This window comes from Tinamus guttatus, unplaced genomic scaffold (assembly GCF_059628265.1).
Source record: "Tinamus guttatus ecotype Peru unplaced genomic scaffold, ASM5962826v1 Tinamus_guttatus_pri_ptg000545l, whole genome shotgun sequence".
Classification (NCBI taxonomy): domain Eukaryota; kingdom Metazoa; phylum Chordata; class Aves; order Tinamiformes; family Tinamidae; genus Tinamus; species Tinamus guttatus.
In genome coordinates this window covers 86,636-156,746 of record NW_028289079.1, presented here as the reverse complement: position 1 = coordinate 156,746, position 70,111 = coordinate 86,636, and the positions used below count along the sequence as shown (strand labels likewise).

The 70,111-nt window shown below is 53.5% G+C and overlaps 2 protein-coding genes across 2 annotated transcripts in view; one reads left to right on the top strand and one right to left on the bottom strand.

Annotated features, from left to right (window-relative positions):
- LOC148592677 (structure-specific endonuclease subunit SLX4-like) overlaps positions 1-7,305 on the top strand; it is a 17,900-nt gene extending 10,595 nt beyond the window's left edge. Inside the window, exons 10-14 of the mRNA XM_088534127.1 lie at positions 458-633; positions 1,488-3,922; positions 5,282-5,420; positions 5,904-6,416; positions 6,990-7,305. Of these exons, the coding sequence (XP_088390253.1) occupies positions 458-633; positions 1,488-3,922; positions 5,282-5,420; positions 5,904-6,416; positions 6,990-7,305 (3,579 nt within the window). The remainder of the gene's footprint in view (positions 1-457; positions 634-1,487; positions 3,923-5,281; positions 5,421-5,903; positions 6,417-6,989) is intronic.
- An 8,773-nt stretch (positions 7,306-16,078) lies between these two features.
- Positions 16,079-41,048, bottom strand: LOC148592676 (uncharacterized). Its single transcript, XM_088534129.1, has 3 exons — positions 41,033-41,048; positions 40,255-40,985; positions 16,079-16,195 (listed from the first exon to the last, which is right to left on the bottom strand). The coding sequence occupies exons 1-3, from the start codon at positions 41,046-41,048 to the stop codon at positions 16,079-16,081; spliced, it is 864 nt and encodes a 287-aa protein (XP_088390255.1).
- Between the last annotated feature and the right edge of the window lie 29,063 nt (positions 41,049-70,111).

Sequence of the window (70,111 nt, the reverse complement as noted above, 5' to 3'; positions counted from 1 at the left end):
CATATAGTTTCCAGCCTGCTCCTGTGCAATTTTCTGCAAAGGCAATGAAAGGCAGTGGGCTGAAGACAGGAACTTGCCCTCTGACAGAGCTGCCACCAGACCATACCAACTTCTTGACAAAGTTTTGTCATTCTTTCTGGAATCAGTAGAATTCGTTTTGTCCTCATGCATGATTACAGCAGTTTCAGCTCAAGGTGCTTAGGACCATTTATGAGGGGTCCTTGAAAGCTTCAGGGTACAAGTTAACAGCTGCATGGAGCTCCCTATTCCCCAGGGAGCTCTGTATCTCTGGTCATTTTAGCTTCCCTCTGAGGCATCAAATCCTGGCCATAGGAACAGACTTTGACACAAAAAAAAAAAAAAAAAAAAAAATTAGTGGCCTGGTAGAGAGCAGATACTGCTGGTGTTGTTCCTTTATGAGGAAGTGGACCTTGTTTGCTTTCCTTTTACTGCACAGGTTTACGACGAAGGGATATATGTGAAGGTGAAGGACGATGACGACGAGCAGACGCGCCGGGTGCTGCTGAGCGATGTGACAAAAGAGGCAGTCCTCGCATTCCTGCGATATCTTTACACTGCTTATACTGACATCCCTGCTAGAATCGTGCCCCAGCTGAGGGCTTTGGCTACCAGGTTTGTATCATATGAGTGTGCTTTTGGTCACCTCATGCTTTCAGCCACATGGACTTTAACCTGATACCTTCTGTTGTGGTTTCAGTGGCTTTCACAAAACTCATTTCACTTGAGATGCAAGTACCTCTGCTTCCATCTTAAGTGAAATATGAACACACGAGCATCTTATCCTCATTTTTTCATGAATCTTTCTTCAGGTTACATCTGCTTGAGATTTTCTATTTTTGGTTTATGACTAGAACACTTTTGCCAAGTTTTGTCTCATGATCTTTAATGACAGCTGATGGTGGCAATGGTGATGAGTGTAATTCTCAAAGCATTGCCCTAGTGACACACTTAATCTGAATGAGACTTGCAGAATGTGGATGCAGGCAATGCTAATTTGTTATGTCAGTCATGATCCTAGACATGTGCTAGATAATGAACTTGAAACAGCAGCAGATGAAACACATTCTATCGGATCAAAATCACTTAGTTCTGGAAATGTAGGTGTCCTCCTTTTAAAGTAATTCTGAAAAAGACCAGGAAAAAAATCTGCTCTTTTATGTTGATAGTCCGTTAAACTCATACCTAATCAAGGAGAACTGATTATCCTCTGTAGTGGCAGCGATGCATTGTTTGGAATGGGGGAAATAAGTGTGAAACCTGAGAAGATTATGGTGACACGGAGTGAAAACCTGAAATTGTTATTGACTTTATTAATGTTGAAACTGCATGTCTAATTTGGCACAACAGTTTCACAAATTAAATTTAACTTTCTTTACAAGACTCACTAGATTGATCAGTCAACTATAACATTTTGGAATTTTGAATGAATTTTGAGGGAGATTAACATTTCTGTTACATTCTTGCAGGTTTGATTTAAGGGAACTTGTGCTCAAGTGTAAGGACTGCGCTGAAGAGAGCCAGGCATCTTCTGGAGTGGATCCAGAAGATGATCTCCTCTCTGCGAGAGACGATGAAGATAATGATAACAGAGCTGAGAACTTCAAAGAGCTCCTGAACTCAGTGTGGGTGGGTGAAGATGAGGAAGAAGAAGCTGTGCTAAACCCTGCATGCCAGAAGGAAGACGACAACGGGGTGGGTAAACAGGAGCCGGAGGAAATATATGAGTTTGCTGCAACTCAAAGAAAAATGGTTCAAGACAAACTGGAGATGAGTGAAGGCACAGATTACAACATCTGTAGTGATACTGAGGTAGCCCAAGGTGCAAACCAGCAGACTAAGAAAAAAGAGGCAAAAAGGTCCGTATCTGCCTTGATAAGCAATGACTTCAAACATCTGAGGGAAGACAATGATGTGGAAACATCCAAATGTGACTTGTCTGAAGAAGACAAAATGCAGAATACAAGTGGATGCAAAAATGGGAATGCCACAAGCATCAATTTTGAGTCTTGTCAGTTTGAACCTCAGAAGGGGGTTAGGAGATGGGAAAGTGGGAAAGATTTCAAGTTGTCTCAGGCTTCACATAATACGGGAGAGGGAGACCGCTTGGAAGAACAACAATTCACCAACTGTTCACCGCACAATGATACTGATAGGCGTGAAAATTATAAATGCTTATTTTCCAAAAATCAGATAGAATACAGTGAGCCTTCTCCAATGAAAGAAGTTATCAAAGAGTCAGGAAAGGCTGTTAGCGAAAAACATGCTGATGTTAATGATTTGCTTCCTTACTCCAAGTCACAAAAAGACCTCTCTCCACACAGGGATGGTTTTTGTGGCAGTCCTCCTCTCAAATCTTATATGTCTTTTTATTCTGCTGTTGGTTCTTCACTTATGTCTTCAGAATCGGATAGGAAATTTCCCAGAGAAGCAAAAACACCAGAGAGAAATCAAAAACCATTCCCGTCTCCCAAAATAGCTTTCCAGAAAGCCAATGAGCAGGACATTACATCAGGAAATCGGAACATAGAGAGCACAATTTCTCCAGAAGAGCTTTCCTGCACTGATTTCAACAAGCATAAATATGCTTCAGTTTTGTTCAGTTTTGTCATAAAAACTCCGGATGTTGCAGTCCAGAACAGAAAAGAGGCTGATATTACTGTTTTATCTTCTGATGATGAAATGGAGCTAGAACAAGAGAGGAAGTTACCAGAGTCTGGCTCTCCTGTGAAGGAAATGGAAATCTCCAAGCAACTGAAAAGTGCTAGCATAGCACATGGGCCTGAGATCCCCAAACCTAAACCTAACTCATCATCTGTCACTGAGATACAGCTGAGATCATCCCAGGTCTCATGTCGCATTACAGATGCATCACTTACAAATAATGATGTAAAAATGTCCAGAGAGTTGCCTCCCAGCACCCAGGTAGGTGCCTGTACAGAGAGCAAACAGAGCCTGAACCTGAGCCATGAAAAAGGGCAGAGTCGCGAGGAGTCTTCAGGTATGGACAGCTCCTGGCTAGTGCCAGACACACCACCTCAGACCAAAAGCAGGGATTTTGCAATGCAGACACGTGTCACAAGTATAAACCGTATAAAGCAATCGATGTCTAAACTCGAGACCAAGAGCTTAGTGGCAGGTAACAGTGACCGTGAAATGGCTCTCAGCCTCATAAAAGTTCCTGAAACATCGCTGTCAGACAAACAGTTGCCTAGGGAGAACTCGGCTGATGAAAGGAGTCCTTCCAGCAGCCGAGCAACAGAATTATATTCCACTGACACCTCATTAGCTTCTCCAGGGGATTCAGATCTTTCCCTTGGCTACACTGGCATGGAAAGGGAATGTGCCAAAAGCTCATCAGTGTCCAAACCTGTGTCTCCATGTCATGAGCAGGCACTGGAAGATGAAACTGATACCAATGTGGTTGAGATAAAGGACAGTGAAGGGAAAGAAGAAACAAGTCGTCTTTCTTTGAGCAGTAGTGTCTCGCTTCATGATGAGCCCCCAGTCTCCGTTGATGACTGCTGGCACGCTGAGGATCCGTCACCATTGAGAGGAAACAGCCAGAACTCCAGCCTGGCTGGCTGGGCAAATGCCAGCCCTGGCAGCAGACCCAGATCTATCTCTTGGGCTTTCGACTGGGAGAGCCCGGTCCGAGACCAGGAAATGAAGGGCAGTACCCCTCTTCAGGGCAGTCCTAGTGACGGAGCAACAACTTCGCTTCACCTCAAAAAGAGTCCTGTCGAGGCATGGTCATCAGAGTGCAGTATACAAAGTTTCCTGAAGCCCAGATTCTGGGAAGTTTCGGATAGTGAAGAGGAGGAATTCCCACAGATGCTTTTTTTAACTGAGAAGGTGTCAGCTTCAGCAGATGCCTGTCCGACAGACCTTGCAAAGACTCCCGGTGAGAGCTTGTATCTGTACAGAGTTCACTGAAGTAGGTTAAACTGTTGTCATTTTAGGTGATCATCCTGTTTGTTGTTCACCTGCTATATTGAGAGGGTGTTTTGGCCTTCTAATCCAAAGCAGTCAGGGCCAGGCACAAGAAGGTACAGTCAGCTTCTGATGTGGGGGAGTGCAACTAAATACGTGGGATAGTTGGAGCGTAGCCATTTGTGATCCATTCATGCTGCTGCTTTGACAGTGATCGTATGCATTGTAGAAATGATGAGACATTACCTGGGAGGGGAAAAAAAAATCAAACAGCCTTCACTTTGCATGCTAGGGAATGATTATTCCTTGCAGTAATGGGTCTTGTTTTTCATGCATTCATCACTGATGTATGTGCTAACATTTACATGAAGACATCAGGTAAGCTTTGCTTCCAGTGGTAGGAGTATAGAGGTTGGCTGGAAGTAGGTGCCTCTCCTGCCCACGGGTAGGCTCTCTGCATATTTTCCTGCAAAGCTCTTCTGATTTGCCTTTGCTTTGACTTGCCCTGCCCTTCTGTTTGCTGATTGTAGGCTCTTCCAACAGATTTTTGTGTGTCCAGCACTGGTCCCAACTGGAGGACACAGTGAGCGGTTTCAGGACGCACACAAGACTAAGGGCCAAGCTGCTCTTTGCCACCAGATTGCACTTAGTGGTGTCAGGAGCTGGGCCTTGTCTGCTTGAATGTCTGATGACACAGAGAACACTAGCCTCTGGGGTCATACCCTTCTGGGGTCAGCTGCTTACTAGGACAGTTCCTTCCATCTAAGCTCTAAGAACAGTAATTTATCCCTTAATATTTATTAGATATATTACTAATTATACTATCTTAAGTAATTAGTTTAACAAGCAGGATTTAGAACATGACCTGAGACTGACTGTGCTTCACAGTATCAGGAAATCAGTATCACTAAATCAGTATCTAATTCAGGCCCCCAGAACCTTGACTTGTTCGGTTTCTTCTGCATCAAGTCTCCTATGCAATTTTCTTCCTTGGGAAAGAACCACTTCACAGAATTCAGTAAACATATATTTTTAATTACCTCGCAGCAGTTCTATCAAAGCCTCCAGTGGGCTTTTTTATTCAGACCTAACATATGGCTCAATTTGTTTTCTGATTTAAAGACAATAAAAAACAAATATCCTAGGCCCAAGGAAGACGAAAGTGTTGATCTGTTCGGTATAAAGGTATTTAGTAGAGCAGCTTGCAGACAAGTAGTTCTTCTTAAACAGTTACTAGATAACATTAAAATATCTGCCACCAGGAGGGGAAGATATTATCCCTCCTATATCCTTCTGTACTAATTCTGATGACAATTTCATTCTGTTGCAGAACCTGCCTGTCAAGAGAAGGACAAGTCTCCTGAGAAGGACAAGTCTCCTGAGAAGGACAAGTCTCCTGAGACTCCTATGACACCAATGCCAGCTTACTCCCTTATGAAGACCCCAGAACTGAAGAGGGAGTTGAGCAGGTTAGCACTGCTTCTACAAGTATATCTAGAAAAAAAAAAGTACAAGTACATCTCTTTATGAGCAGAAAAAATACATGGAAGTTCCATCTCCATATGAGGAAGAACTTCTTTACTGTTTGGGTGTCACAGCCCTGGAACAGGCTGCCCAGAGAGGTTGTGGAGTCTCCTCCCCTGGAGATCTTCCAAACCCGCCTGGATGTCACCCTGTGTCACATGTTCTAGGTGTCCCTGCTGGAGCAGGGGGGTTGGACTAGATGATTTCGAGAGGTCCCTTCCAACCCCAACCATTCTGTGATTCTGTGAGAAACCTGCTGGTAGGTGGTGTGAAAGGCAGCTACTGTGCTAAAGGGGAAAACTTGATGGTTTTCCAATGTCATGCTCTTCCAGCTGGCCACTGAGCTTCCTGGCCTGGTCACATTGCTGAGCTATAGCAGTGGAAGGCGCAGCATTATCTTAGGCTTAAGTCCTACCTTTCTCTTTCAGATTTGGAGTTCGTCCTTTCCCAAAACGCCAGATGGTGTTAAAGTTGAAGGCCATATTCCAGTATACTCACCAGGACGTGGATACGGATGTGGATACTGACACAGAGGATGATATCCCATCCTCCCAGCTTCCCCCACAGAGGCCTCCAGCCAAGCGCCGTAGGCAGCTGAAGGCTAACGGGCATGCTGGTGGGAAACGTGCCAAAATCTCAGAAACCGTGAGAAAAAAGCAGCAGGTTGTTAAGGCTTCTTCAGCACTCGCTGGGCAGGGTGCTGGGGGCGAGGGTTTGGTCACACCCCCTGCAACAGGCTGTGCAGCAGCTGAGAAAGGAAATGAAAGGATGTATCAGCCCAGAGGAACCAGGGAGCAGAACACACCAACTGTATCTCCAGAGAGGGGCTCTCTGGTAGCTGATAAGGAGGAGCTGATGCTCTCATCATCTCAGGAATCTTCATATTCTCAGGAATCTTCATCCTCGCTGGATGGCAGTGACGTCTCTACTGGTATACAGAGGTAGGGGAACAAAATACTAACGAAGGAGTCTACTGTGCGGCACAGAGATGAGCTGGGAAAATGGGAAATATAAGTGTCAATGCAGAATACAGGGGATCTGTACTGTAGCCAGCTTCCCTGAGCTTTTGTCACTTGAAGTAAGTTCTTCTGTTGTACGTTTCAGTCTAATTGCTAGTGAGCTATTCTGAGAGCACAGAAATGCTCACGGGTGAAAATGCACATGGGCAGAGCTCAAAGCTGGCACTGCAAGGAGCCTCGCAGGGTTGAGTGAGAGCCTGCAAGAGGAGCAGGGAGCGCTGCTCGGTGAGCACTGCGTGTGGTGCTGCACAGAGCAAGTGTGTCAGCAGTAGTGCAGCAGGAGCAAGGAATGCCGCGCAGCACCGGCACAGCTTGATGTGCAGGTTTGCAGAACACGTGGCGTGTTCTGCCTCCCTCCCTTTGGCAATTGCTGGTGTCGGAGATCCTACACAGGGCATTGCAAGGGTTGGCAGCCAGGGACTTGGGCATCTCTGAGTGTGCCCTTGATGACCGGTTGTTTCCTTGATTGTTTTTTGCACTTTTTCTCACTTTTAGTTCTTGTAGCAATATATCCGAAGATGAGGAAGAGGAGCTCCCAGCTTCTCAGACAGCAGCCCAGGAAGCAGATACACTGGATGCAGTGGGAAACTGCATCATTTCAAATTCAGTCCTGTACCACAAGGTCCTCTTTTACGAGCCAATTGAGCTGGCTGCACTGCACCGAGAGCTGAAAGCAAACGGCATGAAGATTTCCAAGGCAAAGCTGATGGATTTTCTAGATGCTTACTGTATCACCTTCACCACGGCTGCAGAGCAGAAGGAGAAGGAAGCCAAAGGCAAGGGGAACGGAAGACAGAGGAAACGCTACTGAATGGAGCCTCTCTCCCATTTCCAGCGGCAGCTGCAAAGATCCCTCCTGTTGGTGCACTCCCCTGCTTCTTCTCCTCTTTATCTTTGCTTTCCATTTTTTCCTAATAAGTTTTAGTTCCCTAATAAGATCTTTTTTCCTGAATCTTCAGACTCTCCAAGTAGTTATTTATTCGGTATTTGAGCGGCCCTACTGATTGCTACGCAGGGGACATTGTGGAAATAAGAGGCCTTTGCTGTCCTTGGTTAATTTGGTGGTCTCTGGTAAAACTCCTCAATCTGTGTGCAGCTGTTCTTCTAAACTATTTCTCATGGCTTTGCAGTGTCCTCTAACACCAGCAATTGTGTGAAAGCCTGGATTCCAACATTCCGCTGTGTGTGTCCAGCATGTAGCAGGTATTGGCGTGCTGGGATCTCCAAGATATAATCTGCTCCATTTTCTGAGGGCTGTGTTACCTTGTCTTTGTAGTCCGATCAGAGCACATCCTTGACAGAGGTGGGGTTTTTTGGTTTTGTTTTTTTAAGGAGATGGTATTATAGTGATTAAATCTCTTCCTTGAACAGTCTCTTCTTAAACCTATTGTAAAAGAAGTTGTGAACATCATCTGGAACTCTTGGACAAACTCCTGGACCCTAAAAGGTCATCTTTTATATGTATTTTGTGAGCTCTTCTGACTTTGATGTGTTTTGAGAGCTTTGGATCTGAAAAGGTCTTGGCAAAAAGGACACATTGTTATTTTTTTAAAAAAAGGAGCCACTTTTGTAACGTATTTATGTATTCTGGAAATTATTTATATTTTTGATATATTATAGCCTTTTTATTTAATTTATATAAATAAACAGAATAAGATCTTGATGATAAACTGTAACAGGTAATGCCTTAGGAAGGCCCGGGGCAGCCTAAGCAGCAGTCCTGGGTCTAGCTGGGAGCAGTAGTGGCTCCACAGTGAGCGCTCTGGCTGGAAGGGTCCTCAGCAGAGGACGGAAGGACAAGGTGAGTCGTGGCACAGGGGCCCAGCAGCAAGGAGAGCTGGAACAAGGGATTGCTGCGCAGTGGCTGGAGAGAGGAAGATCACCAGGTTTGTTTGAGATGGAGAGCACCAAGGTAGGAGAGACTCCAGGTAAGGCTGGGGAAGGTGTTTTGGTCAGCCAGAATGAGAGATGGGGAAGACTTCCTTGCAGAAAAAGGACGACTTTCTTGCAGAAAAAGGCCAAGTTTTGCCTTAAGTGGCATTCTAGGAAATACTGTTTCCCATAATGTATCACGTATTTCTCTCTTGTCAGTCTTAATATCTGAAAATAAGTAAGATCCCTTTCCATCTTCTCTGCTGTATTCCTAGTCAAGACATTTATCATCAAAACTTTTGCAATCAATTCTCTCTTATATCTTGACCTTCAGCAAATACAGTGTTACACTTTGGGCATATAAATTACAATCGTTCAACTAATAGGACTGCACCAAAAGAAACTTGGTAGCATGTTAAGAAAAAAAAAATTTAAAAAGAACAGTTACTGAAAATGCCTATATCCTCTTTTCTGTCATCCTTAAGCCTTTCAACAGAACACTTTGCCTAATGAAACAAAACAAAAATTTAACAATTGTGCCATTCGGGTTGGAGATAACATTTTGCAGAGGCTTGTCTCAGTATTCTTGTGGCTACAGTTGACAAAATTAAATGGTTTTCCTAATTCTAACAATTCTCCCAAAAGAGGAAAAATGACTTGCAGCATGTCAGATAGGTCACAATGCAGCCTGCATGCTGCAAATTATCAGAAAGCCGTTATTCATTCACCTGCTCCGTTAATCTGTACGCAAGGGTGTCTCTTCCAGCTAATATTGATGTTTCCATCTGCCAGTGATGACGTTATCAATCAGTTTCATCTGTATACTTTTCTCTGTTTTCGTATGTTCCCAACACAGGGTCATATCTGTCTTGGAAAATCCATTGTCTCTCTAAGAAAAAAACCTTTTCAACTAAGATTTGAATTGTTTCCTACGTTACAAAGTAGCCAATATGTTATTGGCAATGCATAAAGCCTTTGGCCTACCCCGACACACCTGATGAGCTCCAAATGAGCTTTGGAAAAAACCATTTCCAAATGTGTGTGACAACGAAGTGATCTGTGTGAGTGCCTATGGATACTAGTAGAGCAACTGTTGCAGCTACTGCCTGTTGTTTTGTGCATTATCACATTTCCTACCTACAAAATCAGTAGGGTGATGACTGTTGTGCCCTCCCTTTCTACCCGACCAATAACTCCCAACTATTGTGTTTACGGTGCTAAAGTTTAGGTACCGAAGTGCTAAATACAAGAACAGCCTTGTGCTCATCCAAGGGCCTCCTGGAGCCTTTGGTAGCTCCATGCTGGTGGATTCCGTGGGCTTTGGTCAGTGACCTGTGCGCTTCAGCTCCATGGTGGCCATACGAAGGACGGGGGGAGGCCTGGCCACGCAGGTCCCACGGAGGTTCCTGGGGACACAGGTAACGCGTTCACGGTGCGTTCCGACCTCCCTGCGTGCGGTTGCTCTTCCCTTTCATCTCGCCCCAGCCGCGGTGGTGGCTGACGTGTGTCCCTGACGCCTGGGCCCTGGTGCCGGCAGCCCTCCTGGCGGCCTCCCAGGGCAGGTCTCCGCTCTCCTGCTTTGCCCCTCTGCTTTCGCTGGGGACCTCGAGGGCCAAGAACCTTCCTCCTGCTCCTGCACGAGGCCTCTGCTTTCGCTGAGGACCTCGAGGGCCAAGAACCTTCCTCCTGCTCCTGCACGATGCTCAGGAGCGGCTCCCCCGCGTGACAGCGGCGCTTCCCCCACGGGGGAGCCGCGTGCTGCAGGTAACGAGCTTGCCCGCCGTTCATACTCGGCAGCAACGGGCCCTGAACGGCGAGAAGCGCCTCGTAACGCGCCCGGACAGCGCCGAGCACCGGCAGCAGCGCCGCCGCCGCCGCCGCCATTTCACGTCGTCCTCGCAGGCCGCGGCCGCGACCGCCGCCTGCCGTTGGCCGCCGCCGTCACTTGGCTCCGCTGCCGGGCTGTGGGCGAAAGGATCAATGTGCAATTTGCAAAAAGAAAGGACACTGGAAAAATGAGTGTCCAGAAAAAGGAGAAAGGAGGCCACCTAGAGTACTGGTGGCAAAAGAAGATAGTGACTGAAGGGGCCGGGACTCGGAACCCTTCCCCGAGTCTTGGGTAGAATTAGAAATGAAAGGGAAACGTGTAAAATTTCTGGTAGACACAGGGGCTGAATACTCAGTAATAAATAAAGCAGCGGGGAAACTATCGACAAGGAAAGCTCGAGTACGAGGGGTAAATGGGAGTAAGGTATATCGGTGGACATCAGAAAGGAAGGTAGATGTAGCTAATAGACAAATCACGCATTCATTCTTGTATATACCGGAGAGTCCGGTACCCTTAATGGGCCGGGATCTCCTAACTAAATTGGGGGTAAGGATATATTTCGAGGACGATGGGGTAAAGATCAATGACCGGGAAGGACAACCGATACAGGTCCTGACTGTTAGATTAGAGGACGAATATAGACTGTATGAAGAGAGGAAGGAAGAAATTGGACCAGAAACTCAAAAATGGATGAGGGAACTCCCGGAAGTATGGGCAGAGAATTCAGGGGTAGGAGAGGTTAAAGGGAAAACTCCTCTGGTCGTGGAATTAAAACCAGGAGCTCACCCGATTAGCGTTAAACAGTACCCAATGACCCCTGAAGCTCGACAAGGGATAGCGAAGCACATTAAAAGGTTACTGGAAGCTGGCATTCTGCGTAAATGCAAATCTCCTTGGAATACTCCTCTACTGCCAGTAAAGAAGCCCGGAGGAGATTTCAGGCCAGTTCAAGATCTGAGAGAAGAGTGGAGGATGTGCGTCCTACAGTCCCGAATCCATACACTCTGTTAAGTACGATGCCACCAGATATGGGATGGTATACAGTTTTAGACTTAAAGGATGCCTTCTTTACCATCCCCCTGACAAAACAGAGCCAGGAAATGTTTGCTTTTGAATGGGAAGATCCCGAGAGCGGATACAAGGGTCAGTTAACTTGGACCCGATTACCACAAGGGTTCAAAAATTCGCCGACTTTGTTTAATGAAATACTGCAGGAAGATTTGAGTGAATTCAGGAGACAGAATCCTAGTGTGAAATTGCTTCAGTATGTGGATGATCTGCTGCTAGCAGCAAGAACGAAAGAGGAGTGCGAGGAAGGTACGAGGAAGTTGTTGCAAGAATTGAATAAACTAGGCTACCGAGCAAGTGCTAAGAAAGCTCAGCTATGTAGTCCTGAAGTAACATATCTGGGATATAAGATACGAGATGGTAGGAGATGGCTAACTGATGCCATGAAAGAGACTGTTCTTCGGATTCAGGAGCCCAGATCTCCAAGGGAGGTTCGAGAATTCTTGGGGACAGTAGGATACTGCCGTTTGTGGATACCTGGGTTTGCAGAGAAAGCGAAACCTCTGTATGAGGTGAGTCGAGCTTGGTCGAGCAAGGAAAAAGGAGGGCGGGAGCTGCAGTGGTAAATCAGAAGGGAGAAATAGTTTGGAGCCAGCGTTTACCAGACGGCACTTCGGCTCAGAGAGCGGAACTGATAGCCTTGGCTAAGGCACTAGAAATGGCAGAAGGAGAGCGAGTGACAATTTATACAGATAGTCGCTACGCATATGGGACAGTGCATATACACGGAGCAATATACAGAGAAAGGGGATTTCTTACCTCCGCAGGAAAAGAAATCCGAAACAAAGAAGAGGTTTTGCACTTGCTGTCAGCTTTGCAGAAACCAAAAGCAGTGGCAATTGTGCATACCTTAGGACATCAGAAGAAAACCGATATGATAAGTAGAGGGAATGCAGCTGCAGATAGTGCAGCCCCGGCGAGCTGCGTTAGAAGGACAAATACAAAGGGTACTAGCCCTGACTCACAACACTTTAAGAGAAGAAGAGGAAATTGGAGACGATGAATACACCCCGGAGGAGAGGGAGTGGATTCAAAAGGTCGCAGAAAAGCAAAGTGCAGGAGAAGGACATTACGATACAGAAGGAAGAATGTTAATTCCTAAGCGGTTGGGACAGAAGATGGTGCAACAGTTACACAGTACCACACACTTGGGGGAAAGAAAAATGGGACTGTTAATAGAAAAGTTCAGGTTGAGATTCCAAGATCAGAGGAAAATATTAAGAGGGATAATAGAGGGGTGTCAAGCATGTCAGGAAATGAAACCATCGAGGGTCAGGAAGGTACATGAAGGTATAAGGGAAAGGGGTGGTGAGCCTGGAAGGCATTGGGAAGTAGACTTTACAGAAATAAAACCAGGTAAATACGGATATAGATATCTGTTGGTATTAGTAGACACCTTTTCAGGGTGGGTGGAGGCCTTTCCCACTAAGCAAGAAACAGCCCAGGTGGTACCGAAAAAACTTTTGGAAGAAATAATCCCCAGATATGGGATACCGGTGAGCATCGGGTCTGATAATGGACCAGCTTTTGTGGCAAGGGTTACACAGGAATTAGCCCGAGCACTGGGAACCAACTGGAAATTGCATTGTGCCTATAATCCTCAAAGTTCGGGTCAGGTGGAAAGGATGAACAGAACCTTAAAGGAAACCCTTGCTAAGCTAGTAAAAGAGACTGAAGAGAACTGGGTAACAATGCTACCTTTTGCCCTATACCGGGTCCGGATAACTCCATATGTACTAGACTTTACACCATTTGAAATAATGTTTGGGACCCTACCCCCAGTATATCCGTTAGAGATAAGGAAGGGAATAACTAAAAACTCAGGAATGAGGAAAGAGATGCAGATCTTAAAAGAAATACAAGATGAGTTATTCCCATTACTACAAAACTGGTATAAAAGAAATCAGAAGGGGTCAGAAATGGATATCGAACCTGGAGATTGGGTGTGGGTAAAAAGGCATAACCCAAAAACATTAGAAAGCAGATGGAAGGGACCTTATGTAGTAATTTTAGTAACACCCACTGCCGTTAAGGTCGATGGAATAGGACATTGGATTCACCATTCCCACGTCCGGAAGCTAAACAAAGAAGAGCGGAAGAAAGCAGAGGAGTGGGAGGTCCGAAGGAATAGTAACAATCCTCTGAAATTGAAATTAATTAGGAAAAATGTACAGTAACACAATTTGGGTAATTATGGTCCTGCTAATTATGATTCTGAGGTGTTCTAATGGGATATACAACATAGAAGAGAGAAGTAATATGTGGGTGACTTGGGCAAATAACACGGGGAATCAGGAATTCTGCCTGTCCCTCACCACCGCTAGTAATCCATTCAGAACCTGCTTGTTTGGGAAGCCGGGATTTGATGACAACAGTTTTAAAAAGGTATCTACGGGAAACTGTTCAGGGGTAGTAAGTGCCTCGGAATGTGCCGTAAGGCTAATTAAGGGATTAAATACCTCATTGCCTTGGGACCCCCAAGAGCTCAATTTGATGGGGGCACAAGCAATTGGAAATAGTTCCAATAATTGGACCCAAACGTGTTTTATGTTTGGGGACAAATTTTTTGGAGAAAAGGGAGGAGTGAGACTCCTGGCACAATGGAACATTATAATTAAAGGAGGCCCTAGGCCCCAATGGTGGAATGCTTCGGGTTGGACTGATGTATCTCCCGACCCAATATTCGACTGGCGTAAGACCATAGGAGGAGATGGAACCTTCGGTCCCATATATGCAAACGGGACATTCTGTGGGATAAATGGGACAGTCGACGGGTTACAACAACGATTCCCTGTGTACGGGATTACCCTTAGGAGCATATGGGGGGGATCCATCAGGACAGGTACATAATAGGACAGATTTACTATGGAATAATGATACCGCTAAGGCCTTGCCAGATGGAGTGTTTCTAATTTGTGGGGATAGAGCATGGCAGGGAATACCTAAGAATGCCTATGGGGGACCGTGTTATTTAGGGCAACTGGCAATGATAGCCCCGTCTAGAGCTAAGTTGTTAACTATGAAGCAGGAACAAAGAAGGCAAAAGCGTTCCCTTGGTTTAACACCGGAATGTGATGATAACGTACAATTAATATCTGTAACCGCGCGGGTCGCCTTAGCTATCTTTGTGCCAGGAGCTGCAGCAGGAAATGCATTAAGGGAGCTTTCGAAGTTAGCCTGTTGGAGTGAGAAGCAAGCAAATGCGACAACCGAGGTATTGGAACAACTCCTGCTCGATCAGAACAGCCTGCGACACGCACTACTACAGGACAGAGCGGCTATAGACTTCTTGCTCCTCGCCCATGGACAGGGATGTGAGGAGTTTGAAGGACTATGTTGTTTTAACCTGTCGGACCATAGCCAATCGATTCAACAACAATTGCGCTGGCTCAAGGAACACACTCAGAAGATAACACGGGAAGAAGGACTGATGGACGGATGGCTAGAGTCATTGTTTGGAGGGTTACCTGGGTGGATATCAGGACTGATAAAAGAAGGATTACGCGTATTTGTAATTCTGTTATTACTGTTACTGTATATCTGTATAATGTGGAAATGTGTAATGGGGGTAATGGAAAAAGCTACAAATCGAGTTAATTCTATGCACATAATGTTCATGCGACAAACTCAGAAAGATCGAGAAAGGATTCTCTGATATTAGCAAAAGAAAAAGGGGGGAATGTAGGGTGCATTAGCAGGGAAGGTAGGGGTTAAATAGCTAATGTAGAATAAGCTGAGTCTTAGAGCACAAGGACCCATGATAACTGGCAGAGTCCGGATGTCTTGCTCATGGCAGGGGCGGAACCCTTGATAGATGGCAGGGTCAGGATGCCCTGCTCATGGCAGGGGCAGAACCCTTGATAGATGGCAGGGTCAGGATGCCCTGCTCATGGCAAGGTCTGGACCCTTGATAGGTGGCGGGGTTAGGGTGCCCTGCCCTCAATCAGGATGATAGGGGGGCTGCTTATCCAGATGTTTTAATTCAGCAAAATAGATAACATTAACAAGAATGCAAAACAGGAAAACGGGAGGGGGAACACTCTTGGGTAAGAACGGTATAAAAGAGGGACGCTCGAAGTGGTCGGGGTCCGTGGTGTGACCCCTGCGTGGGAAAGCCCGGACCCCAGCTAGCTGGTAATACTTATTATCTTTCTTCTATTAATAAAAGACAATATATCTATGGTGGTTGTCTCTCTCCCTGTCAGTTCGGATACCGGACCTAACAACACCTCACACCAAGGAGAACAAGCCAGGTCAAAGCGCCCATGAGGGATGGTGACTCAAGTCTCACCGTGTAAAGAAGAGGCATTTCTTTCTCACATCTTTTCCCTCCAGCGTGTGTCCTTAAAGGTGCCAGAAATATCAAGGGGTGGCAAAGATGCTGCTGGTGCGCTGGGCTTGGAGGTGGCAAAGGCCCCCACTTTCCAGGGGTAAAAAAAAAAACAACAACAAACAAGGAGCTGTATGTGTATAATTCCCCTATCTGTACAGTTTTGCTTTACATTCACTGGCCCATCCCACAGGGCCTGCACATCAGGACACATTCACACGAGAGCCAAGCCAGGGCGACGTTGGCGACGCGGCACAAACGGGGCCTTTGCGGAGATGTCAGAATCGCCGTGGCTGGAGTGAAGCCTGGCGCTAAGGCCAGCGCAGGCCCCCGGGCCCCGCGCCTGCTGCTCGGGGCTCAGCGCTGCCCCGTCCTGACGCGGCTGCTCCGCAGCGGCTCCGCTCTGGGCCGCAGCCCCCGGCACCTCGTGCCCGTCCTGGCCGGCAGTGGAGCAGGCGCCGGGACCGGCCCAGCCGCGTCGCCCCCTCAGTTCACGCGGCAGGCGCGGAGCAGCAGCAGCTGCAGCAGGATGAAGACGGGCGCCATGACCAGCCCGTACCAGAGCTCGCGCGTGCCCTCCGCCAGCTTCTGGCACAGCAGCAGCTCGAAGACGAACTGGAGCCCCAGCACGGTGAGCACCCAGAGCAGCCGCAGCACGGCCAGCCGCTTCTCAGCAAAAGGAAGATCAGGGAAAACGTGGGTCCGCTGGTGAACGGGATGGGCACCCTGGTTACAAATAACACAGAAAAAGAAGATTTGCTGAATGCCCTCTTTGCTTCGGTGTTTACCAAGGGCAGCCCTTTAGAGCCCCAGGCCCTAGGGACAAGAGAAGAAGCCTGGAGAGAGGAAGACTCCCCCTGAGTAGAGGAAGATTGGGTCAGAGAGCACCTAAGGAAACTCGATACCCACAAATCCATGGGCCCTGATGGGATGCACCCCAGAGTGCTGCGGGAGCTGGCAGATGTCATAGCTAAGCCACTCTCCAGCACCTTTGAAAGATGCTGGAGAACGGGGGAGGTGCCAGAAGACTGGAAGAAGGCCAATGTCACGCCAGTCTTCAAAAAAGGCAAGAAGGAGGATCCAGGCAACTCCAGGCCAGTGAGCCTCACCTCTGTCCCCGGAAAAGTGATGGAACGGCTCATACTGGCTGTTGTCTCAACTGTCTGTTGTCCTGTGAAGGGACAATCCCCATCACATAGGGAAAATGTCCGCCTCATGCCCGAGGGCTGTCAAGAAAAGGAAGCCAATCACTTATTTCATGATCATCAGAGGATCCTACAACGCTGGGGCCATCAGCCCCATGGACATGGTCCTGCCCTGCCCCAGAGTGCTGCCAAGGGACTCGCACATGGTCGTGTTCACAGCTTCGCTGCTGCTGTCTCTGCCTGTGCCCTCAGACACCATCCCCCTGCCTAGAACCTCTCGGCTTGGCCCATTTCTGGAGGACACAAGCTCTAAGCCACCAGGGTGGCTTCTCCACCCATCCACTGCTGCTCGGCTGGAGCGCTGCATGTGCCGCATAGCCCCAGCTGAACTCGGTGGCACTCCGCAGGGTCTGTTCTATGGGGTCACTGCTCTGGCTGCAGCGGCTCCCTGTGGCTTCCAAGCCCGTCCTCCTAGGGTCACATTCACCCTGCTCTGCCTGGCCAGGCAGCTCTACCCGGCACCACGTCTGTCCACACGTTCCAGAGAGGACACGTCCCAGCAGAGGCACAGAGTAACTTTGTGAAGGGGCAGAGCCAGCACAGGTAGCAAAGGGTCACCGAGGGCTGCGGAGCTCAGCGGGGAAGCCCACGACTGCAGGAGGTTTCTTGCAACCATCATTGTCCCCAAATCCAGCACAAAGTTGCCTCTGTGCACCAGAGTAACGTTCGTTGTCTCACAGGTAGGTGAGGGATCCATAGTCCCGAACAGCCTCACAGCTGCAGCTAAATGACACTGAAGCATCTTTACTTTGTGAAACTCACGGTAACTTGCTGATCTCCAAGTCCCCTCGAAAGACTAAAGCCCCCTCATTCAGCCTGGCTCATTTCTAGACGGTCGAGGAGTGTTTCCCACCAAAGCTGTGACCCAGAGAAACTGTCTTCAGGAGCAGCAGCAGCTGCTCCTACTCTGCCCCTTCTCTTGGCCCTCCCAACACCCTTAGCACTACCTTGGGGAATAGGCCTACAACACTAAAAACTGCATTTCTGTTCAACACCATGCACCAGCTCCCTCTGCCTCCCAGCACAATCCGTGAGACAACCTTGCTGGCACCCTGAGGGCAGGAAGTGCCACTCGGGGAGGGGACAGGAGAAACGGGAACACATTGGAGTAGAACTGCAGAAATCGGTGTTAAGATCATGGCCTCGGACTGCTCAGGACAAGCAGCAGCTTCTCTGTTTCAGGCTGGCAGCAGCTTGAGGTTTACACAGGTGCCGACAGCACATAAACAACCCCCAAAGAATTCTTACTCCAGGCGGCAGGTTTCAGTACAGAAACTTTCCGGGGGAAAATAAACAACAACAAGAAACAAGGAGCTGTATGTGTATAATTCCCCCATCTGTACAGTTTTGCTTTACATTCACTGGCCCGTCCAACAGGGCCTGCACATCAGGACACATTCACACGAGAGCCGAGCCAGGCCGACGTTGGCGACGCGGCACAAACGGGGCCTTTGCGGAGATATCAGAATCGCCGTGGCTGGAGTGAAGCCTGGCGCTAAGGCCAGCGCAGGCCCCCGGGCCCCGTGCCTGCTGCTCGGGGCTCAGCGCTGCCCCGTCCTGACGCGGCTGCTCCGCAGCGGCTCCGCTCTGGGCCGCAGCCCCCGGCACCTCGTGCCCATCCTGGCCGGGGCTGGAGCTGGGGCTGGGGCCGGCCCATAGAATCATAGAATGCATAGGGTTGGAAGGGACCTCTAGAGATCATCTAGTCCAACCCCCTTGCACACGCAGGGTCACCTAAAGCACGTGGCACAGGAATGCGTCCAAGCGGGTTTTGAAGATCTCCAGGGAAGGAGACTCCACAACCTCTCTGGGCAGCCTGTTCCAGTGCTCTGTCACCTTACTGTTAAGAATTTTTTCCTTAAGTTCCTGTGGAACTTTTGGTGCTTCAGTTTGTGGCCATTACCTCTAGTTCTGTCGGTGGCCACCAGGGAAAAGAGACCAGCACCATCCTCTGCACTCCCTCCCTTGAGGTACTTATATACACTGATTAGATCCCCTCTCAGCCTTCTCTTCTCCAGGCTGAACAGACCCAGCTCCCTCAGCCTCTCCTCGTAGGGCAGATGTTCCAGGCCCCTGATCATCCTTGTGGCCCTGCGCTGGACTCTCTCCAGCAGCTCCACATCCCTCTTATACTGTGGAGCCCAGAACTGGACACAATACTCCAGATGAGGCCTCACCAGGGCTGAGTAGAGGGGCAGGATCACCTCCCTCGACCTGCTGGAGACACTCTTAATGCACCCCAGGATCCCATTGGCCTTCTTGGCCACGAGGGCACACTGCTGCCTCATGGTCAACTTGTCGTCCACCATGACACCCAGGTCTTTCTCCGCAGAGCTGCTCTCCAGAAGGTCAGTCCCCAGCCATCCGCGTCGCCCCTCAGTTCACGCGGCAGGCGCGGAGCAGCAGCAGCTGCAGCTGGATGAAGACGGGCGCCATGACCAGCCCGTACCAGAGCTCGCGCGTGCCCTCTGCCAGCTTGTGGCACAGCAGCAGCTCGAAGACGAACTGGAGCCCCAGCACGGTGAGCACCCAGAGCCGCCGCAGCACGGCCAGCCGCTTCTCAGCAAAAGGAAGATCAGGGAAAACGTGGGTCCGCTGGTGAACGGGATGGGCACCCTGGTTACAAATAACACAGAAAAAGCAGATTTGCTGAATGCCCTCTTTGCTTTGGTCTTTACCAAGGGCAGCCCTTTAGAGCCCCAGGCCCTAGGGACAAGAGAAGAAGCCTGGAGAGAGGAAGACTCCCCCTGAGTAGAGGAAGATTGGGTCAGAGAGCACCTAAGGAAACTCGATACCCACAAATCCATGGGCCCTGATGGGATGCACCCCAGAGTGCTGCGGGAGATGGCAGATGTCATAGCTAAGCCACTCTTCAGCATCTTTCAAAGATGCTGGAGAATGGGGGAGGTGCCAGAAGACTGGAAGAAGGCCAATGTCACGCCAGTCTTCAAAAAAGGCAAGAAGGAGGATCCAGGCAACTCCAGGCCAGTGAGCCTCACCTCTGTCCCCGGAAAAGTGATGGAACGGCTCATACTGGCTGTTGTCTCCGGGCACGTGGAGGACAAGAAGGTGCTCAGGAGTAGTCAGCATGGATTCACCAAGGGGAAATCTTGCTTGACTAATCTGATAGCCTTCTATGATGGAATGACCAGCTGGATAGATGAGGGGAGAGCAGTGGATGTCGTCTGTCTCGACTTCACCAAGGCTTCTGACACCGTCCCTCACAACATCCTCCTAGGCAAGCTCTGGAAGTGTGGGATAGATGAGTGCACAGTGAGGTGGATTAGGAACTGGCTGGATGGCAGAGCTCAGAGGGTGGTGATCAGCGGTGCTGAGTCTGGTTGGAGGCCTGTAGCTAGCAGGGTCCCCCAGGGGTCAGTCCTTGGTCCAGTCCTGTTCAGTTTATTCATCAATGACCTGGATGAAGGCACAGAGTGCTCCCTCAGCAAGTTTGCTGATGATTACGAACTGGGAGAAGTAGCCAATACCCCAGAGGGCTGCGCTGCCATCCAGAGGGACCTGGACAGACTGGACAACTGGGCGGTGAAAAACCTCATGCAATTCAACAAGGCCAAGTGCAAGGTTCTGCAGCTGGGGAGGAAAAACCCCAGACACCAGCACAGGCTGGGGACCGACCTTCTGGAGAGCAGCTCTGCAGAGAGGGACCTGGGCGTCATGGTGGAGGATAAGTTGACCATGAGGCAGCAGTGTGCCCTTGTGGCCAAGAAGGCCAATGGGATCCTAGGATGCATTAAGAAGAGCATCTCCAGCAGGTCGAGGGCGGTGATCCTGCCCCTCTACTCAGCCCTGGTGAGGCTGCATCTGGAGTATTGTGTCCAGTTCTGGGCTCCACAGTACAAGAGAGATGTGGAGCTGCTGGAGAGAGTCCAGCGCAGGGCCACAAGGATGATCAGGGGCCTGGAACATCTGCCCCATGAGGAGAGGCTGAGGGAGCTGGGTCTGTTCAGCCTGGAGAAGAGAAGGCTGAGAGGGGACCTGAGCAGTGTCTATAAGTACCTCAAGGGAGGCAGTGAGGAGGATGGTGCTGGCCTCTTTTCCCTGGTGGCCACCGACAGAACTAGAGGTAATGGCCACAAACTGAAGCACCATAAGTTGCACATGAACTTAAGGAAAAATTTCTTAACAGTGAAGGTGACAGAGCGCTGGAACAGGCTGCCCAGAGAGGTTGTGGAGTCTCCTTCCCTGGAGATCTTCAAAACCCGCTTGGATGCAGTCCTGTGCCACATGCTCTAGGCAACCCTGCGTGTGCAGGGGGTTGGACTAGATGACCTCCAGAGGTCCCTTCCAACCTTCAGCGTTCTGTGATTCTGTGGTTCTCGCCATCCCAGCAGAGCCGCACAGACACGATGGTGCTGAAGTAGGTGCTGAGGCCGTCGGCGGGGGCTGCTGAGCGCCTCACTGCGGCGGGGACGTCGCTCGGTGCCGGGTGATGACGTCAGCGGCAGCTCCGTGGCTCCCGGCGCGGGGCGCTCTCCTCACTCCCGGTTCCAGCGCCGGTGTCGCTGGGACCGCGATTGCCCGGTCCCCGTGTCCCCGATTCCCCCTTTCCCCGGTCCCCGATTCCTCCTTCCCCCGGTCCCTCCCGTCCCCGGTCCGTCCTTGCCGTGCTGCTCCCGTCACTCTCTTCCTGCTTCCCACGGTGCCTCCGTCCCCGCTTCCCCCCAGTCCCCGTGAGCCCCTGTCCGTGGTGCCCCCGAGCTCTGGTTCCCGCATGGCCGGGACCGCAATCCCCAGCTCCCCCTTCCCGCAGTGGTTCCCGCTTCCCCGGTTCCCGGTTCCGCAGGCGCCTGGAGCGCATCCCTGGCAGCGCGAAGCCCCTTCCCCTGCGGGCAGCGGGTGCGGGCGGCGGGGGCAGCGCCCGGGGGCTCTGCGCCGGGGGCGGCCATAGCTGCGAGTGCGGCCGTGTGCCGGGCCCTGGGGCTGCAGCAGCTCTGCCGTCCCGGGCAAGGGGACAGTGCCCGGAGCGGCAGCCGCCGGCGGGAGCGCGGCCGTGGAAAGGCTGGGAGCGCGGTGGGGGCGGGAAAAGGAGCTGGAATGTGGGTCGCTGTCCCTGCGTTTGTGTCCCCTCCTGAGTCAGAGGCTTTGCTGCCTCCTGCTCCCTGCTGTTCGGCTCAGCCTTCTCATCTCCTGTCCTCCCTCTTCCACTGCTCTGCTGCTCTGTGCCCTTCAGCAGACAGTGGCACCCACAGCAGGAATGAAATCCCAGTGGCCTGTGCCGGGCTCCCAGTCACAGCTGAGGGTGCACAAGGACCGGGAAATGGGGTGCTCCCAGGCTGGGTTTTCAGCTCCACACTCTGAGGTCAGGACAGGCCATTGAGCGTCCCCGGGCCAGGGCTGCAGCCACAGGCGACCTGAGCAGAGGCCGGTGCGGAGCCAGGTCACACCACACACCAGGGACTGAGCTGCATTTTGCAGAGCACCTCCCCATGGCCAAGGCCCTTGTTCTGGGCCCTTGGCTCAGCTCCCACCATCGGCACCCCCCCTTACCTGGAACGAACAACATTAAAATCCTTTTGATTCAAGAGCAAAAGAACGAGAATTTCTTTAATGCATTCTGGGAGGCATTCTTTAGAATGCCATTTATTTCTATATTATGTATTTATTTATTTATTATAATATAATTTCTATAATATTTATCTATTTATTATAATATATTTTATATATTTATGAATTTATATATTTATAAGTTTTATAAGTTAATTTATATATTTATAAGTCACCCTGCCCAAGTCAGCCGTCCAGCCTCGATGCCCTCCTACTCTTTTAGAGATGCAGCCCAGCTCCTACATGGCCATTGCGTGTGCACGACAATGAGACCCACGAAGGCCACGGCTGCAGCGCGCACGGAGGGTTTTTTCCACACCAAGTGCAGCACCTCCTGTGGGACGGTGTTGGCGACCTCCAGCGCGTAGCCCAGACTCCAGCCGACGTCCGTGCTCCCGGCCTGCCAAAGGAGAGAGGGGGGCATCGTGAGGACAGCTCTAGCACAGAGATGCCCCTAGCAGCACTGGGGCCCTGCGTGCCAGGCCTGGCACAGGCACAGCGCGTGTCCCCAGGCAGGAGGTCTCCACGAGCCTTGGCCACGGGGCTGAGCTGCACATCTGCGTGTTAGCAGGAGTTCTGCCAGGATGAGACAGGACAGAAAGAGGATCCCAAGACAGCCCTATGTCCTGGGTGCAAGTCACATTCTCCTCCCATTTAAGGCAGCTGTTTTTTTTTTTTTTTTTTTGGGGGGGGGGGGTGTGGCCGTTGGCGGGCAGGGAGGGGGAAATGTGTGAGCTGGTTCCCAGAGCACAACTGGATTGGATCAGAGCCAAACAGAATAAAGCAGAAGGGATGTCCTTGAGGGCACGGGTTGGCCTTGGCTTTTCCAGATGTGCTCGGTGTTAGTTAGCATGGGGTTTTCTTCCCTGTGTCCACACGGCATGGGGATGTGCCCTGATCTTTTAGCTGCAAAACCCTCATCCCTGCTCTCTCCCTCCCCTTGCACTTTAGCCTAATAAAAGAATTCGTTCTCCTACATCATTCCTGAGGTGCAAAGACCCAGACTTTTCCTTCTGTGCTAAGTGAGTTTAAAAAGGTAAGAAAGATCCAAAAGAAAGAAAGGAACAACCACACAAACCAACAAGCACCCAGTGCAAAGAAGGGGTGGCTGTTTCAGCCTTCTCTCACCTCAGGGAAGGAATAGATTAGGTAGGTGACGCTGATCCAGCCATAAGCTCTTTCCTCTTGCCGTGTGATGATTCCAACCCCGTGGAAATCCATGGCAAAATCCTTCATGCTCTTAGCAATTCCCTCCATGCTTTCATCTGCTGATGAGTTGTTCTTTTGCCTAAGAAGCATCCAAAATTCAAGAAACAAATGCAGTGAAATAATCCCAATGCAGAGAACCCAAGGAAGCAGTTGGCTTCCTCCTACTTTCACAGATTGCAGCGTTTGGTCCTGAGCAGTTGCTGTGAAATGATGTTTGCTGCTCTCTAGCTTGTACAAGGTGCTCCTTGCTTTTCCTAGGGAAAAGCAAGATGAGGTGGCAGAACAGCCCTTTGGCATTCTACCTTGAACACACTCCCCTACCAGCACCCAACCACGTCTGCAGAAAGTGCGTGCCCTGGTGGGAACCACTGCCTTATGTTGCAGGAAGAAGGAAGAGCAAAGCAAGAGCACGGAGCATTTCCCGCTTGGCAAGAAGCAGAGCAGCATCCTTGGCGCTCGTGGGCTCCCAAAAAGGCCAGCGTCTGTCTCTGGGCCCCCAGGGCCCAGCACAGGGGCCAGTACAGCTCAGGTCCTGCCATGGCTCCCCACTGTGCTGTCTTCCTGCCAGGGCTCCCTTGCTCAGGGCAGCTGGGGAGCTCGGCGCAGCCGGCCCCGTGCAGGATGCCGCATTAGCCAGGCTGCTGGCAGCTGCCTGCAGCTTGGCCACCTCCCCTTCTCCTCAGGGCCTGCCAAGTACCTCAGGAGCCTGCTGCCTGCTGGTGCTCCAAGAAAAGCTGCTACCTCTCTCCCTTTCTCAGTGGCAATGGCCTTCAGAGCTCTGTCCAGCCACTCTCTTAGGGACTCCAGAGCTTTCGCAGTATCGTTGGCATAGCTTGATGTGCCTGGCCCTGGAAGAGAGTCAGGTCACTCGGATGAGAAACGCCCCGCTTTGGCACACTAAGGAAAGGGAAATGAGGCCACCCCAGCTGCCATACAGACACACACACACCCCCAGGGCAGCATCAAGGCCACCGCAGAGGGGATACTGACCCTGCACATTACAGAAAAAGCTCTGCCTGATCTCAGCCATGTTGTTCTCATCACCTGTCTCCCTTTTGATGATGAACAGAGTGGGGTGGGACGAGCCGGCGTCCATCCCTCGGTCCACCTGGAAGCACAAATGAAGAGCTCGTGGCTGGCTGGAAGAGCAGCAGGGATGGTGGGGCTGGAGCCCAGCCCTGCCAGGAGACTGGTCACTTTGTCAAAGCTAAGATGTCCCCAAGAGGGTGTCCCAAAGAGCAGCTCTTATTGCTCTTAAAGCGGAGACCCTCCCAAAGCTATGGCAGTCTCAAGCATGGTCGAGCAGAGCAGTGACAGGACAGGGCCCTTCAAGGTCTGGTCTTGAGTCTGAGATGAAGGGCTCAGAGTCAGCCAGAGGGCTCGATCAGCCTGGCCCATGCTGGCCCCAGCTCCAGCAAGGCTCTTTCAGGGCCCCTGCCTTCTCTCTTCTGCCTGCATTTTGGCATGGCTGGAGAAGACTCACACCTGCAAGACTCATCCTAGCGAGCCCCACACACTCCAAAGCCCTAACATGAGCTCTTGTCTCATGGAGCATCTGTGCCACATGTCTGCTCTGCAGTGCTGCTCACCTTGGCCTCGGGTGACAAGCTGACCTTGAACAAGACCAGCTGACGGGCAATGAATGACTCCAGGAGCAGTAACGCCAGAACAACAGAGATCAGACGGCTCTTTTTAATGGCCATCCTGGCAAAGGACCCTGCAAAGGTCAACACAGAAAGAGAGAAATTGCTTGGATGTGACGCACTGGGAAGAGCGTTGATGAGTTAAAGCTGCAAGGAGGCCGTTCCCGAAAGCGGCCTCCACGTTGGCCCTCTCCTCAAGGAAGCTGTGGGTATCTCGAGGTCAGTGGGCTCCTCTCACCTGCCTGCACTGTCACGCCTGCGCACTGCCCGGCACGCACACACGGGCAGCGAGGGATGGAGCCAGGATTGCTCACAGGCAACAGTGAAGATGGGGAAAACCAACTTACTTGTCCTCTTTGTGCTGTCAGTCGCTCGTAGATACCTGTCAACAGAACTCAGGCAGAGTTCTGGAATTTTGAGCTTCTCTAGGTTACCTCACGTGGGCATTGAGCAGTTGCACGTTGTCATGATGACACCACACGTGCCACTTTTCACATTGCCCTTACGAATCTGTCACCTCTTAAAGAGCAACCTTGGTCATATCCCCTGCCCTGGAATTGCCCGCAGAGCAGCCGGGGTTTTGAGAGCAGGTTTGATTCCAACCAGAAGCAGGATGCGGTTGGAAAAGGAAGGATGGCCGTGCAAGGAGGGGGCCGGGGCCCTGAGCAGAGGCAGCCCCCACTGCCTCCATCTCCTGGCAGCAGCCAGAGCTGTCTCTGAGCTGCTCCTGGCCCTTTTCAGCTCCACACCCTGAGGCCAGGACAGACCATTGAGTGTCCCCGGGCCAGGGCTGCAGCCACAGTTGAGCTGAGCAGAGGCCGGTGGGGAGCCAGGTCACACCACACACTGGGGACTAAGTCCCTCGCTGTCAGCCCTGGCCTCCTCCTGGATCAGACCCCTTTCTGTCACAACCTGGCTGTAGCAGATTCCCTGTGAAGGGACAATCCCCATCACATAGGGAAAATGTCCGCCTCATGCCCGAGGGCTGTCAAGAAAAGGAAGCCAATCACTTATTTCATGATCATCAGAGGATCCTACAACGCTGGGGCCATCAGCCCCATGGACATGGTCCTGCCCTGCCCCAGAGTGCTGCCAAGGGACTCGCACATGGTCGTGTTCACAGCTTCGCTGCTGCTGTCTCTGCCTGTGCCCTCAGACACCATCCCCCTGCCTAGAACCTCTCGGCTTGGCCCATTTCTGGAGGACACAAGCTCTAAGCCACCAGGGTGGCTTCTCCACCCATCCACTGCTGCTCGGCTGGAGCGCTGCATGTGCCGCATAGCCCCAGCTGAACTCGGTGGCACTCCGCAGGGTCTGTTCTATGGGGTCACTGCTCTGGCTGCAGCGGCTCCCTGTGGCTTCCAAGCCCGTCCTCCTAGGGTCACATTCACCCTGCTCTGCCTGGCCAGGCAGCTCTACCCGGCACCACGTCTGTCCACACGTTCCAGAGAGGACACGTCCCAGCAGAGGCACAGAGTAACTTTGTGAAGGGGCAGAGCCAGCACAGGTAGCAAAGGGTCACCGAGGGCTGCGGAGCTCAGCGGGGAAGCCCACGACTGCAGGAGGTTTCTTGCAACCATCATTGTCCCCAAATCCAGCACAAAGTTGCCTCTGTGCACCAGAGTAACGTTCGTTGTCTCACAGGTAGGTGAGGGATCCATAGTCCCGAACAGCCTCACAGCTGCAGCTAAATGACACTGAAGCATCTTTACTTTGTGAAACTCACGGTAACTTGCTGATCTCCAAGTCCCCTCGAAAGACTAAAGCCCCCTCATTCAGCCTGGCTCATTTCTAGACGGTCGAGGAGTGTTTCCCACCAAAGCTGTGACCCAGAGAAACTGTCTTCAGGAGCAGCAGCAGCTGCTCCTACTCTGCCCCTTCTCTTGGCCCTCCCAACACCCTTAGCACTACCTTGGGGAATAGGCCTACAACACTAAAAACTGCATTTCTGTTCAACACCATGCACCAGCTCCCTCTGCCTCCCAGCACAATCCGTGAGACAACCTTGCTGGCACCCTGAGGGCAGGAAGTGCCACTCGGGGAGGGGACAGGAGAAACGGGAACACATTGGAGTAGAACTGCAGAAATCGGTGTTAAGATCATGGCCTCGGACTGCTCAGGACAAGCAGCAGCTTCTCTGTTTCAGGCTGGCAGCAGCTTGAGGTTTACACAGGTGCCGACAGCACATAAACAACCCCCAAAGAATTCTTACTCCAGGCGGCAGGTTTCAGTACAGAAACTTTCCGGGGGAAAATAAACAACAACAAGAAACAAGGAGCTGTATGTGTATAATTCCCCCATCTGTACAGTTTTGCTTTACATTCACTGGCCCGTCCAACAGGGCCTGCACATCAGGACACATTCACACGAGAGCCGAGCCAGGCCGACGTTGGCGACGCGGCACAAACGGGGCCTTTGCGGAGATATCAGAATCGCCGTGGCTGGAGTGAAGCCTGGCGCTAAGGCCAGCGCAGGCCCCCGGGCCCCGCGCCTGCTGCTCGGGGCTCAGCGCTGCCCCGTCCTGACGCGGCTGCTCCGCAGCGGCTCCGCTCTGGGCCGCAGCCCCCGGCACCTCGTGCCCATCCTGGCCGGGGCTGGAGCTGGGGCTGGGGCCGGCCCATAGAATCATAGAATGCATAGGGTTGGAAGGGACCTCTAGAGATCATCTAGTCCAACCCCCTTGCACACGCAGGGTCACCTAAAGCACGTGGCACAGGAATGCGTCCAAGCGGGTTTTGAAGATCTCCAGGGAAGGAGACTCCACAACCTCTCTGGGCAGCCTGTTCCAGTGCTCTGTCACCTTACTGTTAAGAATTTTTTCCTTAAGTTCCTGTGGAACTTTTGGTGCTTCAGTTTGTGGCCATTACCTCTAGTTCTGTCGGTGGCCACCAGGGAAAAGAGACCAGCACCATCCTCTGCACTCCCTCCCTTGAGGTACTTATATACACTGATTAGATCCCCTCTCAGCCTTCTCTTCTCCAGGCTGAACAGACCCAGCTCCCTCAGCCTCTCCTCGTAGGGCAGATGTTCCAGGCCCCTGATCATCCTTGTGGCCCTGCGCTGGACTCTCTCCAGCAGCTCCACATCCCTCTTATACTGTGGAGCCCAGAACTGGACACAATACTCCAGATGAGGCCTCACCAGGGCTGAGTAGAGGGGCAGGATCACCTCCCTCGACCTGCTGGAGACACTCTTAATGCACCCCAGGATCCCATTGGCCTTCTTGGCCACGAGGGCACACTGCTGCCTCATGGTCAACTTGTCGTCCACCATGACACCCAGGTCTTTCTCCGCAGAGCTGCTCTCCAGAAGGTCAGTCCCCAGCCATCCGCGTCGCCCCTCAGTTCACGCGGCAGGCGCGGAGCAGCAGCAGCTGCAGCTGGATGAAGACGGGCGCCATGACCAGCCCGTACCAGAGCTCGCGCGTGCCCTCTGCCAGCTTGTGGCACAGCAGCAGCTCGAAGACGAACTGGAGCCCCAGCACGGTGAGCACCCAGAGCCGCCGCAGCACGGCCAGCCGCTTCTCAGCAAAAGGAAGATCAGGGAAAACGTGAGTCCGCTGGTGAACGGGATGGGCACCCTGGTTACAAATAACACAGAAAAAGCAGATTTGCTGAATGCCCTCTTTGCTTTGGTGTTTACCAAGGGCAGCCCTTTAGAGCCCCAGGCCCTAGGGACAAGAGAAGAAGCCTGGAGAGAGGAAGACTCCCCCTGAGTAGAGGAAGATTGGGTCAGAGAGCACCTAAGGAAACTCGATACCCACAAATCCATGGGCCCTGATGGGATGCACCCCAGAGTGCTGCGGGAGATGGCAGATGTCATAGCTAAGCCACTCTTCAGCATCTTTCAAAGATGCTGGAGAATGGGGGAGGTGCCAGAAGACTGGAAGAAGGCCAATGTCACGCCAGTCTTCAAAAAAGGCAAGAAGGAGGATCCAGGCAACTCCAGGCCAGTGAGCCTCACCTCTGTCCCCGGAAAAGTGATGGAACGGCTCATACTGGCTGTTGTCTCCGGGCACGTGGAGGACAAGAAGGTGCTCAGGAGTAGTCAGCATGGATTCACCAAGGGGAAATCTTGCTTGACTAATCTGATAGCCTTCTATGATGGAATGACCAGCTGGATAGATGAGGGGAGAGCAGTGGATGTCGTCTGTCTCGACTTCACCAAGGCTTCTGACACCGTCCCTCACAACATCCTCCTAGGCAAGCTCTGGAAGTGTGGGATAGATGAGTGCACAGTGAGGTGGATTAGGAACTGGCTGGATGGCAGAGCTCAGAGGGTGGTGATCAGCGGTGCTGAGTCTGGTTGGAGGCCTGTAGCTAGCAGGGTCCCCCAGGGGTCAGTCCTTGGTCCAGTCCTGTTCAGTTTATTCATCAATGACCTGGATGAAGGCACAGAGTGCTCCCTCAGCAAGTTTGCTGATGATTACGAACTGGGAGAAGTAGCCAATACCCCAGAGGGCTGCGCTGCCATCCAGAGGGACCTGGACAGACTGGACAACTGGGCGGTGAAAAACCTCATGCAATTCAACAAGGCCAAGTGCAAGGTTCTGCAGCTGGGGAGGAAAAACCCCAGACACCAGCACAGGCTGGGGACCGACCTTCTGGAGAGCAGCTCTGCAGAGAGGGACCTGGGCGTCATGGTGGAGGATAAGTTGACCATGAGGCAGCAGTGTGCCCTTGTGGCCAAGAAGGCCAATGGGATCCTAGGATGCATTAAGAAGAGCATCTCCAGCAGGTCGAGGGCGGTGATCCTGCCCCTCTACTCAGCCCTGGTGAGGCTGCATCTGGAGTATTGTGTCCAGTTCTGGGCTCCACAGTACAAGAGAGATGTGGAGCTGCTGGAGAGAGTCCAGCGCAGGGCCACAAGGATGATCAGGGGCCTGGAACATCTGCCCCATGAGGAGAGGCTGAGGGAGCTGGGTCTGTTCAGCCTGGAGAAGAGAAGGCTGAGAGGGGACCTGAGCAGTGTCTATAAGTACCTCAAGGGAGGCAGTGAGGAGGATGGTGCTGGCCTCTTTTCCCTGGTGGCCACCGACAGAACTAGAGGTAATGGCCACAAACTGAAGCACCATAAGTTGCACATGAACTTAAGGAAAAATTTCTTAACAGTGAAGGTGACAGAGCGCTGGAACAGGCTGCCCAGAGAGGTTGTGGAGTCTCCTTCCCTGGAGATCTTCAAAACCCGCTTGGATGCAGTCCTGTGCCACGTGCTCTAGGCAACCCTGCGTGTGCAGGGGGTTGGACTAGATGACCTCCAGAGGTCCCTTCCAACCTTCAGCGTTCTGTGATTCTGTGGTTCTCGCCATCCCAGCAGAGCCGCACAGACACGATGGTGCTGAAGTAGGTGCTGAGGCCGTCGGCGGGGGCTGCTGAGCGCCTCACTGCGGCGGGGACGTCGCTCGGTGCCGGGTGATGACGTCAGCGGCAGCTCCGTGGCTCCCGGCGCGGGGCGCTCTCCTCACTCCCGGTTCCAGCGCCGGTGTCGCTGGGACCGCGATTGCCCGGTCCCCGTGTCCCCGATTCCCCCTTTCCCCGGTCCCCGATTCCTCCTTCCCCCGGTCCCTCCCGTCCCCGGTCCGTCCTTGCCGTGCTGCTCCCGTCACTCTCTTCCTGCTTCCCACGGTGCCTCCGTCCCCGCTTCCCCCCAGTCCCCGTGAGCCCCTGTCCGTGGTGCCCCCGAGCTCTGGTTCCCGCATGGCCGGGACCGCAATCCCCAGCTCCCCCTTCCCGCAGTGGTTCCCGCTTCCCCGGTTCCCGGTTCCGCAGGCGCCTGGAGCGCATCCCTGGCAGCGCGAAGCCCCTTCCCCTGCGGGCAGCGGGTGCGGGCGGCGGGGGCAGCGCCCGGGGGCTCTGCGCCGGGGGCGGCCATAGCTGCGAGTGCGGCCGTGTGCCGGGCCCTGGGGCTGCAGCAGCTCTGCCGTCCCGGGCAAGGGGACAGTGCCCGGAGCGGCAGCCGCCGGCGGGAGCGCGGCCGTGGAAAGGCTGGGAGCGCGGTGGGGGCGGGAAAAGGAGCTGGAATGTGGGTCGCTGTCCCTGCGTTTGTGTCCCCTCCTGAGTCAGAGGCTTTGCTGCCTCCTGCTCCCTGCTGTTCGGCTCAGCCTTCTCATCTCCTGTCCTCCCTCTTCCACTGCTCTGCTGCTCTGTGCCCTTCAGCAGACAGTGGCACCCACAGCAGGAATGAAATCCCAGTGGCCTGTGCCGGGCTCCCAGTCACAGCTGAGGGTGCACAAGGACCGGGAAATGGGGTGCTCCCAGGCTGGGTTTTCAGCTCCACACTCTGAGGCCAGGACAGGCCATTGAGCGTCCCCGGGCCAGGGCTGCAGCCACAGGCGACCTGAGCAGAGGCCGGTGCGGAGCCAGGTCACACCACACACCAGGGACTGAGCTGCATTTTGCAGAGCACCTCCCCATGGCCAAGGCCCTTGTTCTGGGCCCTTGGCTCAGCTCCCACCATCGGCACCCCCCCTTACCTGGAACGAACAACATTAAAATCCTTTTGATTCAAGAGCAAAAGAACGAGAATTTCTTTAATGCATTCTGGGAGGCATTCTTTAGAATGCCATTTATTTCTATATTATGTATTTATTTATTTATTATAATATAATTTCTATAATATTTATCTATTTATTATAATATATTTTATATATTTATGAATTTATATATTTATAAGTTTTATAAGTTAATTTATATATTTATAAGTCACCCTGCCCAAGTCAGCCGTCCAGCCTCGATGCCCTCCTACTCTTTTAGAGATGCAGCCCAGCTCCTACATGGCCATTGCGTGTGCACGACAATGAGACCCACGAAGGCCACGGCTGCAGCGCGCACGGAGGGTTTTTTCCACACCAAGTGCAGCACCTCCTGTGGGACGGTGTTGGCGACCTCCAGCGCGTAGCCCAGACTCCAGCCGACGTCCGTGCTCCCGGCCTGCCAAAGGAGAGAGGGGGGCATCGTGAGGACAGCTCTAGCACAGAGATGCCCCTAGCAGCACTGGGGCCCTGCGTGCCAGGCCTGGCACAGGCACAGCGCGTGTCCCCAGGCAGGAGGTCTCCACGAGCCTTGGCCACGGGGCTGAGCTGCACATCTGCGTGTTAGCAGGAGTTCTGCCAGGATGAGACAGGACAGAAAGAGGATCCCAAGACAGCCCTATGTCCTGGGTGCAAGTCACATTCTCCTCCCATTTAAGGCAGCTGTTTTTTTTTTTTTTTTTTTTGGGGGGGGGGGTGTGGCCGTTGGCGGGCAGGGAGGGGGAAATGTGTGAGCTGGTTCCCAGAGCACAACTGGATTGGATCAGAGCCAAACAGAATAAAGCAGAAGGGATGTCCTTGAGGGCACGGGTTGGCCTTGGCTTTTCCAGATGTGCTCGGTGTTAGTTAGCATGGGGTTTTCTTCCCTGTGTCCACACGGCATGGGGATGTGCCCTGATCTTTTAGCTGCAAAACCCTCATCCCTGCTCTCTCCCTCCCCTTGCACTTTAGCCTAATAAAAGAATTCCTTCTCCTACATCATTCCTGAGGTGCAAAGACCCAGACTTTTCCTTCTGTGCTAAGTGAGTTTAAAAAGGTAAGAAAGATCCAAAAGAAAGAAAGGAACAACCACACAAACCAACAAGCACCCAGTGCAAAGAAGGGGTGGCTGTTTCAGCCTTCTCTCACCTCAGGGAAGGAATAGATTAGGTAGGTGACGCTGATCCAGCCATAAGCTCTTTCCTCTTGCCGTGTGATGATTCCAACCCCGTGGAAATCCATGGCAAAATCCTTCATGCTCTTAGCAATTCCCTCCATGCTTTCATCTGCTGATGAGTTGTTCTTTTGCCTAAGAAGCATCCAAAATTCAAGAAACAAATGCAGTGAAATAATCCCAATGCAGAGAACCCAAGGAAGCAGTTGGCTTCCTCCTACTTTCACAGATTGCAGCGTTTGGTCCTGAGCAGTTGCTGTGAAATGATGTTTGCTGCTCTCTAGCTTGTACAAGGTGCTCCTTGCTTTTCCTAGGGAAAAGCAAGATGAGGTGGCAGAACAGCCCTTTGGCATTCTACCTTGAACACACTCCCCTACCAGCACCCAACCACGTCTGCAGAAAGTGCGTGCCCTGGTGGGAACCACTGCCTTATGTTGCAGGAAGAAGGAAGAGCAAAGCAAGAGCACGGAGCATTTCCCGCTTGGCAAGAAGCAGAGCAGCATCCTTGGCGCTCGTGGGCTCCCAAAAAGGCCAGCGTCTGTCTCTGGGCCCCCAGGGCCCAGCACAGGGGCCAGTACAGCTCAGGTCCTGCCATGGCTCCCCACTGTGCTGTCTTCCTGCCAGGGCTCCCTTGCTCAGGGCAGCTGGGGAGCTCGGCGCAGCCGGCCCCGTGCAGGATGCCGCATTAGCCAGGCTGCTGGCAGCTGCCTGCAGCTTGGCCACCTCCCCTTCTCCTCAGGGCCTGCCAAGTACCTCAGGAGCCTGCTGCCTGCTGGTGCTCCAAGAAAAGCTGCTACCTCTCTCCCTTTCTCAGTGGCAATGGCCTTCAGAGCTCTGTCCAGCCACTCTCTTAGGGACTCCAGAGCTTTCGCAGTATCGTTGGCATAGCTTGATGTGCCTGGCCCTGGAAGAGAGTCAGGTCACTCGGATGAGAAACGCCCCGCTTTGGCACACTAAGGAAAGGGAAATGAGGCCACCCCAGCTGCCATACAGACACACACACACCCCCAGGGCAGCATCAAGGCCACCGCAGAGGGGATACTGACCCTGCACATTACAGAAAAAGCTCTGCCTGATCTCAGCCATGTTGTTCTCATCACCTGTCTCCCTTTTGATGATGAACAGAGTGGGGTGGGACGAGCCGGCGTCCATCCCTCGGTCCACCTGGAAGCACAAATGAAGAGCTCGTGGCTGGCTGGAAGAGCAGCAGGGATGGTGGGGCTGGAGCCCAGCCCTGCCAGGAGACTGGTCACTTTGTCAAAGCTAAGATGTCCCCAAGAGGGTGTCCCAAAGAGCAGCTCTTATTGCTCTTAAAGCGGAGACCCTCCCAAAGCTATGGCAGTCTCAAGCATGGTCGAGCAGAGCAGTGACAGGACAGGGCCCTTCAAGGTCTGGTCTTGAGTCTGAGATGAAGGGCTCAGAGTCAGCCAGAGGGCTCGATCAGCCTGGCCCATGCTGGCCCCAGCTCCAGCAAGGCTCTTTCAGGGCCCCTGCCTTCTCTCTTCTGCCTGCATTTTGGCATGGCTGGAGAAGACTCACACCTGCAAGACTCATCCTAGCGAGCCCCACACACTCCAAAGCCCTAACATGAGCTCTTGTCTCATGGAGCATCTGTGCCACATGTCTGCTCTGCAGTGCTGCTCACCTTGGCCTCGGGTGACAAGCTGACCTTGAACAAGACCAGCTGACGGGCAATGAATGACTCCAGGAGCAGTAACGCCAGAACAACAGAGATCAGACGGCTCTTTTTAATGGCCATCCTGGCAAAGGACCCTGCAAAGGTCAACACAGAAAGAGAGAAATTGCTTGGATGTGACGCACTGGGAAGAGCGTTGATGAGTTAAAGCTGCAAGGAGGCCGTTCCCGAAAGCGGCCTCCACGTTGGCCCTCTCCTCAAGGAAGCTGTGGGTATCTCGAGGTCAGTGGGCTCCTCTCACCTGCCTGCACTGTCACGCCTGCGCACTGCCCGGCACGCACACACGGGCAGCGAGGGATGGAGCCAGGATTGCTCACAGGCAACAGTGAAGATGGGGAAAACCAACTTACTTGTCCTCTTTGTGCTGTCAGTCGCTCGTAGATACCTGTCAACAGAACTCAGGCAGAGTTCTGGAATTTTGAGCTTCTCTAGGTTACCTCACGTGGGCATTGAGCAGTTGCACGTTGTCATGATGACACCACACGTGCCACTTTTCACATTGCCCTTACGAATCTGTCACCTCTTAAAGAGCAACCTTGGTCATATCCCCTGCCCTGGAATTGCCCGCAGAGCAGCCGGGGTTTTGAGAGCAGGTTTGATTCCAACCAGAAGCAGGATGCGGTTGGAAAAGGAAGGATGGCCGTGCAAGGAGGGGGCCGGGGCCCTGAGCAGAGGCAGCCCCCACTGCCTCCATCTCCTGGCAGCAGCCAGAGCTGTCTCTGAGCTGCTCCTGGCCCTTTTCAGCTCCACACCCTGAGGCCAGGACAGACCATTGAGTGTCCCCGGGCCAGGGCTGCAGCCACAGTTGAGCTGAGCAGAGGCCGGTGGGGAGCCAGGTCACACCACACACTGGGGACTAAGTCCCTCGCTGTCAGCCCTGGCCTCCTCCTGGATCAGACCCCTTTCTGTCACAACCTGGCTGTAGCAGATTCCCTGTGAAGGGACAATCCCCATCACATAGGGAAAATGTCCGCCTCATGCCCGAGGGCTGTCAAGAAAAGGAAGCCAATCACTTATTTCATGATCATCAGAGGATCCTACAACGCTGGGGCCATCAGCCCCATGGACATGGTCCTGCCCTGCCCCAGAGTGCTGCCAAGGGACTCGCACATGGTCGTGTTCACAGCTTCGCTGCTGCTGTCTCTGCCTGTGCCCTCAGACACCATCCCCCTGCCTAGAACCTCTCGGCTCGGCCCATTTCTGGAGGACACAAGCTCTAAGCCACCAGGGTGGCTTCTCCACCCATCCACTGCTGCTCGGCTGGAGCGCTGCATGTGCCGCATAGCCCCAGCTGAACTCGGTGGCACTCCGCAGGGTCTGTTCTATGGGGTCACTGCTCTGGCTGCAGCGGCTCCCTGTGGCTTCCAAGCCTGTCCTCCTAGGGTCACATTCGCCCTGCTCTGCCTGGCCAGGCAGCTCTACCCGGCACCACGTCTGTCCACACGTTCCAGAGAGGACACGTCCCAGCAGAGGCACAGAGTAACTTTGTGAAGGGGCAGAGCCAGCACAGGTAGCAAAGGGTCACCGAGGGCTGCGGAGCTCAGCGGGGAAGCCCACGACTGCAGGAGGTTTCTTGCAACCATCATTGTCCCCAAATCCAGCACAAAGTTGCCTCTGTGCACCAGAGTAACGTTCGTTGTCTCACAGGTAGGTGAGGGATCCATAGTCCCGAACAGCCTCACAGCTGCAGCTAAATGACACTGAAGCATCTTTACTTTGTGAAACTCACGGTAACTTGCTGATCTCCAAGTCCCCTCGAAAGACTAAAGCCCCCTCATTCAGCCTGGCTCATTTCTAGACGGTCGAGGAGTGTTTCCCACCAAAGCTGTGACCCAGAGAAACTGTCTTCAGGAGCAGCAGCAGCTGCTCCTACTCTGCCCCTTCTCTTGGCCCTCCCAACACCCTTAGCACTACCTTGGGGAATAGGCCTACAACACTAAAAACTGCATTTCTGTTCAACACCATGCACCAGCTCCCTCTGCCTCCCAGCACAATCCGTGAGACAACCTTGCTGGCACCCTGAGGGCAGGAAGTGCCACTCGGGGAGGGGACAGGAGAAACGGGAACACATTGGAGTAGAACTGCAGAAATCGGTGTTAAGATCATGGCCTCGGACTGCTCAGGACAAGCAGCAGCTTCTCTGTTTCAGGCTGGCAGCAGCTTGAGGTTTACACAGGTGCCGACAGCACATAAACAACCCCCAAAGAATTCTTACTCCAGGCGGCAGGTTTCAGTACAGAAACTTTCCGGGGGAAAATAAACAACAACAAGAAACAAGGAGCTGTATGTGTATAATTCCCCCATCTGTACAGTTTTGCTTTACATTCACTGGCCCGTCCAACAGGGCCTGCACATCAGGACACATTCACACGAGAGCCGAGCCAGGCCGACGTTGGCGACGCGGCACAAACGGGGCCTTTGCGGAGATATCAGAATCGCCGTGGCTGGAGTGAAGCCTGGCGCTAAGGCCAGCGCAGGCCCCCGGGCCCCGCGCCTGCTGCTCGGGGCTCAGCGCTGCCCCGTCCTGACGCGGCTGCTCCGCAGCGGCTCCGCTCTGGGCCGCAGCCCCCGGCACCTCGTGCCCATCCTGGCCGGGGCTGGAGCTGGGGCTGGGGCCGGCCCATAGAATCATAGAATGCATAGGGTTGGAAGGGACCTCTAGAGATCATCTAGTCCAACCCCCTTGCACACGCAGGGTCACCTAAAGCACGTGGCACAGGAATGCGTCCAAGCGGGTTTTGAAGATCTCCAGGGAAGGAGACTCCACAACCTCTCTGGGCAGCCTGTTCCAGTGCTCTGTCACCTTACTGTTAAGAAATTTTTCCTTAAGTTCCTGTGGAACTTTTGGTGCTTCAGTTTGTGGCCATTACCTCTAGTTCTGTCGGTGGCCACCAGGGAAAAGAGACCAGCACCATCCTCTGCACTCCCTCCCTTGAGGTACTTATATACACTGATTAGATCCCCTCTCAGCCTTCTCTTCTCCAGGCTGAACAGACCCAGCTCCCTCAGCCTCTCCTCGTAGGGCAGATGTTCCAGGCCCCTGATCATCCTTGTGGCCCTGCGCTGGACTCTCTCCAGCAGCTCCACATCCCTCTTATACTGTGGAGCCCAGAACTGGACACAATACTCCAGATGAGGCCTCACCAGGGCTGAGTAGAGGGGCAGGATCACCTCCCTCGACCTGCTGGAGACACTCTTAATGCACCCCAGGATCCCATTGGCCTTCTTGGCCACGAGGGCACACTGCTGCCTCATGGTCAACTTGTCGTCCACCATGACACCCAGGTCTTTCTCCGCAGAGCTGCTCTCCAGAAGGTCAGTCCCCAGCCATCCGCGTCGCCCCTCAGTTCACGCGGCAGGCGCGGAGCAGCAGCAGCTGCAGCTGGATGAAGACGGGCGCCATGACCAGCCCGTACCAGAGCTCGCGCGTGCCCTCTGCCAGCTTGTGGCACAGCAGCAGCTCGAAGACGAACTGGAGCCCCAGCACGGTGAGCACCCAGAGCCGCCGCAGCACGGCCAGCCGCTTCTCAGCAAAAGGAAGAGCAGGGAAAACGTGGGTCCGCTGGTGAACGGGATGGGCACCCTGGTTACAAATAACACAGAAAAAGCAGATTTGCTGAATGCCCTCTTTGCTTTGGTGTTTACCAAGGGCAGCCCTTTAGAGCCCCAGGCCCTAGGGACAAGAGAAGAAGCCTGGAGAGAGGAAGACTCCCCCTGAGTAGAGGAAGATTGGGTCAGAGAGCACCTAAGGAAACTCGATACCCACAAATCCATGGGCCCTGATGGGATGCACCCCAGAGTGCTGCGGGAGATGGCAGATGTCATAGCTAAGCCACTCTTCAGCATCTTTCAAAGATGCTGGAGAATGGGGGAGGTGCCAGAAGACTGGAAGAAGGCCAATGTCACGCCAGTCTTCAAAAAAGGCAAGAAGGAGGATCCAGGCAACTCCAGGCCAGTGAGCCTCACCTCTGTCCCCGGAAAAGTGATGGAACGGCTCATACTGGCTGTTGTCTCCGGGCACGTGGAGGACAAGAAGGTGCTCAGGAGTAGTCAGCATGGATTCACCAAGGGGAAATCTTGCTTGACTAATCTGATAGCCTTCTATGATGGAATGACCAGCTGGATAGATGAGGGGAGAGCGGTGGATGTTGCCTTTCTCGACTTCACCAAGGCTTCTGACACCATCCGTCACAACATCCTCCTAGGCAAGCTCTGGAAGTGTGGGATAGATGAGTGCACAGTGAGGTGGATTAGGAACTGGCTGGATGGCAGAGCTCAGAGGGTGGTGATCTGCGGTGCCGAGTCTGGTTGGAGGCCTGTAGCTAGCGGGGTCCCCCAGGGGTCAGTCCTTGGTCCAGTCCTGTTCAGTTTATTCATCAATGACCTGGATGAAGGCACAGAGTGCTCCCTCAGCAAGTTTGCTGATGATTACGAACTGGGAGAAGTAGCCAATACCCCAGAGGGCTGCGCTGCCATCCAGAGGGACCTGGACAGACTGGACAACTGGGCGGTGAAAAACCTCATGCAATTCAACAAGGCCAAGTGCAAGGTTCTGCAGCTGGGGAGGAAAAACCCCAGACACCAGCACAGGCTGGGGACCGACCTTCTGGAGAGCAGCTCTGCAGAGAGGGACCTGGGCGTCATGGTGGAGGATAAGTTGACCATGAGGCAGCAGTGTGCCCTTGTGGCCAAGACGGCCAATGGGATCCTAGGGTGCATTAAGAAGAGCATCTCCAGCAGGTCGAGGGCGGTGATCCTGCCCCTCTACTGAGCCCTGGTGAGGCCGCATCTGGAGTATTGTGTCCAGTTCTGGGCTCCACAGTACAAGAGAGATGTGGAGCTGCTGGAGAGAGTCCAGCGCAGGGCCACAAGGATGATCAGGGGCCTGGAACATCTGCCCCATGAGGAGACGCTGAGGGAGCTGGGCCTGTTCAGCCTGGAGAAGAGAAGGCTGAGAGGGGATCTAATCAGTGTATATAAGTACCTCAAGGGAGGCAGTGAGGAGGATGGTGCTGGCCTCTTTTCCCTGGTGGCCACCGACAGAACTAGAGGTTGTTAGGTCCGGTATCCGAATTGACAGGGAGAGAGAGACAACCACCATAGATATATTGTCTTTTATTAATAGAAGAAAGATAATAAGTATTACCAGCTAGCTGGGGTCCGGGCTTTCCCACGCAGGGGTCACACCACGGACCCCGACCACTTCGAGCGTCCCTCTTTTATACCGTTCTTACCCAAGAGTGTTCCCCCTCCCGTTTTCCTGTTTTGCATTCTTGTTAATGTTATCTATTTTGCTGAATTAAAACATCTGGATAAGCAGCCCCCCTATCATCCTGATTGAGGGCAGGGCACCCTAACCCCGCCACCTATCAAGGGTCCAGACCTTGCCATGAGCAGGGCATCCTGACCCTGCCATCTATCAAGGGTTCTGCCCCTGCCATGAGCAAGACATCCGGACTCTGCCAGTTATCATGGGTCCTTGTGCTCTAAGACTCAGCTTATTCTACATTAGCTATTTAACCCCTACCTTCCCTGCTAATGCACCCTACATTCCCCCCTTTTTCTTTTGCTAATATCAGAGAATCCTTTCTCGATCTTTCTGAGTTTGTCGCATGAACATTATGTGCATAGAATTAACTCGATTTGTAGCTTTTTCCATTACCCCCATTACACATTTCCACATTATACAGATACACAGTAACAGTAATAACAGAATTACAAATACGCGTAATCCTTCTTTTATCAGTCCTGATATCCACCCAGGTAACCCTCCAAACAATGACTCTAGCCATCCGTCCATCAGTCCTTCTTCCCGTGTTATCTTCTGAGTGTGTTCCTTGAGCCAGCACAATTGTTGGTGAATCGATTGGCTATGGTCCGACAGGTTAAAACAACAAAGTCCTTCAAACTCCTCACATCCCTGTCCATGGGCGAGGAGCAAGAAGTCTATAGCCGCCCTATCCTGTAGTAGTGCGTGTCGCAGGCTGTTCTGATCGAGCAGGAGTTGTTCCAATACCTCGGTTGTCGCATTTGCTTGCTTCTCACTCCAACAGGCTAACTTCGAAAGCTCCCTTAATGCATTTCCTGCTGCAGCTCCTGGCACAAAGATAGCTAAGGCGACCCGCGCGGTTACAGATATTAATTGTACATTATCATCACATTCCGGTGTTAAACCAAGGGAACGCTTTTGCCTTCTTTGTTCCTGCTTCATAGCTAACAACTTAGCTTTAGACGGGGCTATCATTGCCAGTTGCCCTAAATAACACGGTCCCCCATAGGCATTCTTAGGTATTCCCTGCCATGCTCTATCCCCACAAATTAGAAACACTCCATCTGGCAAGGCCTTAGCGGTATCATTATTCCATAGTAAATCTGTCCTATTATGTACCTGTCCTGATGGATCCCCCCCATATGCTCCTAAGGGTAATCCCTCAGGGTACCGTTCTTGTAACCCATCGACTGTCCCATTTATCCCACAGAATGTCCCGTTTGCATATATGGGACCGAAGGTTCCATCTCCTCCTATGGTCTTACGCCAGTCGAATATTGGGTCGGGAGATACATCAGTCCAACCCGAAGCATTCCACCATTGGGGCCTAGGGCCTCCTTTAATTATAATGTTCCATTGTGCCAGGAGTCTCACTCCTCCCTTTTCTCCAAAAAACTTGTCCCCAAACATAAAACACATTTGGGTCCAATTATTGGAACTATTTCCAATTGCTTGTGCCCCCATCAAATTGAGCTCTTGGGGGTCCCAAGGCAATGAGGTATTTAATCCCTTAATTAGCCTTGCGGCACATTCCGAGGCACTTACTACCCCTGAACAGTTTCCCGTAGATACCTTTTTAAAACTGTTGTCATCAAATCCCGGCTTTCCAAACAAGCAGGTTCTGAATGGATTACTAGCGGTGATGAGGGACAGGCAGAATTCCTGATTCCCTGTGTTATTTGCCCAAGTCACCCACATATTACTTCTCTCTTCTATGTTGTATATCCCATTAGAACACCTCAGAATCATAATTAGCAGGACCATAATTACCCAAATTGTGTTACTGTACATTTTTCCTAATTAATTTCAATTTCAGAGGATTGTTACTATTCCTTCGGACCTCCCACTCCTCTGCTTTCTTCCGCTCTTCTTTGTTTAGCTTCCGGACGTGGGAATGGTGAATCCAATGTCCTATTCCATCGACCTTAACGGCAGTGGGTGTTACTAAAATTACTACGTAAGGTCCCTTCCATCTGCTTTCTAATGTTTTTGGGTTATGCCTTTTTACGCACACCCAATCTCCAGGTTCGATATCCATTTCTGACCCCTTCTGATTTCTTTTATACCAGTTTTGTAGTAATGGGAATAACTCATCTTGTATTTCTTTTAAGATCTGCATCTCTTTCCTCATTCCTGAGTTTTTAGTTATTCCCTTCCTTATCTCTAACGGATATACTGGGGGTAGGGTCCCAAACATTATTTCAAATGGTGTAAAGTCTAGTACATATGGAGTTATCCGAACCCGGTATAGGGCAAAAGGTAGCATTGTTACCCAGTTCTCTTCAGTCTCTTTTACTAGCTTAGCAAGGGTTTCCTTTAAGGTTCTGTTCATCCTTTCCACCTGACCCGAACTTTGAGGATTATAGGCACAATGCAATTTCCAGTTGGTTCCCAGTGCTCGGGCTAATTCCTGTGTAACCCTTGCCACAAAAGCTGGTCCATTATCAGACCCGATGCTCACCGGTATCCCATATCTGGGGATTATTTCTTCCAAAAGTTTTTTCGCTACCACCTGGGCTGTTTCTTGCTTAGTGGGAAAGGCCTCCACCCACCCTGAAAAGGTGTCTACTAATACCAACAGATATCTATATCCGTATTTACCTGGTTTTATTTCTGTAAAGTCTACTTCCCAATGCCTTCCAGGCTCACCACCCCTTTCCCTTATACCTTCATGTACCTTCCTGACCCTCGATGGTTTCATTTCCTGACATGCTTGACACCCCTCTATTATCCCTCTTAATATTTTCCTCTGATCTTGGAATCTCAACCCGAACTTTTCTATTAACAGTCCCATTTTTCTTTCCCCCAAGTGTGTGGTACTGTGTAACTGTTGCACCATCTTCTGTCCCAACCGCTTAGGAATTAACATTCTTCCTTCTGTATCGTAATGTCCTTCTCCTGCACTTTGCTTTTCTGCGACCTTTTGAATCCACTCCCTCTCCTCCGGGGTGTATTCATCCTCTCCAATTTCCTCTTCTTCTCTTAAAGTGTTGTGAGTCAGGGCTAGTACCCTTTGTATTTGTCCTTCTAACGCAGCTCGCCGGGCTGCACTATCTGCAGCTGCATTCCCTCTACTTATCGTATCGGTTTTCTTCTGATGTCCTAAGGTATGCACAATTGCCACTGCTTTTGGTTTCTGCAAAGCTGACAGCAAGTGCAAAACCTCTTCTTTGTTTCGGATTTCTTTTCCTGCGGAGGTAAGAAATCCCCTTTCTCTGTATATTGCTCCGTGTATATGCACTGTCCCATATGCGTAGCGACTATCTGTATAAATCGTCACTCGCTCTCCTTCTGCCATTTCTAGTGCCTTAGCCAAGGCTATCAGTTCCGCTCTCTGAGCCGAAGTGCCGTCTGGTAAACGCTGGCTCCAAACTATTTCTCCCTTCTGATTTACCACTGCAGCTCCCGCCCTTCTTTTTCCTTGCTCGACCAAGCTACTTCCATCTGTAAACCACACTTTTCCCCCTTGCAGCGGCTCATCCTTCAAATCTTCCCGCACTGTCGCAGTTTCAGCTAACACCTCCTGACAATTATGCACAGGTGTTTCATATTCTGGGTTAGGTAGGAGAGTGGCTGGATTTAAAGTCGTTGGGGACGTATACATAATCCTTTCTGGGTTTAAAAGTAAGGCTTGGTAATGAGTCAGCCTAGCATTTGTTATCCATCTTTCAGGCGGCTGTTTGAGTAATGCCTCTACGTAATGAGGAGCCGTTACATACAGTTTTTGCCCAAACGTGAGTTTGTCTGCGTCCTTAACCATCATTGCCACGGCTGCAATGATTTTAAGGCACGAGGGCCACCCTGCGGCGACTGGATCTAATTTCTTTGATAGGTACGCCACTATCCTTTTCCAAGGTCCTTGTTTTTGAGTTAGCACTCCCTTAGCAATTCCCGCTCTTTCGCTCACATATAAATGGAAATCCTTGGCTGGGTCCGGGAGTGCAAGTGCAGGGGCCTCTAGCAGGGCTAATCTCAGTTCCTCAAAAGATTTTCCCATAGCTTCTGTCCACTGCCAGTCCGGTTTCTCCCGACTCACCTCATACAGAGGTTTCGCTTTCTCTGCAAATCCAGGTATCCACAAACGGCAGTATCCTACTGTCCCCAAGAATTCTCGAACCTCCCTTGGAGATCTGGGCTCCTGAATCCGAAGAACAGTCTCTTTCATGGCATCAGTTAGCCATCTCCTACCATCTCGTATCTTATATCCCAGATATGTTACTTCAGGACTACATAGCTGAGCTTTCTTAGCACTTACTCGGTATCCTAGTTTATTCAATTCTTGCAACAACTTCCTCGTACCTTCCTCGCACTCCTCTTTCGTTCTTGCTGCTAGCAGCAGATCATCCACATACTGAAGCAATTTCACACTAGGATTCTGTCTCCTGAATTCACTCAAATCTTCCTGCAGTATTTCATTAAACAAAGTCGGTGAATTTTTGAACCCTTGTGGTAATCGGGTCCAAGTTAACTGACCCTTATATCCGCTCTCGGGATCTTCCCATTCAAAAGCAAACATTTCCTGGCTCTGTTTTGTCAGGGGGATGGTAAAGAAGGCATCCTTTAAGTCTAAAGCCGTATACCATCCCATATCTGGTGGCATCGTACTTAACAGAGTGTATGGATTCGGGATTGTAGGATGCACATCCTCCACTCTTTTATTAACTTCTCTCAGATCTTGAACTGGCCTGAAATCTCCTCCGGGCTTCTTTACTGGCAGTAGAGGAGTATTCCACGGAGATTTGCATTTACGCAGAATGCCAGCTTCCAGTAACCTTTTAATGTGCTTCGCTATCCCTTGTCGAGCTTCAGGGGTCATTGGGTACTGTTTAACCCTAATCGGGTGAGCTCCTGGTTTTAATTCCACGACCAGAGGAGTTTTCCCTTTAACCTCTCCTATCCCCGAATTCTCTGCCCATACTTCTGGGAGTTCCCTCATCCATTTTTGAGTTTCTGGTCCAATTTCTTCCTTCCTCTCTTCATACAGTCTATATTCGTCCTCTAATCTAACAGTCAGGACCTGTATCGGTTGTCCTTCCCGGTCATTGATCTTTACCCCATCGTCCTCGAAATATATCCTTACCCCCAATTTAGTTAGGAGATCCCGGCCCATTAAGGGTACCGGACTCTCCGGTATATACAAGAATGAATGCGTGATTTGTCTATTAGCTACATCTACCTTCCTTTCTGATGTCCACCGATATACCTTACTCCCATTTACCCCTCGTACTCGAGCTTTCCTTGTCGATAGTTTCCCCGCTGCTTTATTTATTACTGAGTATTCAGCCCCTGTGTCTACCAGAAATTTTACACGTTTCCCTTCCATTTCTAATTCTACCCAAGACTCGGGGAAGGGTTCCGAGTCCCGGCCCCTTCAGTCACTATCTTCTTTTGCCACCAGTACTCTAGGTGGCCTCCTTTCTCCTTTTTCTGGACACTCATTTTTCCAGTGTCCTTTCTTTTTGCAAATTGCACATTGATCCTTTCCTAACCGTACCCCTGTTCCTCTGGGGGGTGGCGGTCCCCTTCTTTGCCTCTCTGATTTTTCTCCTGCTTCAAAAAATCTCCTAGCCATTTTCCTCTGGTGTTTCCAATCCTCCCTTCTTATTCTCTCCTGTTTTTCTTCTGGAGTCTCCCTGTTGTTGTACACTTTCTCTGCTACCTTTAAAAGATCCTGTAAGGTTTGCTCCCCCAACCTCTCAATCTTTTGTAATTTCCTTCTTATATCTGGTGCAGCTTGATTTACAAATGCCAAGATGACAGCTGCCCGATTCTCCTCCTTCATAGGATCTAAAGGAGTGAATTGTCTAAACGCCTCTAATATTCTCTCTAAGAAAGCGGCAGGGCTTTCCTCGGCTTCCTGCCTAACAGCATTTACTTTTGCTAAGTTAGTAGGTTTACGCGCCGCCGCCCGCAACCCAGCCATCAGCGTTTGCCGGTATATTCGGAGACGCTCCCTACCTTCAGGTTGTTCAAAATCCCACGGTGGTCTTACCAATGGGAATCCTTCATTGATAAGGTTCTGCTGCCCGGTGGGTCTCCCGTCCTCTCCCGGCACCAACTTTCGCGCCTCAGTCAGGATCCTTTCACGCTCTTCGGTCGTAAACAGCACTTTTAAAAGCTGCTGACAGTCATCCCAGGTAGGGTTGTGCGTAAACAAGATGGATTCTAATAAATCAATTAACGCCCCCGGTTTCTCGGAAAAGGAGGGGTTTTGACTTTTCCAATTATACAAATCGCTAGAAGAGAATGGCCAGTATTGATACGTACGCTGTCCCTGTGGCCCAGTTGTTCCAATCGTTCTAACTGGGAAGGCATGGGTGGTACTTGATATTCCTTCTTCATCTTCTCTTTGATGAGATCGTGTCCTATATGCGGGACCCCTATCTTCCCTTCTCTCCCTTCTCCCCCTTCTTTGATCACTACTACTCGCCTCCCTTTGTGCCTCGGGCAGAGGTACGTAAGGGGGGGGGTTATGCCTACTTTCTTCGTCTAATATTTCTGGATATAAGGTCGAATCTGGTAGTACTGCTTTTTTCCCTTCCTTTCTCACTACGTAAATATCGACTTTTCCGTCTTTCCTACCCTCCCCCAAAAGAGGTTTCAGCCATGGGGGTGGATACAGAACCAAATCCTCCCATGTGATTATATATGGAAATTGATCTGGGTGTCCTTCTGACCCAGGTCTCATTATTACCTCTTTTACTCTCCTTATTAATTCTAAATCAAAACTTCCCTCTCTCGGCCAGCCTACATCAAAACTTGGCCACTCACTTTTACAAAATGCCTCCCATCGGTTTTTATACACTTCTACAGACAAATTATGTGCCCGACGTTTAACATATCCAAAATGATTTAACATAAATGACAAAGGGGTGGATTTCCCTTGTCCCATTGTATCAAGCTCGTCGCTTAAAACCAAAGTTAATACAACTGCCAGTAAACCAGTAAGGGCGATTATTAACAGAATTCTCCCTTCCCACACCGGTCTCCTTTCGTCAAGGAGATACGGTGTACCCAAACAACCTAACCAACCACCCTTCCTTCTCGTGGGAGTCTGAGGGACGTCTCCCTCAGACTCCAGCCGACTATCCTTCGGTGCGTCCACCTGGATTTCTGTCGGCTCACTCTCACCCCCTGAGGCCTCCCTTGACTTATTATCTTTCTCTATCTCTTTCTCCTCCCCTGCATTCGGCTCCCGGACGAGCCCCCAAATGTTAGGTCCGGTATCTGAACTGACAGGGAGAGAGACAACCACCATAGATATATTGTCTTTTATTAATAGAAGAAAGATAATAAGTATTACCAGCTAGCTGGGGTCCGGGCTTTCCCACGCAGGGGTCACACCACGGACCCCGACCACTTCGAGCGTCCCTCTTTTATACCGTTCTTACCCAAGAGTGTTCCCCCTCCCGTTTTCCTGTTTTGCATTCTTGTTAATGTTATCTATTTTGCTGAATTAAAACATCTGGATAAGCAGCCCCCCTATCATCCTGATTGAGGGCAGGGCACCCTAACCCCGCCACCTATCAAGGGTCCAGACCTTGCCATGAGCAGGGCATCCTGACCCTGCCATCTATCAAGGGTTCTGCCCCTGCCATGAGCAAGACATCCGGACTCTGCCAGTTATCATGGGTCCTTGTGCTCTAAGACTCAGCTTATTCTACATTAGCTATTTAACCCCTACCTTCCCTGCTAATGCACCCTACAAGGTAATGGCCACAAACTGAAGCACCATAAGTTGCACATGAACTTAAGGAAAAATTTCTTAACAGTGAAGGTGACAGAGCGCTGGAACACGCTGCCCAGAGAGGTTGTGGAGTTTCCTTCTCTGGAGATCTTCAAAACCCGCTTGGATGCAGTCCTGTGCCACGTGCTCTAGGCAACCCTGCGTGTGCAGGGGGTTGGACTAGATGACCTCCAGAGGTCCCTTCCAACCTTCAGCGTTCTGTGATTCTGTGGTTCTCGCCTTCCCAGCAGAGCCGCACAGACACCATGGTGCTGAAGTAGGTGCTGAGGCCGTCGGCGGGGGCTGCTGAGCGCCTCACTGCGGCGGGGACGGCGCTCGGCGCCGGGTGATGACGTCAGCGGCAGCTCCGTGGCTCCCGGCGCAGAGCGCCTCACTGCGGCGGGGACGGCGCTCGGCGCCGGGTGATGACGTCAGCGGCAGCTCCGTGGCTCCCGGCGCGGGGCGCTCTCCTCACTCCCGGTTCCAGCGCCGGTGTCGCTGGGACCGCGATTGCCCGGTCCCCGCGTCCCCGATTCCCCCTTTCCCCGGTCCCCGATTCCTCCTTCCCCCGGTCCCTCCCGTCCCCGGTCCGTCCTTGCCACGCTGCTCCCGTCACTCTCTTCCTGCTTCCCACGGTGCCTCCGTCCCCGCTTCCCCCCAGTCCCCGTGAGCCCCTGTCCGTGGTGCCCCCGAGCTCTGGTTCCCGCATGGCCGGGACCGCAATCCCCAGCTCCCCCTTCCCGCAGTGGTTCCCGCTTCCCCGGTTCCCGGTTCCGCAGGCGCCTGGAGCGCATCCCTGGCAGCGCGAAGCCCCTTCCCCTGCGGGCAGCGGGTGCGGGCGGCGGGGGCAGCGCCCGGGGGCTCTGCGCCGGGGGCGGCCATAGCTGCGAGTGCGGCCGTGTGCCGGGCCCTGGGGCTGCAGCAGCTCTGCCGTCCCGGGCAAGGGGACAGTGCCCGGAGCGGCGGCCGCCGGCGGGAGCGCGGCCGTGGAAAGGCTGGGAGCGCGGTGGGGGCGGGAAAAGGAGCTGGAATGTGGGTCGCTGTCCCTGCGTTTGTGTCCCCTCCTGAGTCAGAGGCTTTGCTGCCTCCTGCTCCCTGCTGTTCGGCTCAGCCTTCTCATCTCCTGTCCTCCCTCTTCCACTGCTCTGCTGCTCTGTGCCCTTCAGCAGACAGTGGCACCCACAGCAGGAATGAAATCCCAGTGGCCTGTGCCAGGGTCCCAGTCACAGCTGAGGGTGCACAAGGACCGGGAAATGGGGTGCTCCCAGGCTGGGTTTTCAGCTCCACACTCTGAGGCCAGGACAGGCCATTGAGCGTCCCCGGGCCAGGGCTGCAGCCACAGGCGACCTGAGCAGAGGCCGGTGCGGAGCCAGGTCACACCACACACCAGGGACTGAGCTGCATTTTGCAGAGCACCTCCCCATGGCCAAGGCCCTTGTTCTGGGCCCTTGGCTCAGCTCCCACCATCGGCACCCCCCCTTACCTGGAACGAACAACATTAAAATCCTTTTGATTCAAGAGCAAAAGAACGAGAATTTCTTTAATGCATTCTGGGAGGCATTCTTTAGAATGCCATTTATTTCTATATTATGTATTTATTTATTTATTATAATATAATTTCTATAATATTTATCTATTTATTATAATATATTTTATATATTTATGAATTTATATATTTATAAGTTTTATAAGTTAATTTATATATTTATAAGTCACCCTGCCCAAGTCAGCCGTCCAGCCTCGATGCCCTCCTACTCTCTTAGAGATGCAGCCCAGCTCCTACATGGCCATTGCGTGTGCACGACAATGAGACCCACGAAGGCCACGGCTGCAGCGCGCACGGAGGGTTTTTTCCACACCAAGTGCAGCACCTCCTGTGGGACGGTGTTGGCGACCTCCAGCGCGTAGCCCAGACTCCAGCCGACGTCCGTGCTCCCGGCCTGCCAAAGGAGAGAGGGGGGCATCGTGAGGACAGCTCTAGCACAGAGATGCCCCTAGCAGCACTGGGGCCCTGCGTGCCAGGCCTGGCACAGGCACAGCACGTGTCCCCAGGCAGGAGGTCTCCACGAGCCTTGGCCACGGGGCTGAGCTGCACATCTGCGTGTTAGCAGGAGTTCTGCCAGGACGAGACAGGACAGAAAGAGGATCCCAAGACAGCCCTATGTCCTGGGTGCAAGTCACATTCTCCTCCCATTTAAGGCAGCTGTTTTGTTTTTTTTTTTTTTTTTTGGGGGGCGGGGGGTGTAGCCGTTGGCGGGCAGGGAGGGGGAAATGTGTGAGCTGGTTCCCAGAGCACAACTGGATTGGATCAGAGCCAAACAGAATAAAGCAGAAGGGATGTCCTTGAGGGCACGGGTTGGCCTTGGCTTTTCCAGATGTGCTCGGTGTTAGTTAGCATGGGGTTTTCTTCCCTGTGTCCACACGGCATGGGGATGTGCCCTGATCTTTTAGCTGCAAAACCCTCATCCCTGCTCTCTCCCTCCCCTTGCACTTTAGCCTAATAAAAGAATTCCTTCTCCTACATCATTCCTGAGGTGCAAAGACCCAGACTTTTCCTTCTGTGCTAAGTGAGTTTAAAAAGGTAAGAAAGATCCAAAAGAAAGAAAGGAACAACCACACAAACCAACAAGCACCCAGTGCAAAGAAGGGGTGGCTGTTTCAGCCTTCTCTCACCTCAGGGAAGGAATAGATTAGGTAGGTGACGCTGATCCAGCCATAAGCTCTTTCCTCTTGCCGTGTGATGATTCCAACCCCGTGGAAATCCATGGCAAAATCCTTCATGCTCTTAGCAATTCCCTCCATGCTTTCATCTGCTGATGAGTTGTTCTTTTGCCTAAGAAGCATCCAAAATTCAAGAAACAAATGCAGTGAAACAATCCCAATGCAGAGAACCCAAGGAAGCAGTTGGCTTCCTCCTACTTTCACAGATTGCAGCGTTTGGTCCTGAGCAGTTGCTGTGAAATGATGTTTGCTGCTCTCTAGCTTGTACAAGGTGCTCCTTGCTTTTCCTAGGGAAAAGCAAGATGAGGTGGCAGAACAGCCCTTTGGCATTCTACCTTGAACACACTCCCCTACCAGCACCCAACCACGTCTGCAGAAAGTGCGTGCCCTGGTGGGAACCACTGCCTTATGTTGCAGGAAGAAGGAAGAGCAAAGCAAGAGCACGGAGCATTTCCCGCTTGGCAAGAAGCAGAGCAGCATCCTTGGCGCTCGTGGGCTCCCAAAAAGGCCAGCGTCTGTCTCTGGGCCCCCAGGGCCCAGCACAGGGGCCAGTACAGCTCAGGTCCTGCCATGGCTCCCCACTGTGCTGTCTTCCTGCCAGGGCTCCCTTGCTCAGGGCAGCTGGGGAGCTCGGCGCAGCCGGCCCCGTGCAGGATGCCGCATTAGCCAGGCTGCTGGCAGCTGCCTGCAGCTTGGCCACCTCCCCTTCTCCTCAGGGCCTGCCAAGTACCTCAGGAGCCTGCTGCCTGCTGGTGCTCCAAGAAAAGCTGCTACCTCTCTCCCTTTCTCAGTGGCAATGGCCTTCAGAGCTCTGTCCAGCCACTCTCTTAGGGACTCCAGAGCTTTCGCAGTATCGTTGGCATAGCTTGATGTGCCTGGCCCTGGAAGAGAGTCAGGTCACTCGGATGAGAAACGCCCCGCTGTGGCACACTAAGGAAAGGGAAATGAGGCCACCCCAGCTGCCATACAGACACACACACACCCCCAGGGCAGCATCAAGGCCACCGCAGAGGGGATACTGACCCTGCACATTACAGAAAAAGCTCTGCTTGATCTCAGCCATGTTGTTCTCATCACCTGTCTCCCTTTTGATGATGAACAGAGTGGGGTGGGACGAGCCGGCGTCCATCCCTCGGTCCACCTGGAAGCACAAATGAAGAGCTCGTGGCTGGCTGGAAGAGCAGCAGGGATGGTGGGGCTGGAGCCCAGCCCTGCCAGGAGACTGGTCACTTTGTCAAAGCTAAGATGTCCCCAAGAGGGTGTCCCAAAGAGCAGCTCTTATTGCTCTTAAAGCGGAGACCCTCCCAAAGCTATGGCAGTCTCAAGCATGGTCGAGCAGAGCAGTGACAGGACAGGGCCCTTCAAGGTCTGGTCTTGAGTCTGAGATGAAGGGCTCAGAGTCAGCCAGAGGGCTCGATCAGCCTGGCCCATGCTGGCCCCAGCTCCAGCAAGGCTCTTTCAGGGCCCCTGCCTTCTCTCTTCTGCCTGCATTTTGGCATGGCTGGAGAAGACTCACACCTGCAAGACTCATCCTAGCGAGCCCCACACACTCCAAAGCCCTAACATGAGCTCTTGTCTCATGGAGCATCTGTGCCACATGTCTGCTCTGCAGTGCTGCTCACCTTGGCCTCGGGTGACAAGCTGACCTTGAACAAGACCAGCTGACGGGCAATGAATGACTCCAGGAGCAGTAACGCCAGAACAACAGAGATCAGACGGCTCTTTTTAATGGCCATCCTGGCAAAGGACCCTGCAAAGGTCAACACAGAAAGAGAGAAATTGCTTGGATGTGACGCACTGGGAAGAGCGTTGATGAGTTAAAGCTGCAAGGAGGCCGTTCCCGAAAGCGGCCTCCACGTTGGCCCTCTCCTCAAGGAAGCTGTGGGTATCTCGAGGTCAGTGGGCTCCTCTCACCTGCCTGCACTGTCACGCCTGCGCACTGCCCGGCACGCACACACGGGCAGCGAGGGATGGAGCCAGGATTGCTCACAGGCAACAGTGAAGATGGGGAAAACCAACTTACTTGTCCTCTTTGTGCTGTCAGTCGCTCGTAGATACCTGTCAACAGAACTCAGGCAGAGTTCTGGAATTTTGAGCTTCTCTAGGTTACCTCACGTGGGCATTGAGCAGTTGCACGTTGTCATGATGACACCACACGTGCCACTTTTCACATTGCCCTTACGAATCTGTCACCTCTTAAAGAGCAACCTTGGTCATATCCCCTGCCCTGGAATTGCCCGCAGAGCAGCCGGGGTTTTGAGAGCAGGTTTGATTCCAACCAGAAGCAGGATGCGGTTGGAAAAGGAAGGATGGCCGTGCAAGGAGGGGGCCGGGGCCCTGAGCAGAGGCAGCCCCCACTGCCTCCATCTCCTGGCAGCAGCCAGAGCTGTCTCTGAGCTGCTCCTGGCCCTTTTCAGCTCCACACCCTGAGGCCAGGACAGACCATTGAGTGTCCCCGGGCCAGGGCTGCAGCCACAGTTGAGCTGAGCAGAGGCCGGTGGGGAGCCAGGTCACACCACACACTGGGGACTAAGTCCCTCGCTGTCAGCCCTGGCCTCCTCCTGGATCAGACCCCTTTCTGTCACAACCTGGCTGTAGCAGATTCCCTGTGAAGGGACAATCCCCATCACATAGGGAAAATGTCCGCCTCATGCCCGAGGGCTGTCAAGAAAAGGAAGCCAATCACTTATTTCATGATCATCAGAGGATCCTACAACGCTGGGGCCATCAGCCCCATGGACATGGTCCTGCCCTGCCCCAGAGTGCTGCCAAGGGACTCGCACATGGTCGTGTTCACAGCTTCGCTGCTGCTGTCTCTGCCTGTGCCCTCAGACACCATCCCCCTGCCTAGAACCTCTCGGCTCGGCCCATTTCTGGAGGACACAAGCTCTAAGCCACCAGGGTGGCTTCTCCACCCATCCACTGCTGCTCGGCTGGAGCGCTGCATGTGCCGCATAGCCCCAGCTGAACTCGGTGGCACTCCGCAGGGTCTGTTCTATGGGGTCACTGCTCTGGCTGCAGCGGCTCCCTGTGACTTCCAAGCCTGTCCTCCTAGGGTCACATTCGCCCTGCTCTGCCTGGCCAGGCAGCTCTACCCGGCACCACGTCTGTCCACACGTTCCAGAGAGGACACGTCCCAGCAGAGGCACAGAGTAACTTTGTGAAGGGGCAGAGCCAGCACAGGTAGCAAAGGGTCACCGAGCGCTGCGGAGCTCAGCGGGGAAGCCCACGACTGCAGGAGGTTTCTTGCAACCATCACTGTCCCCAAATCCAGCACAAAGTTGCCTCTGTGCACCAGAGTAACGTTCGTTGTCTCACAGGTAGGTGAGGGATCCATAGTCCCGAACAGCCTCACAGCTGCAGCTAAATGACACTGAAGCATCTTTACTTTGTGAAACTCACGGTAACTTGCTGATCTCCAAGTCCCCTCGAAAGACTAAAGCCCCCTCATTCAGCCTGGCTCATTTCCAGACGGTCGAGGAGTGTTTCCCACCAAAGCTGTGACCCAGAGAAACTGTCTTCAGGAGCAGCAGCAGCTGCTCCTACTCTGCCCCTTCTCTTGGCCCTCCCAACACCCTTAGCACTACCTTGGGGAATAGGCCTACAACACTAAAAACTGCATTTCTGTTCAACACCATGCACCAGCTCCCTCTGCCTCCCAGCACAATCCGTGAGACAACCTTGCTGGCACCCTGAGGGCAGGAAGTGCCACTCGGGGAGGGGACAGGAGAAACGGGAACACATTGGAGTAGAACTGCAGAAATCGGTGTTAAGATCATGGCCTCGGACTGCTCAGGACAAGCAGCAGCTTCTCTGTTTCAGGCTGGCAGCAGCTTGAGGTTTACACAGGTGCCGACAGCACATAAACAACCCCCAAAGAATTCTTACTCCAGGCGGCAGGTTTCAGTACAGAAACTTTCCGGGGGAAAATAAACAACAACAAGAAACAAGGAGCTGTATGTGTATAATTCCCCCATCTGTACAGTTTTGCTTTACATTCACTGGCCCGTCCAACAGGGCCTGCACATCAGGACACATTCACACGAGAGCCGAGCCAGGCCGACGTTGGCGACGCGGCACAAACGGGGCCTTTGCGGAGATATCAGAATCGCCGTGGCTGGAGTGAAGCCTGGCGCTAAGGCCAGCGCAGGCCCCCGGGCCCCGCGCCTGCTGCTCGGGGCTCAGCGCTGCCCCGTCCTGACGCGGCTGCTCCGCAGCGGCTCCGCTCTGGGCCGCAGCCCCCGGCACCTCGTGCCCATCCTGGCCGGGGCTGGAGCTGGGGCTGGGGCCGGCCCATAGAATCATAGAATGCATAGGGTTGGAAGGGACCTCTAGAGATCATCTAGTCCAACCCCCTTGCACACGCAGGGTCACCTAAAGCACGTGGCACAGGAATGCGTCCAAGCGGGTTTTGAAGATCTCCAGGGAAGGAGACTCCACAACCTCTCTGGGCAGCCTGTTCCAGTGCTCTGTCACCTTACTGTTAAGAAATTTTTCCTTAAGTTCCTGTGGAACTTTTGGTGCTTCAGTTTGTGGCCATTACCTCTAGTTCTGTCGGTGGCCACCAGGGAAAAGAGACCAGCACCATCCTCTGCACTCCCTCCCTTGAGGTACTTATATACACTGATTAGATCCCCTCTCAGCCTTCTCTTCTCCAGGCTGAACAGACCCAGCTCCCTCAGCCTCTCCTCGTAGGGCAGATGTTCCAGGCCCCTGATCATCCTTGTGGCCCTGCGCTGGACTCTCTCCAGCAGCTCCACATCCCTCTTATACTGTGGAGCCCAGAACTGGACACAATACTCCAGATGAGGCCTCACCAGGGCTGAGTAGAGGGGCAGGATCACCTCCCTCGACCTGCTGGAGACACTCTTAATGCACCCCAGGATCCCATTGGCCTTCTTGGCCACGAGGGCACACTGCTGCCTCATGGTCAACTTGTCGTCCACCATGACACCCAGGTCTTTCTCCGCAGAGCTGCTCTCCAGAAGGTCAGTCCCCAGCCATCCGCGTCGCCCCTCAGTTCACGCGGCAGGCGCGGAGCAGCAGCAGCTGCAGCTGGATGAAGACGGGCGCCATGACCAGCCCGTACCAGAGCTCGCGCGTGCCCTCTGCCAGCTTGTGGCACAGCAGCAGCTCGAAGACGAACTGGAGCCCCAGCACGGTGAGCACCCAGAGCCGCCGCAGCACGGCCAGCCGCTTCTCAGCAAAAGGAAGAGCAGGGAAAACGTGGGTCCGCTGGTGAACGGGATGGGCACCCTGGTTACAAATAACACAGAAAAAGCAGATTTGCTGAATGCCCTCTTTGCTTTGGTGTTTACCAAGGGCAGCCCTTTAGAGCCCCAGGCCCTAGGGACAAGAGAAGAAGCCTGGAGAGAGGAAGACTCCCCCTGAGTAGAGGAAGATTGGGTCAGAGAGCACCTAAGGAAACTCGATACCCACAAATCCATGGGCCCTGATGGGATGCACCCCAGAGTGCTGCGGGAGATGGCAGATGTCATAGCTAAGCCACTCTTCAGCATCTTTCAAAGATGCTGGAGAATGGGGGAGGTGCCAGAAGACTGGAAGAAGGCCAATGTCACGCCAGTCTTCAAAAAAGGCAAGAAGGAGGATCCAGGCAACTCCAGGCCAGTGAGCCTCACCTCTGTCCCCGGAAAAGTGATGGAACGGCTCATACTGGCTGTTGTCTCCGGGCACGTGGAGGACAAGAAGGTGCTCAGGAGTAGTCAGCATGGATTCACCAAGGGGAAATCTTGCTTGACTAATCTGATAGCCTTCTATGATGGAATGACCAGCTGGATAGATGAGGGGAGAGCGGTGGATGTTGCCTTTCTCGACTTCACCAAGGCTTCTGACACCATCCGTCACAACATCCTCCTAGGCAAGCTCTGGAAGTGTGGGATAGATGAGTGCACAGTGAGGTGGATTAGGAACTGGCTGGATGGCAGAGCTCAGAGGGTGGTGATCTGCGGTGCCGAGTCTGGTTGGAGGCCTGTAGCTAGCGGGGTCCCCCAGGGGTCAGTCCTTGGTCCAGTCCTGTTCAGTTTATTCATCAATGACCTGGATGAAGGCACAGAGTGCTCCCTCAGCAAGTTTGCTGATGATTACGAACTGGGAGAAGTAGCCAATACCCCAGAGGGCTGCGCTGCCATCCAGAGGGACCTGGACAGACTGGACAACTGGGCGGTGAAAAACCTCATGCAATTCAACAAGGCCAAGTGCAAGGTTCTGCAGCTGGGGAGGAAAAACCCCAGACACCAGCACAGGCTGGGGACCGACCTTCTGGAGAGCAGCTCTGCAGAGAGGGACCTGGGCGTCATGGTGGAGGATAAGTTGACCATGAGGCAGCAGTGTGCCCTTGTGGCCAAGACGGCCAATGGGATCCTAGGGTGCATTAAGAAGAGCATCTCCAGCAGGTCGAGGGCGGTGATCCTGCCCCTCTACTGAGCCCTGGTGAGGCCGCATCTGGAGTATTGTGTCCAGTTCTGGGCTCCACAGTACAAGAGAGATGTGGAGCTGCTGGAGAGAGTCCAGCGCAGGGCCACAAGGATGATGAGGAGCCTGGAACATCTGCCCCATGAGGAGACGCTGAGGGAGCTGGGCCTGTTCAGCCTGGAGAAGAGAAGGCTGAGAGGGGATCTAATCAGTGTATATAAGTACCTCAAGGGAGGCAGTGAGGAGGATGGTGCTGGCCTCTTTTCCCTGGTGGCCACCGACAGAACTAGAGGTAATGGCCACAAACTGAAGCACCATAAGTTGCACATGAACTTAAGGAAAAATTTCTTAACAGTGAAGGTGACAGAGCGCTGGAACACGCTGCCCAGAGAGGTTGTGGAGTCTCCTTCTCTGGAGATCTTCAAAACCCGCTTGGATGCAGTCCTGTGCCACATGCTCTAGGCAACCCTGCGTGTGCAGGGGGTTGGACTAGATGACCTCCAGAGGTCCCTTCCAACCTTCAGCGTTCTGTGATTCTGTGGTTCTCGCCATCCCAGCAGAGCCGCACAGACACCATGGTGCTGAAGTAGGTGCTGAGGCCGTCGGCGGGGGCTGCTGAGCGCCTCACTGCGGCGGGGACGGCGCTCGGCGCCGGGTGATGACGTCAGCGGCAGCTCCGTGGCTCCCGGCGCGGGGCGCTCTCCTCACTCCCGGTTCCAGCGCCGGTGTCGCTGGGACCGCGATTGCCCGGTCCCCGCGTCCCCGATTCCCCCTTTCCCCGGTCCCCGATTCCTCCTTCCCCCGGTCCCTCCCGTCCCCGGTCCGTCCTTGCCGCGCTGCTCCCGTCACTCTCTTCCTGCTTCCCACGGTGCCTCCGTCCCCGCTTCCCCCCAGTCCCCGTGAGCCCCTGTCCGTGGTGCCCCCGAGCTCTGGTTCCCGCATGGCCGGGACCGCAATCCCCAGCTCCCCCTTCCCGCAGTGGTTCCCGCTTCCCCGGTTCCCGGTTCCGCAGGCGCCTGGAGCGCATCCCTGGCAGCGCGAAGCCCCTTCCCCTGCGGGCAGCGGGTGCGGGCGGCGGGGGCAGCGCCCGGGGGCTCTGCGCCGGGGGCGGCCATAGCTGCGAGTGCGGCCGTGTGCCGGGCCCTGGGGCTGCAGCAGCTCTGCCGTCCCGGGCAAGGGGACAGTGCCCGGAGCGGCGGCCGCCAGCGGGAGCGCGGCCGTGGAAAGGCTGGGAGCGCGGTGGGGGCGGGAAAAGGAGCTGGAATGTGGGTCGCTGTCCCTGCGTTTGTGTCCCCTCCTGAGTCAGAGGCTTTGCTGCCTCCTGCTCCCTGCTGTTCGGCTCAGCCTTCTCATCTCCTGTCCTCCCTCTTCCACTGCTCTGCTGCTCTGTGCCCTTCAGCAGACAGTGGCACCCACAGCAGGAATGAAATCCCAGTGGCCTGTGCCGGGCTCCCAGTCACAGCTGAGGGTGCACAAGGACCGGGAAATGGGGTGCTCCCAGGCTGGGTTTTCAGCTCCACACTCTGAGGCCAGGACAGGCCATTGAGCGTCCCCGGGCCAGGGCTGCAGCCACAGGCGACCTGAGCAGAGGCCGGTGCGGAGCCAGGTCACACCACACACCGGGGACTGAGCTGCATTTTGCAGAGCACCTCCCCATGGCCAAGGCCCTTGTTCTGGGCCCTTGGCTCAGCTCCCACCATCGGCACCCCCCCTTACCTGGAACGAACAACATTAAAATCCTTTTGATTCAAGAGCAAAAGAACGAGAATTTCTTTAATGCATTCTGGGAGGCATTCTTTAGAATGCCATTTATTTCTATATTATGTATTTATTTATTTATTATAATTTCTATAATATTTATTTATTATAATATATTTTATATATTTATGAATTTATATATTTATAAGTTTTATAAGTTAATTTATATATTTATAAGTCACCCTGCCCAAGTCAGCCGTCCAGCCTCGATGCCCTCCTACTCTCTTAGAGATGCAGCCCAGCTCCTACATGGCCATTGCGTGTGCACGACAATGAGACCCACGAAGGCCACGGCTGCAGCGCGCACGGAGGGTTTTTTCCACACCAAGTGCAGCACCTCCTGTGGGACGGTGTTGGCGACCTCCAGCGCGTAGCCCAGACTCCAGCCGACGTCCGTGCTCCCGGCCTGCCAAAGGAGAGAGGGGGGCATCGTGAGGGCAGCTCTAGCACAGAGATGCCCCTAGCAGCACTGGGGCCCTGTGTGCCAGGCCTGGCACAGGCACAGCGCGTGTCCCCAGGCAGGAGGTCTCCACGAGCCTTGGCCACGGGGCTGAGCTGCACATCTGCGTGTTAGCAGGAGTTCTGCCAGGACGAGACAGGACAGAAAGAGGATCCCAAGACAGCCCTATGTCCTGGGTGCAAGTCACATTCTCCTCCCATTTAAGGCAGCTGTTTTTTTTTTTTTTTTTTGGGGGGGGGTGTGGCCGTTGGCGGGCAGGGAGGGGGAAATGTGTGAGCTGGTTCCCAGAGCACAACTGGATTGGATCAGAGCCAAACAGAATAAAGCAGAAGGGATGTCCTTGAGGGCACGGGTTGGCCTTGGCTTTTCCAGATGTGCTCGGTGTTAGTTAGCATGGGGTTTTCTTCCCTGTGTCCACACGGCATGGGGATGTGCCCTGATCTTTTAGCTGCAAAACCCTCATCCCTGCTCTCTCCCTCCCCTTGCACTTTAGCCTAATAAAAGAATTCGTTCTCCTACATCATTCCTGAGGTGCAAAGACCCAGACTTTTCCTTCTGTGCTAAGTGAGTTTAAAAAGGTAAGAAAGATCCAAAAGAAAGAAAGGAACAACCACACAAACCAACAAGCACCCAGTGCAAAGAAGGGGTGGCTGTTTCAGCCTTCTCTCACCTCAGGGAAGGAATAGATTAGGTAGGTGACGCTGATCCAGCCATAAGCTCTTTCCTCTTGCCGTGTGATGATTCCAACCCCGTGGAAATCCATGGCAAAATCCTTCATGCTCTTAGCAATTCCCTCCATGCTTTCATCTGCTGATGAGTTGTTCTTTTGCCTAAGAAGCATCCAAAATTCAAGAAACAAATGCAGTGAAATAATCCCAATGCAGAGAACCCAAGGAAGCAGTTGGCTTCCTCCTACTTTCACAGATTGCAGCGTTTGGTCCTGAGCAGTTGCTGTGAAATGATGTTTGCTGCTCTCTAGCTTGTACAAGGTGCTCCTTGCTTTTCCTAGGGAAAAGCAAGATGAGGTGGCAGAACAGCCCTTTGGCATTCTACCTTGAACACACTCCCCTACCAGCACCCAACCACGTCTGCAGAAAGTGCGTGCCCTGGTGGGAACCACTGCCTTATGTTGCAGGAAGAAGGAAGAGCAAAGCAAGAGCACGGAGCATTTCCCGCTTGGCAAGAAGCAGAGCAGCATCCTTGGCGCTCGTGGGCTCCCAAAAAGGCCAGCGTCTGTCTCTGGGCCCCCAGGGCCCAGCACAGGGGCCAGTACAGCTCAGGTCCTGCCATGGCTCCCCACTGTGCTGTCTTCCTGCCAGGGCTCCCTTGCTCAGGGCAGCTGGGGAGCTCGGCGCAGCCGGCCCCGTGCAGGATGCCGCATTAGCCAGGCTGCTGGCAGCTGCCTGCAGCTTGGCCACCTCCCCTTCTCCTCAGGGCCTGCCAAGTACCTCAGGAGCCTGCTGCCTGCTGGTGCTCCAAGAAAAGCTGCTACCTCTCTCCCTTTCTCAGTGGCAATGGCCTTCAGAGCTCTGTCCAGCCACTCTCTTAGGGACTCCAGAGCTTTCGCAGTATCGTTGGCATAGCTTGATGTGCCTGGCCCTGGAAGAGAGTCAGGTCACTCGGATGAGAAACGCCCCGCTTTGGCACACTAAGGAAAGGGAAATGAGGCCACCCCAGCTGCCATACAGACACACACACACCCCCAGGGCAGCATCAAGGCCACCGCAGAGGGGATACTGACCCTGCACATTACAGAAAAAGCTCTGCCTGATCTCAGCCATGTTGTTCTCATCACCTGTCTCCCTTTTGATGATGAACAGAGTGGGGTGGGACGAGCCGGCGTCCATCCCTCGGTCCACCTGGAAGCACAAATGAAGAGCTCGTGGCTGGCTGGAAGAGCAGCAGGGATGGTGGGGCTGGAGCCCAGCCCTGCCAGGAGACTGGTCACTTTGTCAAAGCTAAGATGTCCCCAAGAGGGTGTCCCAAAGAGCAGCTCTTATTGCTCTTAAAGCGGAGACCCTCCCAAAGCTATGGCAGTCTCAAGCATGGTCGAGCAGAGCAGTGACAGGACAGGGCCCTTCAAGGTCTGGTCTTGAGTCTGAGATGAAGGGCTCAGAGTCAGCCAGAGGGCTCGATCAGCCTGGCCCATGCTGGCCCCAGCTCCAGCAAGGCTCTTTCAGGGCCCCTGCCTTCTCTCTTCTGCCTGCATTTTGGCATGGCTGGAGAAGACTCACACCTGCAAGACTCATCCTAGCGAGCCCCACACACTCCAAAGCCCTAACATGAGCTCTTGTCTCATGGAGCATCTGTGCCACATGTCTGCTCTGCAGTGCTGCTCACCTTGGCCTCGGGTGACAAGCTGACCTTGAACAAGACCAGCTGACGGGCAATGAATGACTCCAGGAGCAGTAACGCCAGAACAACAGAGATCAGACGGCTCTTTTTAATGGCCATCCTGGCAAAGGACCCTGCAAAGGTCAACACAGAAAGAGAGAAATTGCTTGGATGTGACGCACTGGGAAGAGCGTTGATGAGTTAAAGCTGCAAGGAGGCCGTTCCCGAAAGCGGCCTCCACGTTGGCCCTCTCCTCAAGGAAGCTGTGGGTATCTCGAGGTCAGTGGGCTCCTCTCACCTGCCTGCACTGTCACGCCTGCGCACTGCCCGGCACGCACACACGGGCAGCGAGGGATGGAGCCAGGATTGCTCACAGGCAACAGTGAAGATGGGGAAAACCAACTTACTTGTCCTCTTTGTGCTGTCAGTCGCTCGTAGATACCTGTCAACAGAACTCAGGCAGAGTTCTGGAATTTTGAGCTTCTCTAGGTTACCTCACGTGGGCATTGAGCAGTTGCACGTTGTCATGATGACACCACACGTGCCACTTTTCACATTGCCCTTACGAATCTGTCACCTCTTAAAGAGCAACCTTGGTCATATCCCCTGCCCTGGAATTGCCCGCAGAGCAGCCGGGGTTTTGAGAGCAGGTTTGATTCCAACCAGAAGCAGGATGCGGTTGGAAAAGGAAGGATGGCCGTGCAAGGAGGGGGCCGGGGCCCTGAGCAGAGGCAGCCCCCACTGCCTCCATCTCCTGGCAGCAGCCAGAGCTGTCTCTGAGCTGCTCCTGGCCCTTTTCAGCTCCACACCCTGAGGCCAGGACAGACCATTGAGTGTCCCCGGGCCAGGGCTGCAGCCACAGTTGAGCTGAGCAGAGGCCGGTGGGGAGCCAGGTCACACCACACACTGGGGACTAAGTCCCTCGCTGTCAGCCCTGGCCTCCTCCTGGATCAGACCCCTTTCTGTCACAACCTGGCTGTAGCAGATTCCCTGTGAAGGGACAATCCCCATCACATAGGGAAAATGTCCGCCTCATGCCCGAGGGCTGTCAAGAAAAGGAAGCCAATCACTTATTTCATGATCATCAGAGGATCCTACAACGCTGGGGCCATCAGCCCCATGGACATGGTCCTGCCCTGCCCCAGAGTGCTGCCAAGGGACTCGCACATGGTCGTGTTCACAGCTTCGCTGCTGCTGTCTCTGCCTGTGCCCTCAGACACCATCCCCCTGCCTAGAACCTCTCGGCTTGGCCCATTTCTGGAGGACACAAGCTCTAAGCCACCAGGGTGGCTTCTCCACCCATCCACTGCTGCTCGGCTGGAGCGCTGCATGTGCCGCATAGCCCCAGCTGAACTCGGTGGCACTCCGCAGGGTCTGTTCTATGGGGTCACTGCTCTGGCTGCAGCGGCTCCCTGTGGCTTCCAAGCCCGTCCTCCTAGGGTCACATTCACCCTGCTCTGCCTGGCCAGGCAGCTCTACCCGGCACCACGTCTGTCCACACGTTCCAGAGAGGACACGTCCCAGCAGAGGCACAGAGTAACTTTGTGAAGGGGCAGAGCCAGCACAGGTAGCAAAGGGTCACCGAGGGCTGCGGAGCTCAGCGGGGAAGCCCACGACTGCAGGAGGTTTCTTGCAACCATCATTGTCCCCAAATCCAGCACAAAGTTGCCTCTGTGCACCAGAGTAACGTTCGTTGTCTCACAGGTAGGTGAGGGATCCATAGTCCCGAACAGCCTCACAGCTGCAGCTAAATGACACTGAAGCATCTTTACTTTGTGAAACTCACGGTAACTTGCTGATCTCCAAGTCCCCTCGAAAGACTAAAGCCCCCTCATTCAGCCTGGCTCATTTCTAGACGGTCGAGGAGTGTTTCCCACCAAAGCTGTGACCCAGAGAAACTGTCTTCAGGAGCAGCAGCAGCTGCTCCTACTCTGCCCCTTCTCTTGGCCCTCCCAACACCCTTAGCACTACCTTGGGGAATAGGCCTACAACACTAAAAACTGCATTTCTGTTCAACACCATGCACCAGCTCCCTCTGCCTCCCAGCACAATCCGTGAGACAACCTTGCTGGCACCCTGAGGGCAGGAAGTGCCACTCGGGGAGGGGACAGGAGAAACGGGAACACATTGGAGTAGAACTGCAGAAATCGGTGTTAAGATCATGGCCTCGGACTGCTCAGGACAAGCAGCAGCTTCTCTGTTTCAGGCTGGCAGCAGCTTGAGGTTTACACAGGTGCCGACAGCACATAAACAACCCCCAAAGAATTCTTACTCCAGGCGGCAGGTTTCAGTACAGAAACTTTCCGGGGGAAAATAAACAACAACAAGAAACAAGGAGCTGTATGTGTATAATTCCCCCATCTGTACAGTTTTGCTTTACATTCACTGGCCCGTCCAACAGGGCCTGCACATCAGGACACATTCACACGAGAGCCGAGCCAGGCCGACGTTGGCGACGCGGCACAAACGGGGCCTTTGCGGAGATATCAGAATCGCCGTGGCTGGAGTGAAGCCTGGCGCTAAGGCCAGCGCAGGCCCCCGGGCCCCGCGCCTGCTGCTCGGGGCTCAGCGCTGCCCCGTCCTGACGCGGCTGCTCCGCAGCGGCTCCGCTCTGGGCCGCAGCCCCCGGCACCTCGTGCCCATCCTGGCCGGGGCTGGAGCTGGGGCTGGGGCCGGCCCATAGAATCATAGAATGCATAGGGTTGGAAGGGACCTCTAGAGATCATCTAGTCCAACCCCCTTGCACACGCAGGGTCACCTAAAGCACGTGGCACAGGAATGCGTCCAAGCGGGTTTTGAAGATCTCCAGGGAAGGAGACTCCACAACCTCTCTGGGCAGCCTGTTCCAGTGCTCTGTCACCTTACTGTTAAGAATTTTTTCCTTAAGTTCCTGTGGAACTTTTGGTGCTTCAGTTTGTGGCCATTACCTCTAGTTCTGTCGGTGGCCACCAGGGAAAAGAGACCAGCACCATCCTCTGCACTCCCTCCCTTGAGGTACTTATATACACTGATTAGATCCCCTCTCAGCCTTCTCTTCTCCAGGCTGAACAGACCCAGCTCCCTCAGCCTCTCCTCGTAGGGCAGATGTTCCAGGCCCCTGATCATCCTTGTGGCCCTGCGCTGGACTCTCTCCAGCAGCTCCACATCCCTCTTATACTGTGGAGCCCAGAACTGGACACAATACTCCAGATGAGGCCTCACCAGGGCTGAGTAGAGGGGCAGGATCACCTCCCTCGACCTGCTGGAGACACTCTTAATGCACCCCAGGATCCCATTGGCCTTCTTGGCCACGAGGGCACACTGCTGCCTCATGGTCAACTTGTCGTCCACCATGACACCCAGGTCTTTCTCCGCAGAGCTGCTCTCCAGAAGGTCAGTCCCCAGCCATCCGCGTCGCCCCTCAGTTCACGCGGCAGGCGCGGAGCAGCAGCAGCTGCAGCTGGATGAAGACGGGCGCCATGACCAGCCCGTACCAGAGCTCGCGCGTGCCCTCTGCCAGCTTGTGGCACAGCAGCAGCTCGAAGACGAACTGGAGCCCCAGCACGGTGAGCACCCAGAGCCGCCGCAGCACGGCCAGCCGCTTCTCAGCAAAAGGAAGAGCAGGGAAAACGTGGGTCCGCTGGTGAACGGGATGGGCACCCTGGTTACAAATAACACAGAAAAAGCAGATTTGCTGAATGCCCTCTTTGCTTTGGTGTTTACCAAGGGCAGCCCTTTAGAGCCCCAGGCCCTAGGGACAAGAGAAGAAGCCTGGAGAGAGGAAGACTCCCCCTGAGTAGAGGAAGATTGGGTCAGAGAGCACCTAAGGAAACTCGATACCCACAAATCCATGGGCCCTGATGGGATGCACCCCAGAGTGCTGCGGGAGATGGCAGATGTCATAGCTAAGCCACTCTTCAGCATCTTTCAAAGATGCTGGAGAATGGGGGAGGTGCCAGAAGACTGGAAGAAGGCCAATGTCACGCCAGTCTTCAAAAAAGGCAAGAAGGAGGATCCAGGCAACTCCAGGCCAGTGAGCCTCACCTCTGTCCCCGGAAAAGTGATGGAACGGCTCATACTGGCTGTTGTCTCCGGGCACGTGGAGGACAAGAAGGTGCTCAGGAGTAGTCAGCATGGATTCACCAAGGGGAAATCTTGCTTGACTAATCTGATAGCCTTCTATGATGGAATGACCAGCTGGATAGATGAGGGGAGAGCGGTGGATGTTGCCTTTCTCGACTTCACCAAGGCTTCTGACACCATCCGTCACAACATCCTCCTAGGCAAGCTCTGGAAGTGTGGGATAGATGAGTGCACAGTGAGGTGGATTAGGAACTGGCTGGATGGCAGAGCTCAGAGGGTGGTGATCTGCGGTGCCGAGTCTGGTTGGAGGCCTGTAGCTAGCGGGGTCCCCCAGGGGTCAGTCCTTGGTCCAGTCCTGTTCAGTTTATTCATCAATGACCTGGATGAAGGCACAGAGTGCTCCCTCAGCAAGTTTGCTGATGATTACGAACTGGGAGAAGTAGCCAATACCCCAGAGGGCTGCGCTGCCATCCAGAGGGACCTGGACAGACTGGACAACTGGGCGGTGAAAAACCTCATGCAATTCAACAAGGCCAAGTGCAAGGTTCTGCAGCTGGGGAGGAAAAACCCCAGACACCAGCACAGGCTGGGGACCGACCTTCTGGAGAGCAGCTCTGCAGAGAGGGACCTGGGCGTCATGGTGGAGGATAAGTTGACCATGAGGCAGCAGTGTGCCCTTGTGGCCAAGAAGGCCAATGGGATCCTAGGGTGCATTAAGAAGAGCATCTCCAGCAGGTCGAGGGCGGTGATCCTGCCCCTCTACTGAGCCCTGGTGAGGCCGCATCTGGAGTATTGTGTCCAGTTCTGGGCTCCACAGTACAAGAGAGATGTGGAGCTGCTGGAGAGAGTCCAGCGCAGGGCCACAAGGATGATCAGGGGCCTGGAACATCTGCCCCATGAGGAGACGCTGAGGGAGCTGGGCCTGTTCAGCCTGGAGAAGAGAAGGCTGAGAGGGGATCTAATCAGTGTCTATAAGTACCTCAAGGGAGGCAGTGAGGAGGATGGTGCTGGCCTCTTTTCCCTGGTGGCCACCGACAAAACTAGAGGTAATGGCCACAAACTGAAGCACCATAAGTTGCACATGAACTTAAGGAAAAATTTCTTAACAGTGAAGGTGACAGAGCGCTGGAACAGGCTGCCCAGAGAGGTTGTGGAGTTTCCTTCTCTGGAGATCTTCAAAACCCGCTTGGATGCAGTCCTGTGCCACGTGCTCTAGGCAACCCTGCGTGTGCAGGGGGTTGGACTAGATGACCTCCAGAGGTCCCTTCCAACCTTCAGCGTTCTGTGATTCTGTGGTTCTCGCCATCCCAGCAGAGCCGCACAGACACCATGGTGCTGAAGTAGGTGCTGAGGCCGTCGGCGGGGGCTGCTGAGCGCCTCACTGCGGCGGGGACGTCGCTCGGCGCCGGGTGATGACGTCAGCGGCAGCTCCGTGGCTCCCGGCGCAGAGCGCCTCACTGCGGCGGGGACGGCGCTCGGCGCCGGGTGATGACGTCAGCGGCAGCTCCGTGGCTCCCGGCGCGGGGCGCTCTCCTCACTCCCGGTTCCAGCGCCGGTGTCGCTGGGACCGCGATTGCCCGGTCCCCGCGTCCCCGATTCCCCCTTTCCCCGGTCCCCGATTCCTCCTTCCCCCGGTCCCTCCCGTTCCCGGTCCGTCCTTGCCGCGCTGCTCCCGTCACTCTCTTCCTGCTTCCCACGGTGCCTCCGTCCCCGCTTCCCCCCAGTCCCCGTGAGCCCCTGTCCGTGGTGCCCCCGAGCTCTGGTTCCCGCATGGCCGGGACCGCAATCCCCAGCTCCCCCTTCCCGCAGTGGTTCCCGCTTCCCCGGTTCCCGGTTCCGCAGGCGCCTGGAGCGCATCCCTGGCAGCGCGAAGCCCCTTCCCCTGCGGGCAGCGGGTGCGGGCGGCGGGGGCAGCGCCCGGGGGCTCTGCGCCGGGGGCGGCCATAGCTGCGAGTGCGGCCGTGTGCCGGGCCCTGGGGCTGCAGCAGCTCTGCCGTCCCGGGCAAGGGGACAGTGCCCGGAGCGGCAGCCGCCGGCGGGAGCGCGGCCGTGGAAAGGCTGGGAGCGCGGTGGGGGCGGGAAAAGGAGCTGGAATGTGGGTCGCTGTCCCTGCGTTTGTGTCCCCTCCTGAGTCAGAGGCTTTGCTGCCTCCTGCTCCCTGCTGTTCGGCTCAGCCTTCTCATCTCCTGTCCTCCCTCTTCCACTGCTCTGCTGCTCTGTGCCCTTCAGCAGACAGTGGCACCCACAGCAGGAATGAAATCCCAGTGGCCTGTGCCGGGCTCCCAGTCACAGCTGAGGGTGCACAAGGACCGGGAAATGGGGTGCTCCCAGGCTGGGTTTTCAGCTCCACACTCTGAGGCCAGGACAGGCCATTGAGCGTCCCCGGGCCAGGGCTGCAGCCACAGGCGACCTGAGCAGAGGCCGGTGCGGAGCCAGGTCACACCACACACCAGGGACTGAGCTGCATTTTGCAGAGCACCTCCCCATGGCCAAGGCCCTTGTTCTGGGCCCTTGGCTCAGCTCCCACCATCGGCACCCCCCCTTACCTGGAACGAACAACATTAAAATCCTTTTGATTCAAGAGCAAAAGAACGAGAATTTCTTTAATGCATTCTGGGAGGCATTCTTTAGAATGCCATTTATTTCTATATTATGTATTTATTTATTTATTATAATATAATTTCTATAATATTTATCTATTTATTATAATATATTTTATATATTTATGAATTTATATATTTATAAGTTTTATAAGTTAATTTATATATTTATAAGTCACCCTGCCCAAGTCAGCCGTCCAGCCTCGATGCCCTCCTACTCTCTTAGAGATGCAGCCCAGCTCCTACACGGCCATTGCGTGTGCACGACAATGAGACCCACGAAGGCCACGGCTGCAGCGCGCACGGAGGGTTTTTTCCACACCAAGTGCAGCACCTCCTGTGGGACGGTGTTGGCGACCTCCAGCGCGTAGCCCAGACTCCAGCCGACGTCCGTGCTCCCGGCCTGCCAAAGGAGAGAGGGGGGCATCGTGAGGACAGCTCTAGCACAGAGATGCCCCTAGCAGCACTGGGGCCCTGCGTGCCAGGCCTGGCACAGGCACAGCGCGTGTCCCCAGGCAGGAGGTCTCCACGAGCCTTGGCCACGGGGCTGAGCTGCACATCTGCGTGTTAGCAGGAGTTCTGCCAGGACGAGACAGGACAGAAAGAGGATCCCAAGACAGCCCTATGTCCTGGGTGCAAGTCACATTCTCCTCCCATTTAAGGCAGCTGTTTTTTGTTTTTTTTTTTTTTTTGGGGGGGGGGGGTGTGGCCGTTGGCGGGCAGGGAGGGGGAAATGTGTGAGCTGGTTCCCAGAGCACAACTGGATTGGATCAGAGCCAAACAGAATAAAGCAGAAGGGATGTCCTTGAGGGCACGGCTTGGCCTTGGCTTTTCCAGATGTGCTCGGTGTTAGTTAGCATGGGGTTTTCTTCCCTGTGTCCACACGGCATGGGGATGTGCCCTGATCTTTTAGCTGCAAAACCCTCATCCCTGCTCTCTCCCTCCCCTTGCACTTTAGCCTAATAAAAGAATTCCTTCTCCTACATCATTCCTGAGGTGCAAAGACCCAGACTTTTCCTTCTGTGCTAAGTGAGTTTAAAAAGGTAAGAAAGATCCAAAAGAAAGAAAGGAACAACCACACAAACCAACAAGCACCCAGTGCAAAGAAGGGGTGGCTGTTTCAGCCTTCTCTCACCTCAGGGAAGGAATAGATTAGGTAGGTGACGCTGATCCAGCCATAAGCTCTTTCCTCTTGCCGTGTGATGATTCCAACCCCGTGGAAATCCATGGCAAAATCCTTCATGCTCTTAGCAATTCCCTCCATGCTTTCATCTGCTGATGAGTTGTTCTTTTGCCTAAGAAGCATCCAAAATTCAAGAAACAAATGCAGTGAAACAATCCCAATGCAGAGAACCCAAGGAAGCAGTTGGCTTCCTCCTACTTTCACAGATTGCAGCGTTTGGTCCTGAGCAGTTGCTGTGAAATGATGTTTGCTGCTCTCTAGCTTGTACAAGGTGCTCCTTGCTTTTCCTAGGGAAAAGCAAGATGAGGTGGCAGAACAGCCCTTTGGCATTCTACCTTGAACACACTCCCCTACCAGCACCCAACCACGTCTGCAGAAAGTGCGTGCCCTGGTGGGAACCACTGCCTTATGTTGCAGGAAGAAGGAAGAGCAAAGCAAGAGCACGGAGCATTTCCCGCTTGGCAAGAAGCAGAGCAGCATCCTTGGCGCTCGTGGGCTCCCAAAAAGGCCAGCGTCTGTCTCTGGGCCCCCAGGGCCCAGCACAGGGGCCAGTACAGCTCAGGTCCTGCCATGGCTCCCCACTGTGCTGTCTTCCTGCCAGGGCTCCCTTGCTCAGGGCAGCTGGGGAGCTCGGCGCAGCTGGCCCCGTGCAGGATGCCGCATTAGCCAGGCTGCTGGCAGCTGCCTGCAGCTTGGCCACCTCCCCTTCTCCTCAGGGCCTGCCAAGTACCTCAGGAGCCTGCTGCCTGCTGGTGCTCCAAGAAAAGCTGCTACCTCTCTCCCTTTCTCAGTGGCAATGGCCTTCAGAGCTCTGTCCAGCCACTCTCTTAGGGACTCCAGAGCTTTCGCAGTATCGTTGGCATAGCTTGATGTGCCTGGCCCTGGAAGAGAGTCAGGTCACTCGGATGAGAAACGCCCCGCTTTGGCACACTAAGGAAAGGGAAATGAGGCCACCCCAGCTGCCATACAGACAC

What these genes read in the sequence shown, in the direction of transcription:
- LOC148592676 (XM_088534129.1), bottom strand. An exon ending in TGTGGAAATGTGTAATGGGG is followed by an intron (nt 16,196 to 40,254) that starts GTAATGGAAAAA and finishes TTCGTCTTCGAG; the next exon opens with CTGCTGCTGTGCCAGAAGCT.